Below are 54,377 nucleotides of genomic sequence, written 5' to 3' on the forward strand. Positions count from 1 at the left end.
AAGTTTAATGTCTGTATATAGTTAATTTACGTGGACAAAAACGGAGTTAGAAATTAATTAAGTGGGCATATCTTACAAAGTTCAATCTCCATTTTCTTGATAAATCAGGGTAATTTGTTCAACTAATTGTTTCAAATGCCCAATTTAATTTGTCACAAGTGAGAAAGTAGATGGGTTTAGAGGCACTTAAGAATTAATTGGAATTTTGTAAATAATTTAACAAGATTAAAATAAAATTCCCAAATGAAAAGGGTGAGAGTGGCATGTGTCCCTGGACCTATGCTCCATTCGTCCATGCAGGTGGATCGAAGTGCACATGCATACGGCCAATTCCTATATATAACGTTAGTGATCCTAAAGTCAGTCTGGCATAAAGTGACCCAAATTCATCTTTTGAATTCTGTAAGGTACATTTTACATGTTAAAACCCCAACGTATTTCATATATTTAATGTAATATAGATTTTTAGCACAATGACATGTATTTCTGTAAAATAATGCATTAATTAAAAAAAAACCAAGAACTTATATATTATTCCACTGTCCACACGTACTGGGATGGAGGGAGTTGGTAACCTACGGATTAGCCACTTGATGTTTGAGTATTGGGCCCACGAAGATTGGAAATGGAAACATCGACATCATACGTAGTGATGATTTACTGTTGAGGGAAAGTAAGTTACTGTTACGAGCGGCTGGCATGGTTTTTAGCTTTATAAGGTGAATACAGTGCAGATTCTGGCCGGATATTTTTTTTTTTTTGGAAATCTCAGATATTCTGTAATCGTGACCGTTTATTGTATATCATGCGGTTATTTTTTGTTATGTACTATTTATATTTAATTTTAAATTTTAAATTTAAAATGATTTTTAACCGTACGATATACGATAAACAGTCACGATTACGAGATTCTCAGGATTCCAAAAAAAAAATCCGGCGATGTTCCACAGTGCACAGGTTATTTTTACTGTTGCTGCAGTTTTTGAGTAACAGAAACGTTACGAAAGGTCTTCTGTGTTGCCCTAGCTGTTTCATTTGCTTTTCTTTTTTCATGGTTTTACACTCATCCTTCAAAGTCTCAAACCTTCTCCACCTTCCACATCTCTTTCTGCATTTAATGGAAGTTGACTTGTTCTTACTGCTTGTACAGTTTTTGGGACCGATACGATAAAAGTAGAATTAAGGAGGAGCACACGCAAGTACAAGGATCACGGAACTCCAGACTATATAAAATACACATCATTTTAAATTACTTAATCAAATATTGGTTTTTGAGTGGACATTATCACACAGAATTTAGCTGAAAACGTTGGAAGAATGTAAAGTCTGAGTCCCCAACTTCCCTGCACTGTTAAAAAGCCATAAAATGATGATTATAGTTGGACTTAACACATACACGTAATATGTTCTCATATTTAATAATAAATATTATATGTTGCGGTGCATTATGCGGCTTAACTCCGTTTCCTTTCCTCAGTGTGTATGTAAAAGAAAAAGAGTACGTAAACATGATAATATCAACTTTGGTTGAAATTTAGAGATTTGAATACCAGCCATCACAACAAACATATATATGTAGAAATGTTCTCTTAATTGTTGAAAAAGACCAAATCCGTTTGAAAGATAAATAGAAGAAATAGACAAAGATACTAAAGCGATGGTCGGTTAATTTTCTCGTGTTCCCAAATCAATAGAGTTAAAAATAAAAAAAAAGAATTATATTGACACGTACTCGAAAATTCCATATATTACATTCTAGAAATATAAAAGTATCTTGAACAAAATTTGCATGAGTTATTTACTTTTTCTTTAAGTTTTGTTTTGAATCTTTAGCACAATCAAAATTAAAGTAAATCATCTAATCAAAGATTTCAACAAGAAAAAGTACATAAACATGAAAAAATAACGACTTATAAACGGCTGCTTTATTGTGATTTTCAGATGATATCGTTTTATGTGTAAAGTTTGAAAAATAAGTCTTTGAAAATTCAGTTTCAGAACTGCAAAAAGCAATATATTCCTGTAAAACATATACGAGCTGCGCCTGCATGAACAAGATTATAGTGTTCGTACTATGTATTGGACCAAACAAAAAAATGATGAACTAAATATTGTTTTATACGAATCGGCCTTACAACGCAGATCAATGGAGACGTATCAGAAAAGGGGCTGTCCTTAGCACTGATCTGCTACCATGCCCTATCACTTCATCAACACATACATACACACATGCAACTTGGAATGCTTTCACCTTGTCTTAAGGCAACACGTGCCTGCCTGATGGAACTGTTTTTCTTTTGAGTAGATGCACAAAATTGTCAAACACCCTACCAGCAACATCAGCAGGATTGGATGTTACGCTGCGTTTAGGCGTATATTATTACGGATAATACTTGAATACTCATTACTGAGTGCTTATTTTTTTATTTTGTTCAATGATATTTTAAATATCTATTTTTATTATTTCAAAAAATAATATACATGTTATTTAATTTTTCTTGCACCTAAAAAACAAAGAAAAACTAAGGAAAAATGTTTGAAAGTTTTGAGTTTTAACGATAAAAATAAAATAAAGGGTAAAGTGGATAGTACCAGGATTGACTTTTTAGTGTAAAAATATAATTTTTCGTTACAGTGAACAGTACCGACAGATTTTCGTTAAAATTTCCTATATTACAAGGGATATATTAAATTTTTTTATTGAACCAAATGAAAAATGAATACATAAAACACTACATAAATATTATCGCACCGTTGTCATAATAGACCACTCTAAAAAAGCTTTTATCGGTCAGTACACAGTTACACAGTCTCCCCATTCCGGGCATTCCCACGGTCCCATAACCAATAATTGCAAATTACATACCTCCTAATCATTCTTTTTTTCTTCTTTTGAAGTTTGAAGCTATATAACGTACTCCCTACTCCTATTTGGTCTCTCTTTTTCTTTCGTCTAATCTAATCACAAAATCAGAAACTTTGGGAGCAATTTGCATGGTTAAATATATTCTTGGATCAGACTAGCCCAATTTTCATGAATGGCCCAAGATCTAGGATCTCATCCGTCGAATCTAGGTAACTCTATTGCAAGATCAGCGCGGACTTTGACGAAACTAAAACATATATAATCTCATTGCTCTGTGAGGTTGATCGAACAATCTACGTAGTCAGATGGTTTGACTAAAAAAAATTCGTATTTAACAGAGAGGGCAAGATATTATGAATTCAATTAAAACAGCCCAGACTATTAAATTAAAGTGAACCACTCTGAGAAATAAAATAAAAAAATGCTAGAGATACCACCAATGTAATATAAATATGTGATTTACATAGCATCACGCATAAAAACGATAATATCCTATTGAATAGAACTTAATTGAATTCAAGTCACATTCATGTAAGCATGTGAGTGTCAATGAATATATTTATTGATTTCTTTTCAATCCATTAACTTCGCTAATGAGTTAATTGGTGTTGAGGAAATTACGGAATCTCGTTTTAATTAGGATTTGAAGTCCTTATTGTGCAACTAACCAAAGGGACTTATGTGGTTAGACAAGATATCGATATCATTTAAACTCTAATGTTATCCCATGATTTGGCCAATCCCTACTACTTAGTAATAGGCCGGATCATAAGGAGACTCATCACTATAATAGGTAGTCCCTGCACTCATATCATCCTTATCAATGTTAAAAACCCTATTCTATAACAAGGACTATCGGCTGTTGAGTGCAAAAGACTTCCTTCAAAACTCTAGCAGTCATGGCTTATTCTTCCTCCTCTTCGGCAGATAAGTTTGTTTTTCTTTTTAATTATTTGATATATTTATTGTAATTCTATTTGTTATACCTGTGATGCTAGTAACCTGTTGATTGCTAATTACTTCTTACAATTCATGCATGTACCAATTGAGATATATAAAAAATACAATGTTCTAATCCATATCTACATTTTCATTGAATTTTTTTTTGTTACCTTCATTTCAGTTCTTTAGGAATCCTAACAACTATTTTACAGTGATGAAAGCTCAAAAGGTAAAGACATGGAAACAACGATTATGGTGAATCAATTGTATGATAATTTTGTTGAAGAAGATCATACTGTCAAACCACTGAAAAATTATTTATGGACAGATCAACATGATGCACGTCAACCCTAATGAAATATTACTTAGGTCTAGGTGATCAAGCTCCATGATATACCGATGAGAGATTTTGGGGGCGCTATCGAGTGCGCCTACGTAATATTTTGTACAAAAACCAGATGCGTTAGAAGTTATGCCGTTATCACTCTATCAAAAGACATTTGGGCTCTAAATGAAATGCCAACTGAATTGTGCGATGAGTATTGTAAGATGATGGAAATTTTTGTACGGTATTAATAGTCGTGCTTTTCATCATTTTCCACTACTCGTCACATAAGACATTTGCATATGCTATCATTTAGAACGCGGTTGTTATATTTTGATAAGGCGATAAACCACTAGCTCCCAGTGCATATGATTTTTGTATAAAATAAGCATCGTTGCTGACAACTCCAACTATGCAATTTTGAACAATGAAGGCAGCAATCGGTAGCTCCTCCGAAATTGCTTCGCGATATATCTTGGAGATTGATCACGTAAGACTGAAACAATCTTTCTTTAGGCATTGATGTGTGTTATAGTGGAGCTTCAAAAATTTTATGGTATTAGAATAGGTTATTAGCATGTTAGTTAACGACTACACATACTTTATGTTTTACTCAATCTATTTTGCCTATTTAAGAAACTTGCTGAGAATAAATCCGACTAAAAGATGGAATCACTTTCTATGTTACGGCAAAACTTAAATTTGACATATTCTTCACGACTAATGGGCCTCTTTGAAACGGAAGACTCGAGCAGGCTCCACATGTCATCGTACGTGTCACATCACGATACACCTCGCACCTTCTATCGCCAACACGAAACTTCTTCACACAAACGTGTCTAATATTTGTGCACCCAAAAACAAAGCTTTATAAAGCTCGTACCTAAAAATAGCCATATAAATCACCAAAGTGCATATGTACAAACCAAAAGAGCTATGGCTTCCGGCGACGAATTCAGATTGACATCACCCGAAATAGACCATGAAGGAAGGTTACCCAGAAAATACACAGGAGAAGGTCAAGGAACAAAAAAGAACATATCTCCACCTTTAGAATGGTACAACTTGCCACAAGGGACCAAGAGCCTAGCCCTAGTTGTACAGGACATTGACGCACCCGACCCAAAGGGTCCGCTCGTGCCTTGGACGCATTGGGTCGTGGTGAACATTCCACCGACTCTGAAAAAACTGCCGGAGGGTTTTTCCGGTAAAGAAGAGGAGGTGGGTGGTGATTATGGCGAGATCAAGGAAGGTAACAATGATTGGAAGGTGCCTGGGTGGCGTGGGCCCATGCTGCCTAATCATGGTCATAGGATCGAGTTCAAGCTTTATGCTTTGGACGATGATCTGCACCTAGGTCACAAGGTATGTTTGTAAGTCTATGTTGTCTTTTAACATTCAAATAGAATCTGTTCTCTTGTTGGACTATTTGACAACATAAATAGTTAAGTCAGTTCTTATATATTGTTAAATTATGAATCCGATTGATCACGTAAATCGACTATGTGTCACCATAAATAGTTAAATCAATTCTTATATATTGTTAAATTGTGAGTCTGATTGATCTCGTAAATCTTCACTAATGCGGGACTCGGATTTAAGTAAATATTAGTAAGAGAATATTAAACCTTTTAGAAACAGTTTATTTTATTTTATTAAATGTTAAAATTTGGGTGAGTTGCAGGTGACGAAGGAGAAGGTGTTGGAGGCAATTGAAGGGCATGTTCTGGGAGAAGCAGTGTTGATCGCCATTTTCTGATGCTAATTACTATATATTAGTTGTTTGGATGTTGTACTTTGACTTTTTTATCATGCACTTTTTTTCACTTAACGTGTGATGTTATCTTTAGTTTCTCAAGTTCTGAGCAAGACAATAATGTAAAATTAGTTTTTTTTTTTTTTTCAAAAGAGTTGGGAGTTTTCGGAGCAAATATATATTACATGAAGTTAGAGGTCTGCAGGGAAACTGTTGGTTGGACTCCAAAATTAGAGATGCTTATGATTGAAAAAAGAAAAAGAAAAAAAATCATGGAACAAATTATCCTTTCATATGATTTGGTGGATTTTATTGTGCATCACCTTTTGTTTGGTTTTGATACATTGTGAGCTAAGGTAGGCGCGGCCCTAGGCCTCAAATATTAATCCCAAGGCCCATGATAATATTGTTAAGCAAATGTTTTATAACGTAAGTGATTTGCTTCACCTAATTTCCTTCAAACCCTTTTTGGCATATTTGCGGTTAACTCTTGCACTCGATTTTTGTTAAAAAATTTGTCATATAACCTTCAACTTGATTCAGTTAAATAATGACCATTGGAGTTGCTCCGTTTAATGATGATAACATTAGTAATTGGAATTGGAGAATGCGTTCGTGTAGTATTGAAGAGGGACTGAAAGAAGTGAAGTGATTAGTGTTTTTGGGATTTTGTGAATAGTGTATTTTGGATTTTCGGCATTCGTTTTTGGCCCCATGATACTTGTTTTGGTTTGGAAAGGGTTTGGCAAGATGAGTCCAACACACGGCTTTTTTTTATTTTTTTATTTTTTTAATTTTATTTATTTATTTATTTTTTTTTGTGACATAAGACGTTTTGGGTGTTTAAACATCGTTCAGGGGTTTAGAACAGCGACGGGAATAGTGTATTTTGGCTTTTAGGTATTTGTTTTGGCCCGTGATCCTTTTTTCGGGTGGGAAAGGCACTGGCAAGTGGCAACACGGGTCCAACACACGGCTTTTTAGTGACATAAGATGTTTTTGGAGGTTTTAGGGGTTTAGAACATCTTTCTAAAAGTTTGTTGAGTGTTTTGAGTAATTTTGTACTGTTCTTTTTACTTTCTTTTGCAATTGGGATTTTCCTATGACTATTTGACTAATGGAGTTGTGTTGATTTATTTATTTATTTTTAAATGGACAACTGGAGGCAAGTTACGGTTATTTATTCTTTCTGGGCCCAAAGATGTTATGGGAAATTTCATCCTATTCGTGACCACAGTGAAGTAGACTCATTAGCTCGAAGCAACGAACTCGGAACCTTCCATATTTTTGTTTATTAGGAAGCTGTAATCCGCGTCCTTACCAGTAGGCCACTTGCTATGATTGAGTTGTATTGATTCAATTTTTATTGTATTAATCATTAAATAAGAGTATTTTTTTTATTAATTCTCTGGATTATCCGAGTTTTACTAAAACGAAATAGTTCGTGAATCCTTAATCAGATACTTTCGCTCTGTCAATTATGACCATCAAAGCCTAAATAAAAGTAATACCATGGTTAGTGACTTTGAATCCAATAACTACCTTTTTTTTAACATTTGGGGGTGGTTGGGGACTCAGTTTGGAATTCGGTGCGGGAGGGATGAATGCTTTTAATGAAGATGATCTAAGTCTCAAATTTGTCATCTTATAAAATAAATCACAATTTGAACAGTCTCACTCCTAATTGTATCGAAGCTTTTTGAATAAAAAAAACCCTTACATTAATGCAGGGGTGATTAAGTAAAGACAATCTTGATGTCATTAGTGTGGTCACGCCCATCTCTCTGAAACTTCAAGTAAAGTGGATTTTAGATTTAGATCTGAATTACTTTTTTCACTTATAAACATAACCAAGACAACTCTACGTCTGGCCCACTCCAAAGTCCCTTTTTTCGGGGGCATGTTAAACAAAAGAAAAAAAACTATATTGGCTATTTTATAAAATAAATCACAATTTATATGAAACGATATCACTTTTAATTGCACCAAAGTCTTTTACATAGAATTCTCACATTTATTAATTACATGTGCGATTAAGTAAAGACAATATCAATATTTTTAATAATTTATAGCGGCCCATCTCTCAGAAACTTTTTTTGTCGAGTCTCTCTGAAACTTTAGTACAAGTTCCTTGCACAATTAGGTAAGTGCCCTTAGACTTTTCGGCTAGTTAAATAAATAACGACTCCAAATAGTTTTTGTTTTCTTTGTATGATTTGTATTGTGAAACAAGAGAAGTTAACAAGTTTCTTCTTCGGATCTTATGCTTCTACCTTCTATTTTATTTTTTCGAGCATGTATTTTTATTAGACGATCGGAGCCGTCTATGCTCTAGACTACTTAAAAAAGATCGAAAATGGTTTAGCCGATCGATTCACGTTGTATAGTTTAAAGAACAATAATCTACTTACGCTATTTTACACGTTTTATGTGCTGGTAACTTAAATAATTGATAAACATTACTTGCATTGCGAAAAGTAACTTCCTGGGTAAGATAAGAAAGCTACACTTCCAGCTAATCGAACACGATAATCTTCACTTCTGTTTGACCGAGGTTTCTAAAGAGTTACAAAACCTGGAATCACCAAGTAGTAAACAAGCTACCTGATGAGAATCAAACCTAAGATCTCTCACGTACAAGTGAAGAGGAATACTACTAGACCGTAATACTAAGTGACCATTTATCTTGAAGCTATTAGTTTGAAAATATATCTGTTCTGGTAAAAGGCATTTGTTGCTTTTGGGTCTTCAACGTCCTTTTTTCGAGTAATTGTTTTTAGGGTGTATCACACTTCTTCCTACCGTTACAGTTAAATTGCGTAAGTTATTTCATTTCTTACTTATTTCCGTAATAGGTAAGATATCTTTAACCTACAATTAAATTGCGTAACTTATTTCATTTCTTTCTCATTTCATTTCAAATCACATATCCATTAAATCTATATATATATGCAAAGCAATTAAGCATACTCCTGGAAGTGCTATTGACACCTTATACATTTCACTAGCTTCTTTTCCTACCTCTTCCGCTAATTTTTGACTTCCTTCTTATCATTTTATTACAAATGAAAGAGGAAAAAACAGTCATGAGTGAGCCTTTATCTTAGTTTGGGTCAAGTATTGTTGGTTTGCATCCAGTTGCTGGAAATCTTGGAGACTACTCAAAAACATAGTGGGAGTGGATAATGGATTCAACTTTTGGGTCTGCTTAACGGCTTCCTTAGCTATAACTCATTTGTTTCCAGACCTGCTTGAATATCAATCGCCATATAAAGCGATAAGTTGAGGTAATTAAACCCTTTAGCTCATTTATCTCTAGAATTATTTCCATGTTTTGTTTTCATGTGATTCTTTCGTTCTTTTTCACACATCCTAAGATGAGTTTGGCAGTTCTAGTGCAAATTCGCGTATCTCACATATTCCTCTTATTATTTATTTATTGCGTATATATTGTTGTGTGTGTTTTTTGTATTTGATGACAAATTTTTTAATGTGTCCGAGATACGGGATGGTATACCATATGACATTAAATAAGTTGAGGGTCACTTGAAGAATAGAATTTCCCTCCGCTTATAATAAAATGTGATGTACAACTTCGTGTTCTGGGCACACTGAATTTTTTTTTTTTTTTTTTTTTTTGGTATTTAGGATAATCTACATTGAATTATTAAAATATTAAGGGGAGAGGAATTCAGGATCTTACAACTTTTATGGCTGAAAGACGCTGCTTGTGTTTAATCTCTAGAAATAATGAAGCTAGTAATATTATCTTATTTTGAATAGCTAGTTCAATTGCATAATCGATCTTTGGTTGAAATAATCATTTAATTTTATAAGGTGTCAAAAAGAACTTGAGAAGCACTTAGATTTTTGTAAAAAATTTCAAATAGTTTCTAATAAGAGTAATTCTAGTTAGATCAAATTTTTAATAAAAAAACTTCTAGCAAAAACTCTTACAAGCATAAGCGTTTTCTATATAAGTGAATCTTAAATGAGCCATAAATAATCATTTTGGTATCTGTTGAAGTGAGTGCCGATTCATGAATATAACTACTCGTGGTTCAGTTTCCCACTGTATAAAATCCTAGCTAGATATGTTCAGTTTAATGTTGAGTGAAGAGCATTGTGTGCGATATGTTCAGTTTAATGTTGAGCAAAGAGTATTGTGTGTATGTGTGTGTCTATATTAATCTTTTGGTATTCTTGTTCAGTACCCTTGTGACGTCTCGCAAAATTTCCCATTCAATGGCGCCCAGTCTCCCTGATGAAATCAAACTCGACATACTCTCGAGGCTGCCGGTTAAATCTTTAATGCGATTTCGGTGTGTGTGCAAGCCATGGCTTCATGTAATCTCCAATCCTCAGTTCGTTGCGCAACACCAGAGAAACACAGTGGTCACAAGCACCAGCAACAACAACATCAAGCTCTTCGTTGCAAAAATGTCAGATGACCATCTCAATCTCCTTTCCATAGACTATAATGATGATGTCGTTTCAACCAGAGTGCTCAATTATCCGTCAGTAATTAAACCAGATATGGTTATTGATATTTTGGGTTCGTGTAACGGTTTGGTATGTCTAGAAATTGACTTTGGCGAATACCCTTACAACATTATCTTATGGAACCCTTCCACCGGAGATACCAATGTGTTACCGGAACCTCCTTATGTTGACCGTAATAAGATATTTTACGGATTAGGGTACGATTCCTCCGCTGAAGATTACAAGTTAATATTGGGCAGTCGTGACAGTACAACTTCAACTGAAGAGCCTTTCCGATCCATGATATATGTCTTTACAGTCAAAACGAATTCATGGAGGACTTGTCGAGACCCGTATTATCTTGAGAAGAATGATCACCGGGGCTGCTTCTTAAATGGAGCTCTTCACTGGATACAGCTTCAGAGAAGAATTTCTAAGATCGTCTCTTTTGATTTAGCAGAAGAAAATTTTAAGAGCACACTGTCATTGCCCCAACGTGACGATAGAGATATCTTCGTCGGAATCGGGACCAGCCAAGGTTGTCTCTTTGTGTATACTTCAGCGCTCCAGGATAAAACTTTTTCGATATGGATTATGAAGGAATATGGAGTCAAGGAATCTTGGAAAAGAGTCGCGAAAATTTCATCAACGAGATTAGCTAGACAGATTTTTGTTGACTTTTGTGATCTTACTGTAATGCCTGTATGCATCTTCGAGAGTGGTGAAGTTTTGCTGGATCATGAGGGAAGGATCTTGGTGATCTATAATCCCAGGCAAAAAACATACAGAATTATTATCGAGGCTGACGACGAAAACGACGTTGAAGCAGTTACTTATCCAGAGACTTTGGCTTTACCTGGAGGTGGTGCAAACATGTGAAAGTTTCAGAAATCTGTCTTGCCTATTTCTGTGTTTGTTAATTGTTTCTTATTTCTTTTAGTTTTGGTATGAAACTTTGATCTCAACAAGCAAAATTATAGACCAGCGAATTCAATGGAACATAGGCTGATGTAGAACAAATGGCGGAATGAATTGAAGAAAAATGGACCGTTGGAAGACAAAAGGATGCATCAGGAATTTGCAGGTTTGGCGTCTAAGCTTCAATTTGGACCTATAATACCTTTTAGCCATCCAAGACCGTTTCAGCCTCCAAAACACAGTTTTAATTTATGTAATAAAGATCGGACCTTTCGCTTCCGTCCGATTAATGTCATTTATTTTCGTTTGATTCCCTAAGCTTTAGAGTTGTCGAAGGGAGTTGTAAATGACTTGTATATTTAAGTCGTGGATGTTATAATTGTAATCATCAATTCAATCTTTAATAATAATAAAAAAAAGAGTCTTTGGGATTTCTCTCAAACAACTGGTGGATTCCAGATTTTAGTTCTTTAAAGATTCACGCTTGTAATCATTTTTTACTTTGTGACGCGTCATAGGATGGTGCGTTTTGGTTTATCTACGTCACAAAATTTTGGAGTTTGAGGAGCCTCCAAATATCATTTCAAATCTTATCCGGAGGGAAGTTAATCTATATAGTTGTGGTATGGAATGCTCTTTTTCCTTGTCCGGATTGAAATTCCCAACAAAATTTTACTGAGCCCCAAATAAAACACCTTATCCTCTTCTTTATGATGCCCCAAATTTAGTACTTACACAGACGTGTGAAAAATTGTTACAAATGTATGACTACACCTTGTTTCATATATGTAACATTTTATTTTATTATTTCAAAATCACGCTTGAAACTCGTTTAATAACCATTTTGTCTTTAATTATGAATCATTTGACAATTCACATAACGTTGCTGACCTTTCAAGGTCACACTTGGCAAATTCATAATAAGATGGTTAGTTTGTTTTTCTTCGTGGCTACACAATGTAAAGAAGATTTTAACCCTAGAAACGGATAAATCAAGCATAAATTAACTAGTCAATACGCTTCTTTCCAACAACCGGAGCAGTTAAATACATAATGTTTTGTCAAATTAATCATAAATTGCTTAGGGTATGCTTGATACTCTGTTTGAGTACAAGTTTTTCAATTTGAAAATTGTTTTTGAGTCACAAATCTTGAATTCTTCTTTGATAGACGGTTTTTAGAAATTAGACTTAAAAATAACTAAAAAACCATGCCTAAGTCCTGAAAACATAAAAAGTTAGTTTTAAAATTTTTTTTTAGTCCCGATCTCTTCTTTGTGACACCCAAACACTATATTTAACATCAAAAGTGATTTTAAAAAATTAATAACATTATTGGTTGTCTACCAAACGACAAATTGCTTTTTCTTAAAGCATTACTAAACAATGCTACTAACAAAAAGAACGATAGTAAAAGAATTTGCAGATTAGCACATGTGGTTAATTTTTTTTTAATAGTAAATTATTTGTACTATAACATTTGATGTACGAGACGATGGACTCTTTACAATTTTATTACATTCACTCCCTCGTTAGTTATTACTCACTCCCAGAAGTATATTTTCCACATTTATTGGTTATTCGAAATCCACCCCCAAAATATGTGATGAAAAATGCACCGCTCAAAAACCTTTTGACGTCGGACTCGGAATGATGGAGTGAACCGACCACACCCTTCTACGAAACGCGTTCCGTTGAAACCCTCCGATCATCTCTCTCTCCCCCTCAAACCCTCACTCTGTCGCTAACTAGTCAACATCCTCACGACCACCACCACTCGATTCCCGCCTCATTTTTTACGATGGTGAAAAAGAATCCGAATCCGAAAGTGTTGGTACCCGATCAGGACGAGGAGATCGATTGGGAGATGCGCCCAGGTGGCATGCTGGTCCAGAGGCGGGAAGACGAGGATGACGCCTCGGCGGCTGCTGGTGGCGGTGCTTCCGCCTCATTTCGGGGGCCCATGATGAAGATCGACGTAGTTCTCGGCCCGGGCAACGGGCCCCACTTCGAGCTCTTCCTCCCTGCTCACTCCACTTTCGGTATTATTCTTTCACTCCTGATGTTATCTTCCATTTTAATCATATTCACTGTCACTGATATGATTTGATTGCTGTTTTCAATGGTTAATTGAAGTAGTGGTTGCTAATTTCGAGAGTAAATCATGATTAGCTAGATTGGAATTGATGGGTTTTAGTTAATTAGTGTAGCACCCTTGACAACTACTAATATTAGGGATGAACACTTCGAGAATCGAACTATAGAAGAAAAGAAGAAGCATAATCCTCACCAAGCAACATATAATCCATGGGGGAAGTGGAATAATAGTTGGGTCGAGTGGTATTCGGTAAATTAGGAACAACATTCCGACAACTATGAGTCTTGTATGAAAATACGTCAAGTTCTTAATTTGGGGAAAAAAAATTCTCCCTTACTTTTGATAGCCTTAAGTGATTCCTAGTTGTGAAATTTCTTTGGTGTCCGCAAATTACAAGGACCGGGAATTGTTTCCAAAGTTTTGGGTTTTTAAGTGTTTTATCTAATTGTATCCTTATCAAGGGCTTCTTAGTGAAAATCCCGTATTTCTCCAAATTAGTGTTTTTAATAATGGAAGAGAGTTGTTAGGGGTTAGTACTTGATTTTATTTTGGATGATGTCAGGTGATATGAAGAAACATCTTGCACAGAAGACTGATTTGGAGCCAGAGGAGCAGAGGCTCTTTTTCAGGGGGGTGGAGAAGGCAGATGAGGAGCATCTGGACATTGCTGGTGTGAAGAATAACTCGAAGGTGCTGCTTCTGGAGGCCCGGAAGGAGAGTAAGGTTGAGGAGGTAAATCAAAGCAATGAGATGCCAATCAATGCTGGAGAAGTTGGAGTAAACAGCAAAGAGATGCCAAACAATGGTGGACAGGTTGGAGGCAAAAGCAATGTGATGTCAAAAGCTTCTCATGCAATTGCTGAAGTCGTAGCCGAGGTTGATAAGCTCGCAGAGAGGGTGAGTTCCATGTCCTGGTTGTATTTGGTTACCAAAATGTTAAATTGGTTTGGGGCTCACAATGTTTTGTTTGATTTTAAAAGGTTGCTGTCTTGGAAGTGGCTGTGGCTGGTGGGACCAAGGTTTCCGATAAAGAATTTGTTGTGTCAACAGAGTTGCTCATGAGGCAGTTGCTGAAATTGGACAGCATTCAAGCTGAAGGAGAAGAAAAAATGCAACGCAGGGCAGAGGTTCGTATTTTTCATGATTGTTGGTTTCTTATGATGGAATTGCCATGCATTTTGTTTGTTCTTGTGGAAATGATGTACTGTGTTGTGCTGATCACACGATGAAGTTGTTGTGATCATCGGCGTTGAGGGTTGTTATAGTTTATAGATATAGGGAGGTGAGAATTTCTTTATTGTGGCATGCATTGTGTCAAAATTGACGTATTCTGGTGGTGAGATGGTAGCCCTGCCAATGGTCAGGGTGATTGGAGCAATGTGAAGTGATGGGAAAGGACAATCAAAAGATTCATTATCAGGATTCTATTTAGGATTCTACCTCGGTGTTAATTTATAGAGCCCCACCAGGTTTCTTGTAAATAGTTTGTGAGGAAAGGTTGGATGCATGCCTATATGCTATAGTCATTCCCGTTACATATGTAATAGGACACACAATTGCCCTTAGTAGTCAGTTTATACTGGTCCTTTGGGCCCAACTTCAGTATTTTCACATATAGTAGACTCCACTTGAGGGCTTCCACCACATAGATCATTTCATTGTATTGCTTGAAACAACTAAAGGATTGCACAATATAAGCAGCATTGTTGGCTTTCGTTGGTTGCTATGTATCATGTGTCTTACACTTGAGGTCATTATTTTCTAGAGTAGCATGATATGTGTTGATGTTGGTATTTGCGAATGGAATTCCATTACTTTCTGCACTTGGAGCTATTAGATTTTTAATGGATCAGCATTACGAGATCGGTTATCTCTCTTTGAAATCCCAATGGTTATAATATTCCTCCCCTCTCCCCCTCCCTCTTTCTCTCTCCTCTTCTCTCCAAAAAGCCTATAGGACTGTAATCCCAAGGGTTTATAGGTTTTTCTCGCTTCTCTGCTTAAACTTTATTTGTTGCAATAAGCACATTGGAATGTCAGTATGTAATGGCTAGTTTATAATTTGTTTCAAAATTTTGAAGTTGCATAGACAATTAGAGATCTATTATGGCTGGTTTAACTTTCTTGTACAGGTGCGACGTGTCCAGAACTTTGTGGATGCATTGGATGCTCTAAAGGCGAGGAACAGCAATCCAGTTAACAACAGTAGCAATGCTACCACAGTAACAACCAAGTGGGAGACCTTTGACTCCGGAGTTGGATGCCTAGATCCCCCAACGTCAACGCCAGAGCCATCGTCAGCAGAACCAAATCAGGAATGGGAACACTTCGATTAGCCAAAAGTTCTCTCTGCTTTTCTGGGTTTCAGGATTCATAGTGGAACATTAGATACTTTAGCATGCAAAGTAGCTATTTTTGGGTACTGGTACCCACTTTCACAGTTCAAGGGTTTATATAACAGCCTTCAAGCACTGTAAAGGAAACTACCATCTGCTCAGATCAAACGGAATTGGTATATTTTGGATTTATAATTGATTCGTTTTGCGTGTTATGTTGTTCGTCTTCTTATATTCCTTTTACAGAGCATTTATCTCCTCCGCTCGAGGTATTGAGTACGATTCCCCCTCCCAGTGTTGCTTGTATTAAAAGAGTTATCTGCTTCAGAAATTGAACACAGAGTGCACTCTTGACCGGAGATATAGGATTGGGTGGACAAATGGGTTAACGACACGCGTCGAGTTCTTGATTGCAGGGTATTACTGTTGAGGCCATAGAAAATCTGCCATGATCAGTCGTTTATGCTTGCTTTGATGACCTTAAATTATTGATGCAAGGTTTCCGCCAATTATGGATACAGAGTCGTGCACTGAATCTGTTGAAAGAATTATATATTGTTTGTCTGAAAATAATGTCTCCACAGTGGTCAAATTTGGACTAAGCTATCATAAATGGAATATTAGGAGAGATTTTGTCATACAAACACTATTTTAACTTAATGTTTTTGACCGTGTTCGTCTGTCACATGTGTTACAGTCTCAAAACTCGGACGAAATCATCCCATCACACAATCACGTTCAAATTTCAAACAATTTAGTGGAAAATTGTTCAAAACTTCTACTTACAGGTAACAAATACGTACATATTAATTATGTGATCATACGATACATGCATCCGACATAGTGCTGTAGGTGTTTACAAGTTAATGGTCACACCTCTTGCACCATTGATATACGGCGACGATGCCATTTCTTCACCATACACCGATGTATTCCAACCATGTCTTGTTGGGTCATATTTTTCTCCGTCACCCCAAAGAGCGTAAGCCTCTTCTCCGTGAACGGCGTCATCTCCAATGATAAGCTGCTCCTCCGGCATTCTCAGAGGTATGAAAACCCTAATTGCCAGAAGTATGATAGTGGTGGAGACTATGTTCCAAGCAATCACAAACATGGCAGCAACCAATTGTTTCAGAAATTGCATCCCTCCACTGCCACCGTAGAATGCACCTCTGCTGTTGCCAACTGGCAGCATAAGCCTGCAAAGTGCTGGCTCTGCCAGAAGCCCAGTCAGCAGTCCTCCTAAAAGCCCTGCCACTGCATGTGTATGAAATACCCCTAGGGTGTCATCCACCTGTAAATCATCACAAATTAAACACAGTAAGATTTTTATTTTTTTTATGTGACAATAAGGCAATGTTCTACGTTATTCTAATTTACAAAAACAGTTTGAAATTCGGTATAAAGAGCGAATACGCTATCCTAACCAACTAACCTAACTTAAATACGTTCTTCTTTTGTTTTATTTATGATATTTTGTTCATTGATGATTGGTCAAGCATTAAGGGAAGAGGACAGAGGACTAATGGAAATCTTCTAGAAAACCAAATCGTCTGAAAGGTGGCTATTTCATTTGGTCAATCTGCACTCGATGAACGTACAAATTTGAAGGATAAGGGAACGATTATAATATACTAGTATAGTGGAAAATGATGGATGTTATGACTTTGGTGGGACAATAAGGTTGAAAATTTTGAATACTACAAAGCTTAGGGCAAAAAGAGCCGGGGGGATAGATTAATATTATCTATCGTGGCCCTCTGATTATATTAGGTTTCTTTTGAACGATGATGTTTTAGGTATTTCTTGGCCTCGTGCCATCTCGTAATGTTCTGGGCATTGGCTCCGTTTTTCACAGAAAAAGTCAGCTTGATGAATATTTTATGAATTAAAGAATAAAACAAATTAAAATGTTTGATGGAGACTTAAACCTAATTAAGATTCTTTATTTTCACACTAACTCGATTATATCAAATGTCACTTGAGTTAAAATTTTCTGAAATAAAAGTAATTTTATCACATATTTTTTCTCATCATGCACAATTTTATTGTCTTTTTAATTTATTATTATTAAATTGATAAATCAAACAAAATTCAATGGACATGAATACATCAGAATGTTTAGTTTTAAACAACATGATTTTGCATAATATGGACATGAAAAACAAATATTTAGCCGACATTGAAAGGAAAACACACAATGCGTATCATGTGCCAAAAAACAATGAGTGTGGAAAGCAGAAACTCTTACCTTTTGCAATAGGGTAGACTTTTTGTGTAGGACCATCATGGAGACCCATGGAATGCTACCAGAAAGCATTCCCATCAGAATAGCCGCCCAAGACTGCACCAACCCCGCCCCAGGTGTGATGCATACGAGCCCCGTCATCATGCCCTGAACAGCTCCGATCACCGACGGCTTGCCGAAGAACACAACGTCGAGAGACGTCCATACAAGAAGGCTGGTGGCTGCACAGATGTTTGTGTTCAACACTGCTATTGGAGCAACAACGTTTGCAGCATAAGGGGCCCCGCCGTTGAAACCTGACCAGCCCATCCACAGCATCCCAGCACCACAAAGCATTAGCAACACGTTGTTTGGTGGAAACCTCTCCCTGTCACTCTTCAACCTTGGACCAACCTAGAACACATAGGTAAACGTAGTATAATTACATCTAAATTTTTTGAACTTAGTTCAAATTCTAAAATTAAAGATGTTTGGAAGTTCTTATAGAATGGCTAAAACCGATAATCAAAAGTAACAGAAAAACAAAATAGAAGTGTTTATGTGTTATAAAGCACCTGAAAATTAAGCCAACGCTTTTAAGCGTTTTTGAAGAAATAAGCACTAGAAATTTTAGTGAAAATTTTCAATAAAGCGCTTATGAGGTGCTTTTTAGAGAAACATTTTCAAATAGGTCAAATTTGATCTAGAAAGGGTTTCAATTTGTGAAAATGGGTTTAAGGATTCTCTACTGATGTTTCGTTTATGTGCATGATATTTTCTAAAACGCGTTTAATCATAAGTACCTACCCAATAAGCGGCGGTGAAACCTGCGATGCCCGAGGAGAGATGGATGACATAACCACCGGAGTAGTCAATTACACCCCAATGATAGAGGAAGCCACCACCCCAAAGACTAAAGGCTCCAACAGTGTATGAAAATAGAAGCCAAAGAGGGACAAAAGCCATCCAAGCCTTGATGTTCATGCGGCCAAGAACAGACCCTGCTAACAAAATAAGAGTAATAGCTGCAAAAGTGAACTGAAAGTAGACGAGTGATGCCATGGGGTAAAATGGCTCAACCGTTTGGGTCTCAATCGATCCATCGTCACGAAAGTGAGTGCTTTTGGGCACTTTGGCTTGGCTAATGAGGAACTTTTGGCCTAGAGAGGGTGCTCCTTTAGCCCAAAACGGGAGGAGCTGGTCCCCGAAGGCCATACGGTAGCCTACGAGGACCCAACAGATGAGCACGGCGGCGAAGGCGTAGAGGGCCATGAAGGCTGAGTTTACTGCCCATTTCTTCTTGACTATGCTGGCGTAGAGGATCACTAGGCCCGGCATGCTTTGTAACCCAACAAAAGTGGCGGCTGTGAGTTGCCATGCGTTGTCTCCTTTGTTTAGCCACGACGGAACCGCCGGGGTTTCTACACTATAAGCATTAGTTATGCCGGCCATGGCCAAATTTCGGGGACTAAGAGCTTTGCCTTCTTGGCTAGTTAGTATTAATCTGTAATCCTTGTTGTGGAGCTGGTTTGGTTGGTAAATTAGATGTAAAGAGAAAGAAAAGGCATGGACTTTAAGCTTTTGTGTTCTGATCAATTCATAGATAGCTTCGTGTGAAATTCACTTCTAATGGGAATTAATGGGGTTGGACTTTGACTCGTGTAATTGATTTTAGTGAGACTTGGAACCCATATTTTATACTCGCAAGAGAGGTTGACTAGAGTTTCACTCTAATGCGAGAGAGTAAATTTAAGATTTTCTTTAATTAATTTTCTCTCTTTTATTGTTAGGACTTACAAAAAAAAAGTTTAAAAAAAAAAATGTACACTTAAGTTCTTATGTACTTTTTTGGTCAATATCTATATTATATATCTCCCCAATATGGGAGAGTTTTTTCGACCAAAAATGCAAATTACACACTTCATGGTATTTTACATTTTTATTAGAGTACTAAGGGTGTGTTTGTTTGAGCTCACTAGCTTTCGCTAGCTTGGACTGAACTATGTAGTGTGTTGAAACTTACCCTTCGATCAAACCAAACCAATAACAGAAAACATGAACAATGGAAGCACACTTTATTGATTGAATAAAGGAATACAAGAAAACTCACACATACAAATAGTTTTCTTGTCACATAAGTCTCTCACACACTATATCCACACTTACTATACCCTAACGTTAAGGACCCTTTTATACTAAATCAAAACCTAATCCTAGACTGAGTTGGAATCCTAAACCTATCTGAAACTTGCATCCAAGTTTCCCATACCTATTACAATTAGAACTCCCACACCAGTTAGGAACCCTTCTCGGATTCTATACCAACTTCTAACAAACTCCACCTTGGTAAGAACTCCGCCTCGAGACTTCTTCTGCTTCCATCGCTCCACCATTTTCAAGTATCAAACCTGTCTTACATGCACCAAACCCAGACAATGACTGAATTTTGATGCACCAACCACCTTTGTTAACATATCTGCAGGATTATCAGCTGAAGCAATTTTCTTTACAAGAATCTCGCCTTCAGCTATAATCTCCCGAACAAAATGATATCTTACATCTATATGTTTGGTTCTTGCATGATGCACTTGATACTTCGCCAAGTAAATAGCACTTTGACTATCACAATGCACATCTATCTTGCGCTGTTTAACTCCCAAATCTGCTATTAATCCCAGTGTCCAAATAGCCTCCTTAATTGCTTCTGCCATTGCCATATATTCAGCTTCTGTAGTTGATAAAGCAACAGTTGGTTGTAGAATTGATCTCCAACATATAGGACCATTCGCTATGGTAAACACATATCCTGTGGTAGATCTTCTTTTGTCTAAGTCACTAGCAAAATCAGAATCTACATATCCAATCGAGAACTTCTCGATTCCTTTATCATTCCGCTCAAAACAAATTCCCGTGCTCCTTGTTCCATGCAAATATCGCAGTATCCATCGAGCAGCTTCCCAATGCATTTTTCCAGGATTATGCATAAATCTACTTACTAATCCAACTGCATGAGCAATATCAGGTCGAGTACATACCATGGCATACATCAACCCTCAAACCAAACTAGAATAAGGAATGTCCTTCATCTTAGTCCTTTCTTCATCAGACTTAGGGCATAACTGTGTGCTCATCTTGAAGTGAGAGGCCAGAGGTGTACTTACAGGTTTGGTTTCATCACGGATGCCAAACTTGTGTAGCAATCTTTCCACATACTGTTTCTGTGATAAACACACCAGCCCTTTCTTTCTATCCCGTGTGATTTCCATCCCCAAAATTTTCTTTGCTTCGCCAAGGTCTTTCATCTCAAACTCATTTTGCATCTGAGTTTTGAGTTTTGAGATTTCTGTTTGATCACTAGAGGCAATGAGCATATCATCTACATAAATCAGTAAATATACATATGTACCTTCCCTTGTTTTCTTGTGATATACACAGTGATCGTATTGGCTTCTAGTGTAGCCAAAATCCTTCATAACCTTGTCGAACCTCAAGTACCATTGCCTTGGTGATTGCTTCAAACCATATAGAGATTTGTTGAGCTTGCATACTAGATTCTCCTTTCCTTTCTCTTCGTATCCTTCTGGTTGACATATGTAAATTTCTTCAGACAAATTTCATGCAGAAATGTAGTTTTTACGTCCAATTGTACTAATTCGAGATCGAACTGTGCCACCAGTGCTAGGAGGATTCGAATGGATGAATGTTTCACCACGGGAGAGAAGATTTCATTGTAATCTATTCCCTCTTTCTGAGCGTAGCCTTTTGCTACTAATATGGCTTTAAACCTTACTGAACTTGCATTATTTATTCCATCTTTCTTTGCATACACCCATTTGCATCCAATGGCCTTTCTTCCCTTAGGTAGCTCCACCAGATCCCAAGTTTTGTTCTTCTTTAGTGACAACATCTCATCATCCATAGCTTCATGCCAATTTTTAGCTTCTTTACTCCTTGATGCTTCTGTGAAATCTGTAGGGATGTCTAATCAATGCGTAGGCTATACAGGAGACGCAATCTTTGAATTTAGCAGGAAGCCCAACCTCTCTTTTTCCTTTTCTCTTGGCGATACAATCTTCTTGATCTGGTACATCATTAATCATATTGTCCTCTTCTTGCTTTTCTTCTTGATCGACACTGATTTGACCCTCATTGTCGTGTTTGTCTTCATCTCTTGAATGTTCAGTTTGTTCTTTTGCTAGCTCCACCTCTTGCACAATCTTTCGATCTTCTCTTAGTTGCATATGGGTTTCATTAAACGTCACATTTCTGCTTATTACAACCTTCTTGAGTTCTGTACTCCACAATCTGAATCCCTTGACGCCACTGTTAAACCCTAGAAAAATAGCCTTTCTTGCTCTCGGGTCTAATTTATTTTCTTTCACATGGTAATACGCATCACACCCGAATACCCTTAGTCTGTCATAATCTTGAGCAATTTGTCCTGACCATACTTCCATTAGAGTCTTTCCGTTTAAGGCTGAAGAAGGAAGACGATTTAGAATGTGACATGCATAACTCAATGCTTCTGCCCAAAAACGTTTATGCAGTTTTGCTTGTGACAGGATACATCTGACCTTTTCTAACAGTGTTCGATTCAACCGTTCTGCAATTCCGTTCTGCTGAGGAGTTTCTCTAACACTGAAATGTCGTGTTATACCTTCCTTTTTGCAGGTCTTAAAGAAGGGATCAGACGTATACTCTCCCCCATTATCACTTCTTAAGACTTTCAATTTTTTCTCAGTCTTCCTTTCGACTGTGTTTTTCCATTCTAAGAAAATATCCAGCACCTCATGTTTGTGCTTCATCATACAAATCCATGCTCTTCGTGAATAATCATCAATGAAGGATACGAACCATCTCTTTCCTCCTAGGGATTCATTCTTCGCAGGCCCCCAGACATCTGAGTGTACATAATCCAGGATTCCCTCCGTTTGATGTATTGCCGTGCCAAAACTTACTTTGGTTTGTTTGCCAAGGATGCAATGTTCACAAAAATCGATCTTCCCACTTTTGGCTCCCTCTAGGACCCCTTGTTTAATCAATCCTTGCAAAGCCTTGTTTCCCACGTGCCCTAGCCTCATATGCCATAGACAAGATGTATCTGATTGATCACTTGCTGCTACCATAGCCATTGGAGATTCAATAGTGGTGCCTTCTAACAAATAAAGCAAACCCCTTCTTGGCGCTTTCATTATCACTAATGCTCCTCTTGCAACCTTCAATGTTTGTTTTTCTGAGTAGAATTTACAACCTTGATCTTCAAGAGTTCCAAGCGAGATTAAATTCTTCTTAAGATTTGGGACATATCTCACCCCTTGTAGCTCTCGGACTACACCATCATGGTGTCTGATTTTAACACTACCAATTCCTTTCGTTGCACATGGATTATCATCCCCCATATATACCATTCCAGTGAGGGTTTTGAACGAAGAAAACCAATGACGTTGAGAGGTCATATGATGCGTGCATCCAGTATCAAGCACCCAGTGATTCATATAATTTATTCCGTCTGATGCAGTTAGGGCACAGACGAAATCTTCATTGTCAGCCTCGACAATGTTTGCCTCTGAGTCTTCATATTTCTTCTCTTTGTTCTTGGCTTTGATTTTGGGACAATCCTTTTTCCAGTGCCCTTTCTCATGACAGAAGGCGCACTCATCTTTATCGAGAAACTTTCTGTTGCTTGAGGCACCTCTCGAACGAGACTTGCCTCTCTTCTTAGTTGCTGGTTTTCTTTCCTTTGATCTTCCTCTTACCATTAGTGCTTCAGAATTGTTTCTCTCTTGTCTGTCTAAATTGCGGACTTCATGATTCATCACTGCGCTTGAGATTTCATCAAACTTAAGAGTTTCTCTACCATAAATCCATGTCGTAACAAACGACTTGTAAGATTCAGGTAGGGAATTCATCAGAATCAACGCTTTATCTTCATCTTTGATCGTCTCTTCTAGGTTCAGAAGTTCAGCAATCATCTTGTTAAATTCTTCAAGATGGTCAATCATCTTAGTTCCTTCCTTGTACTGAAAACGATACAATTTACTCTTAAGATAAAGTCTGTTTTCTGCACTCTTCTTCAAGTACTTCGATTCCAACGTATCCCATAGCTCTCTAGCTGATGAGATATTCATTACACCATATTTTTGTGCTTTTCCAAGACATAGTCTAATCGTGGAACATGCATGTGCATTCAGCCGCTGCCATTCCTCCTTCCTCATTGTTATAGGCATGTCTTCAAGCACCACCCGTAAACCTTGTTGAATCAGTACATCCTTTACTTCGCACTGCCACATAGCGAAGTTATTTGTCCCAATGAATTTCTCGATCTCAAACCTAGCACTTTGCACCGAAGTCTTGGTTACCTTAGTACCCCTATCATCTCCACTTTCAGTTTTTGTCATCGTTTTGATTTGACCACGCAACCTATGGCTCTTGATACCACTTGTTGAAACTTACCCTTCGATCAAACCAAACCAATAACAGAAAACATGAACAACGGAAGCACACTTTATTGATTGAATAAAGGAATACAAGAAAACTCACACATACAAATAGTTTTCTTGTCACATAAGTCTCTCACACACTATATCCACACTTACTATACCCTAACGTTAAGGACCCTTTTATACTAAATCAAAACCTAATCCTAAACCTATCTGAAACTTGCGTCCAAGTTTCCCATACCTATTACAATTAGAACTCCCACACCAGTTAGGAACCCTTCTCGGATTCTATACCAACTTCTAACAGTAGTGGTCTAGTCCTGTGCTTGTTAACAGTCCGGGACTAAGTTTAATGAGATTAGAAGGGACTCGTGGAGATTAACTCCCTCGCTAACAGACCCATCGAGAACGAAGGGATTAGCGGGGACTAACTCCCTTGCATCTTCCTCTGCTCCTATGTCTTCACAAACGTCGAGAGCCACCATCATTCCCCCTCGCCAATTCCCCCTTCCCCTCCTCCTCTCTCCTCGCTCTCTTCTCTTTCTGCTCCGCCAAGATCCGAGCTCGGCTTGAACTCGACCGCAACGGCGACAGTTGCTCCATCCTGCTGGTACTGTAGTTCTGCTGCTGCAGCGGCGACTCAGTAGCAGTCGGCTTCTCCTGCGCAAAAGATATTCTAAGCACGCTCGGGAACTGCCGGTCAAAGAGCCTCCTGAGCCACGATTTGAAGTTGGGTTGCGCCAAGTCGACCCGGCTTGGCTCAATCAAATTCTCGGAATCGATATTAATCAGTTGGATCCCATCGGAAATGGCATGGGTTTTACAAACTACAAATTACTTCAGAAAAACTGGAGGTGAAATTTGAATCAGTTTGGTATGTGCAGAGGCTGTGGGTGATGTTTTTTGCAGAAAGGGAGAAGGCAAGGGTAATACAGCAAAGTTTTCTAGGATACTAGCAAATTACAAAGTCTAGTTCCATTGCAAAATGGAAAAAATAAAATATTGGGACTAAAATATTTTAGTCCGAGATTTAGTCCACCACTGCATCAAACACTTCACTATTTTTATCCTGCTTAGTCTAAGCCAATCCAATCCAACTTAGTCCCTGCAGCTAGTCCAGTCCGAGACAGTCCAATGCAACAAACGCACCATAAACGTTTTCACTGGCAATTGTATCAAATTTTTTTTTTTATAAAACCTTCACACATGTTAAATTGCATGAGTGATTAATTTTGAGGGACGATATTAATTTTAAAAATAGTGAGATGCTGGATGGTGTTTGAAAGTTGGAGAATAATATAAAAAATTGGTTATTTGAGCACCGACTTTTCCACCATGAAACTATGGCGAAGTTTCTATAGAGCTGACAAGGCATGGTACGGCGCATGTACAAAGGGAACACATTTCATGTAAGTCTGCTTATATAGACACGGAATGCTGGCGATAGTTTGAAAGAATAAATCATTTTTGTCGGATTTTCGAAGAAGTAGTAGCTTATGACCAGAAGGTGTTTGAATTTGCCACAACATGACCAAACGGAATGCATTCATTCATATTTATGAGCCATACATAATTGAATTTCAACGAACTTTATGCAAACCTTGTCCTTCAGTTTTATATTTTGGAGAAGCTTCTGTCAAATTATGACTATTCACTTACCCTTAACCTATTATACATTTATGGTCTCAGGACTATAAGTCTTATGAGAATTCTGCTTTAAGGCTGTCACATAATGCAATCTAACGATTAAAGTTGTCTATATTTTAGGTCTTTAGGATTATCTCTGTTAGAAAAACCTAAATCTAAAATTGTTTGGTCATCTCAAATGTGTCAAAACGTTGTTTGTTCGATAAAGCTGAAATAGAAATGCCGATAATTAAACATCTAAGTGCTTGTTGATTGTTGATTACTTTTAGCATAGATAATTGTTGAAAGAGAATCTAAAAGCCAAACCATTATGATCGTTGAATGACATCACGGAATATGATGTATCAATTAGGGCTTTGAATTTTATGGTTTTATTTTCTCCAACATATGTAGTATTATATATCATTCTCATGTTTAACATTATGCACACTATGCAAGGCTCTTTGCAATTCTTGGAAGTCAGGGAGGCTGTGTCCTTGGAAGAATGGAGGCTGCTGGTAGATAACAGCGGCTGCTCGAATTAAAATGCTTGCAGTTAGTCCCCAAATTAGAAACGGCCCCTGCTCTGATTCAAAATCGAAAAGATGGAGAATATACTTCCAACCCATCCATTCTCTCTCCTCAAATCTGTGATTATCATTCTACATTACACAAAAATAAATCACTGTTAATTAAGTTTTTGACAAAATAATGTAAATTGACATGCATGCTCTGCCTGTGACCTGTGCAGGGCAATATACCTTGAGAAACATCTCCAATGGAACATCAAAAATGGCGTCAACTTCGTCGGCGCTGAGTACAGGCTTGAAATCTTCAATTCTAGCTACTAGCCCTATCACCGGGACAACGGAGACCAAATGCTGCACAAGGCAAAAAAAAAAAAAAAAAAAAAAACATTCAAAAGCACGATTCATATAGTACCGGTATATCAAAAGAAAAAAAGAGAGAGTTTATTTATGTATGTGGTACCTGGGACATAAAGCACTCTAGCTTTGCAACAACTTGAACTAGACTTGGATTCAGTCCAATCTCTTCCATGGCTTCCCTTTGTGCTGTTGCAGATTCATCTGCATCTTCCTGCTCCATTTTTCCTCCCGGCAATGCTACATCTCCTGTGTAATCTCTAGAACAGATTTAGAAAACCCTAGTGTCCGTGGCCAAGTCTATAACATTAATTTAAGACTATTAACAAATAAGAAATGATCTTTACACTTTCTTTTTTCTTTTTTTTTTTCCCTTTGCATACCTCCTGTTTATTTATCCTTGGAGAATCAAAAGGCTAGAAACAGATAGGGGCATGCGACAAGCGTGCTTAAATCACTTCCCTCACAACAAATTTAGCATATTATACCTGGGTGTGATGCCAAATTCATGGATCTCCGAGTAAGAATAACTCTTAGCTCACCCTCAGGACCCTCAAAGATGCATACCAGTACAGCCGCTCTTCTCTCTCTCAATCTCAACTTGACACAAGAACACTTTTCATTTGTGGCTGCTAAAGAGTTGAAGCTTATACCGGAGTTTAAGCATGTATCGCTTTCATTATAATCCTCGGATTTATCCGGTGCGGAGGGAGGTTTGTAGAACTCAAGCTGCTTGGCAAGGCTATGTAGAGTTTGGCTTCTTCCCCAACCCTCTATGCTAGCCATTTATAATTTTTGGCCAACTATATGCATGCTCTTTTCAATATATAGGCAAAACAGCTTTAAAGTAAATCATTCCTTGAATTTTTGCATGCCTCCATTATCAAAGAAGCTACAAATATCTATAGGAGCATAGGGAACGGAATTTGGGAGAGCATCTGAACACCCATCACCAAAATGAAATTTTAAGCCAACAAATTGACTTGCGAATATGGTGAAAGTACGAGAGGACCACGTACGCTTGCAATTTGCTACATGGATTCCACAACGTGTACCGGCCATAATTTGCAGAACTCATTCCAAATTCGATTGATATTCCATCAAGATCATGTCTTTGGAATAACAGTGATGTTGGAATATAAATGTACCTCAAGGGATAAGAATTTTTTGGTTCGGGGCCATTGTGAACCTCATTTATTAACTAATAAAAAAACTGTTGTGTTATCTGTTACATCAGTTAATATTAAAAGTTACATGAAATCTATTACCGATCAACAATACTCGGTACTTAGTCAATATTTAATCGATATTTGATTAACCTCAATGAAGTTAGTCTAAGTGTAAATTGGTATTACATTGCAGACAATCAATCTTCATACACGTACAGACATACGAAGAAACATTGCTGCCACTTCTGCTTACTGAATCTCAGTTCAATCTGGGTAGCCACTTTGCTGATGTTCTCGAACTCGTTCTTATGGGTCTGGGCTGGTTTTTGGGCTTTTTATTTTTATTTTTTTCTCTTTCCCAGTAATATTTTAGTTAATGAGTGCATCAACAGAGAAGTTGGACACATCAGCAGAGATAGTATTCAATCGGGCTATATCCGTCATAGGTTCTCTTCTGGACTGAGCCCGTTAACATATCATAGTGTATATATTTATTTTGAGGTTACTTAGCTAAAAACCAATTAAAACTCTTTTTTCTTTCTTTTTTTTTTTTGAACAAATGATATTATCTAATCTAAGGGAGGGGGAATGGATTTAGCCTCACAATGGACTGACAATAATGTGGTTTATTTTTGCTTTTGGCGAGAATCAAACCTAAGATCCCTTACTTACAAGTGAAGAGGAATACCAGTAGATCATAGTGTCAATTAAAACTTTATTAGCCATATGTCAATAGCCTATTTTTGTTTTGAACCTTATGAAGAATATATTTTTATTTATTAAGCATATATCAATAATGAATGCCATATGAACTTTAGCCTATTATAAATAGTTAGAACATGAGTGCCTTCTCTCTTTTTCTCTCTGAAATTAGAAAAATCTATTACTGGCATGAGGGTATGTTACAACTGCTGTATTGAGCTGTTTTGGTATTTCATTTGGATGCTGCGGATCTTCCCACGATAGAGTTACTGACAGATTGGTCCTCTTGGTGGTATCTGTCTCATCTCCAGATTTTTTATATTTTTTATTTTTTGCAACATGGTACCATGTGCTAGGACTAGGCGTAGGAGCTGTAAATGGAGAAGGAATTCAGGTTGTTCCAAAAAAAAAAAACAATTGTTGCTTGGATTGCTGATATGGAAACAATTTGTTCGAAGCAGGGGGAATAATGATCTTGATATAAGAGTTGATAGATTGTTGGATTGCCGTCTGTCACCAGGGTTTGACTTCAGACTTGCATCTATACAAAGGCACAAATTACAGACGAAGTTCCAAAAGGGCTTCACCGTCTCATACTCTTAAGCTGTATACTTCAGAAGGCTAGTAGAAGAGTATTAATAAGGGTTGTAACAGAAAGCAAACAAATGTGGATTAAAATGCATCATATACCTCCTTAGTTGAGTCATCTGGGTTCCAACAATGGTATGCCTTGCAGCTGCAATAAGCCCTTACTACTATTCATTGATGAATTGGGGCAATTTTTGTAGAGTTTGGGTTTCATTTTTTTGTTCCAACCATATATACTTGATATCCAAGCATATGGTCGAGTGGAAGTATTAAATGATGTGTCACTATGCGATGTGTTTGATTTAGTGACATGTGACATCATCTTGTGCATTGAATTAGTACAGTTATATGTGTATAAGTAGTTTGTTTGTATAAGTAGCTTATAAGCTATGTGTTGTAACGAACAATCATTCAATCAATAGCGAAAAAGCACATTCATCTTCTTTATTTTCCTCTTCAGTTCTCTCTCTCTCGTTCATCTTTCTCAATTCTCATCGTTCTTTGATTTTCTTTTCAATGTGGTTAATTAGAGATGCTTCCTACGAAAGTATTTACAAACCACCCCTAAGTGATGTTAAGTCCATTAACGTACATTAGGCTGGTTTAGAGGGGACATGACATAGTATAGACAGTAGACGTACTTATTGGCATATAGTTGCGAGCTTGATGTGTGATTAGATTGTAGCCAAACATTGTGTCAAAACCTGCTTATCTGCACGGCAATCTGATGGTAGTATAGTACATTTCATGCATTCTCTTTCTGTCGGCAGATTCGTCAGCTCGATTCCTCATTTTTCACATCCAGACATGGTAATATTACCTCAACCACCAAGTACTGGACCAACTAATCAATGAACAAATGAAACGCAACATGAACCAGTCTCTTAAATTCCTAGAGCCAAAGGAAATTAATTTACCCCTTAAGTTTTATTCAGCATGGCAAGTGCTCCATTATTATCACCTTCATTGGCTCCCAACAATTCTGAAAACGATGAACCTCTCCCCTCCATCGGTGACTCAAGGTTTGGTCTCCACGGGGAGATTATGATGCTGGTTCTGATCCTGCTATTTGCCACCTTGGTCATTGCTCTCTTACTCTTCCTCTACACAAGGGGTACTTTTCCTGGTCGTTAACATCATGCCGATCATGGATCCAATTTGATAGATGCTTATAGCTTGCCATAGCAATGGGTGTGGCAGAAATGTTTGTTTCCATCTTCTGATATGGCAGGGAACAAGTTCAGAATAATTTAAAGATGAAATTTTAGCAAGTTATTGGTTCGGTTAGTTGAATATCAAATTACGAACAAACAAGACTACAAAATAATAAGAAAATTATTAAACAAACAAAAATGTCGAAACGGTTACAAAATCTCAAGAGGTTACATCGTGACTAACTTATTCCACAGAGCTACGAAACATTATATTTATAGCGAACAAACCTAACCTAAATATTAACAGTCTAGGCCCAAACTAAACTTATAAGAAAACCCAAACAATATAATACCTAAAATACTAATATATTCCAATCAAACTCATGTCAGTATACAACATGGGTTTGCAAACAAGCTTGACTGAACTTGACTTGATTTGACTTGACTTGACTGGCAAACTAGTTCTTGCTGGCAAACTGATTATGGCTGGCAAACTGATTCTGATTCAAACTGGCTAGTGTTGAGAGTATGAAAAGAACTCATATCTAAACAAACGAAATTTCCATATCTCAATTGTAGCTACGAACGAATAAAAATAAAGTACTATTACTCGAGTGATCACAGATCTAAGCATTCAAATGACGATTACAAAACAATTCCAAACAGACCAACAACTCTTGTGGATCTCAAAGACATCAAACCAAAAATGGCGGCAAACAGCCCCATATTTTCTCTTTGCCCGTGTGGGCCAAAAAGCCTCCCAACTTTTTATTTCCTTTTTCTCTTTTTTTTCTTTTTTTTTTCTTCCTTGTTTTTTCCTTTTTCTTTTGTTCTCTCTTTCCTTTTTCCTTTCTTCCTCACAAAAAAAAAAAAAAATAATAATCAACACAGCAAAAGCAACACTGGTAAGCGGGTCGCGGTGCCATTTCAGCAGCTGGTACGGTGCAGGTTGTCAAGTGAAGCGGCGCAGACGATTCCTCAGAACCTGGAAGCAGATTCCGATAGTGGTAGTTGGTGGTGCGGAACAGCAACGGCGGATTTATCAGATCTGATTTGCAGGTGTTCAAGTGGATTCAAACTCGATCCAAGTGGTTCTCGGGTCGGAGCTTCGTCAAAACGTGCAATAATTGAACGCCACGTGATCCACGGATATTAAAAATAAAAAAAAATTAAACATTAAACATTAAAAAATTACAAAAAACAGAAGAAAAAAATAAGAAAATTCTTCTTCCTCAAACCCCCGACCCCCCCTTCTCCATCCCTTCCCTCCATCCCCTCCACCCCCTTCGTCTTCTCCATCCCCTCCACCCGATCCACTCCTCTTCACCTTCTCCCTCTCTCTGCGACTCCAGGGCGTCCAATCCGCCTTCGTCGGCGCGAGCACAGCCGCCACGTGGCCAGGAAGAGGAAGAGGTTCCTGAAGCTCGTAGGAGCTCTAATTTCTATGGTCAAAATGGTCTCTGATTCGGCCGAGACGATTGGTGTTGTCTCTGGGGATTTGAAGGAATTTCTGCGTTCTGATTCGGACGAAATGCCCCAAAGTTTAAAGCAAATTTCAAAAATTGCCAGGCCGGAGGAGTTCTCTGTGTCACTGAGTAGGATTACAGAGGGTATGACAGTTGGGATGATTCGAGGGTGTAAATTGGAGGTGAAGAATGAGAGTGAAACGGGGAAGGGTTTGGAGAATTCGAGCTTTTCGGATAGGGTTTTCGAGAAGGTTTTCTCTACGGCTGTAACTGGGTTCGTTTCAGTTGTGGTTGGAAGCTTTGCTAAGAATTTGGTTATGGGATTTTACTCTGATGAGCAATCGGGTGAGAATTCGAGTGTGGATCGGCGCCAACGAAGGGAGGGGTGTCAGGGGTTTGAGGAAGAAGACTATTTTTTTTTTTTTTTTTTTTGTAATTTTGTAAGTTTTTAATGTTTATTTATTTATTTTTTTAATACGTCACGTTCAGTTATTGTTCACATGAGCACCACGTTATAAATTAACGGGAGACTTAACAGCCAGACTAACAGATGTATGAGATTGTTCCAAAATTAACACTTTAGATATGATTTTGGGACCAAAAAACCTTTATGTACTAAATGTTGAAAATTACGAAACTTGACGGTAGTAAACGGAGATTTACCCTTATATTTATAACAAACAAACGTAACTCTAATACTAACAGGTTAGGTCCAAACTAAACTTATAAGAAAACCCAAATGATATAATACCTAAAATATTAATATATTCCAACACTTTTATGCCCATCTTGATTTGATTGTAAAATTATATTCTTATCCTTAAGTGTTGCCACTATATATTTTTACCAATATACTGCTATTTAAGTTTAAGTTAGTTATTGATTAATATTTCTGTTGGTCCAAATATTATTGGTTGCAACAAACTTGCAACTTAATTGGTTAAAAATATTTATTCTGCATGCGGAGTTTTAAGTTTGAATCATTTCTCTAATATTGCATAAACAAATAATGGTTTGGGCCTAGATCGACCACAGCTTGCTAGATATTGATCATCATGACTGCTTGATGTTGATCGTCTTAACTGCTTGAATTGATATAGATGTCGATCAATGGTATTTTTTTTCGTTTTTTTTTTTTAAAAGAAAAAGGACCATCTGGTAACTTATTACGGCAATCCACACTTCTTGATACTAATATAATGTCGACCAATGAAGCATGTCAAGCTGGGTCATTTGATATTCATGAACCAGATTGAAGGGGGTGTTGAATTTTTTGGTTTAATTTATAGTTTTATTCTCTACAACATGAGTTGTAGGGGGTGTTGAAAAAAAAAATAATGAAATTCTATTTACTTAGAGATTTTGTTTTAGGTTATATTTTTTAAGATCTAAGTTCCCTTATCCTCAAGGAATTAAGTTTTACTAATTCAAATGGCCTTGTATCTTGTTCTATAAACTTTATTGAGAAGAATATGTAAAGCTCTGAAGTAGTATTCCAAAAGATTGTGAGATTATTAAAGAATTTTGATATTTGACCTTAAACCTTTATTTTTAACTTAACATTGTTTCGTAATATGTTTCTTACGTCTATCTTGATACATACTGATAAAAACATGAATTTAAGATGTTTATTAACAAGTCAATTTCCATTTAACATGATTTACACTTGGGCCTAAAGTATTAAGATAAGTAATGGACTGGACAATTAGTGTTGTTTTATTATTTAATTAGCAAAAGCCCAAAGCACGGTTGGTTTAACAGTAATCGTCAGCCAAAATCCGACATAATTTTTTCGGTCGTGGAAAAAACACTATATTAGGAAATGTGTAGCGTATTTGGTAATATTATTATTTCTTTTTGGAAGAAAAAATGTTCTTTGACCAAAGTAATCTTACCATTCAATTGATAACTACGCGTTATGAATTCAAATAATAGAGCGTATAGTACATTTTTGCGGGTAGACCTGTCACTGCAAAAGTATAGTTTTGGAAAATAAAAAATGCACTTTTCATATATTCATAGATACATATCTTTGTTTAGATACGTATCTAAGCAAAGTCCATTGTGTTAGGTATAACACAATTCCTTGCAAGTTTATTGTATAAAAGCAGTCTAGGCAGACCTTGAAGAGCTATTCTCCAAGAGATCAATGTACATATACATTCCTTCTCATTTTATTTTGATTTTAGCTTATAAATTAGAATTGTATACTTGTAAATTTCTTTCACGTTGTCTGTGCAGCTAAACAGAAATCTTCTCATATATTAACTACGCATACATGGGCTTCTCCCAACAAGCAGCTAAGACTTCTGCAGGGCATCATTCCGTCAGCGATTCACCTTCTTCACTTGATGATAAGTCTTCTCACATGGAAATGACTCCAGCTGCTACTCAACAAATTCAGGGAAATGATATCTGTACATCTTTCTTCTTTCTTTAACTTCTTTGTTTATATGTCTTTTAATTTCAGTTTGGTTCATTTAGTTCAAATATAAAAAGTGAATATGAATATGTACAGAATAAAAAAATTGTGCATTGAATTCACTTCCTCAAATTTAAACGTCAAATATGTTTTTATTGACTTGGTCGAAAAGACATCGTAACACCACCTGTTTTTTCAAGTCTTCTGTTTCGCGTTTTAAAAAAGGTTAGGTCAAAATGAAGACTTTTGTCACTGTCGATGGAGTCCACGACCACCAGTACCCAATTGAAATCAACCACTGATTAATTAATCTATTTATTTCGTAACATATTCACTAATTCAAGTATCCCTTGCGTGGACTGGAACGGTTTAGACTTTGAGAACGAATATGGCTGCGGAATAAGTGACTAATAAACTATGCTATGCTAAATTTTTACAGTGTTGATTGGTGGTGTATAATTAAGAATCCAAAATTTCATATCAGCTACAAATTAAAGATTAGAGAGATTAGTCGACGTATTTAAAGTATAATATACAATATATCTGTCAACTTCAGTCTCATTTTCTCTTAATTACTTTTGTCTATGCATTAATCCTAACATTGATCACTTGATGGTGTGTTTGTGTGTGTGTGTGTGTGTGGCTGCATTATCCTTAATTTTCATTTCAAAAAACATCTTCAGTAATTAATATATGGGGAAGTTCATCGTTTTTTGCCCCAACTCTCATTTAAATTGGTTAACCATAGTATGAATGACCATCAAAACTCACCTTCGTGTAAGAGAATTGGAAAATAAAATAATAATTCAGAGAAAGCACATGTAGTTAAATATTTTAGTGGATAGGGTTTTGGGTTTCTACCCCTGTGTTCTGGGTTCGAAACTCTTCCCTTTTTCAATTATTGTAATATTTTTGAACTCTCTTTTCACCTTAATAATAGTAAATGAAAAACATAATAATTCAGAGGACACGAGACTTTTATAAAATCAAATGTACCAATATTTTAGATAATTAAACATACCAATATAATCAAACGTACCTCTAATAAAGTTGTAGAAAAAAAATGTTGATTCAAATTCTTAAGGGATTTGTTATTAGCACTCCAAAAATTTCATTCTACACTCCAAACTTTATATATTATGAAAGAAAAATATATTTGTGAGGAACGTAGAATGAGATTTTTGGAGTGCCAATAACACTTCTCATTCTTAAAAGGAATAGATGTTTAATCAACAAAATTGAAAACTCCTAAAAAATTATGGTCTAACTCAGGCTAGGAATAAACTCGACATTATAACAAATTGAAAATTTTCTAGTTCCATCGTAAGAAAATTGTCTATGCATAATAATGGTTATCACTAAATTAAAAAATATGCAATATCACAAATAAAAATTTAAAGGCAATTTAACATTTGTCTAAAGTTGTATGGAATAATGGTTTATTTTTTAGAGTTAACGTGTCTTTGAATTTGCATGCACATAATAATTAACTCATCAATATAGACAGATGTTGATGAAGCCAAAACATTTCTATCATTTTCAGTTTCTTTCTACATCTTGGAAATTGACAATTATTTATTTTTACTACATTGAAAGAATCCGAACCTATCCTTATCCTATCCCATCAACTTACCCTCCCTCAACACTTCGACTAAATCCAAGGGCTTGAACTTTTTCTTAATTTGTGTTGTTTTTAACCCTTGCATGTGAACGGGTTTAGCAGCTGAGTTCCAATAAATATAAGAAAAAAGTGCACAAACAAAATCTTTTACTCAGACTAAAAAGATTTACATAATTAAATGACCAGACTTTCAAAGTGTTTCAGTGTATTATCTTCTCTCAGTTTTCATCTACTATATATTGTGACAAACATGAGCCGATGAGTAAATTGTGACTTACGCAAACCTCATTTCGTTATTAGTTCACTAGTTCACTATACTTGAACTGATATTAAATTACTAGCATATATTTATCTAGTTCAGAATTATGAAAAAAAAAAATGTCAAAATAATGAATCCTACTCTAGACTGAAAAAACGAGTAAAGTTTCCTCCATATATTCCCCACGGTCCATGGTATTTGGATCATTAATTTGCATGTCTACCTAATACTTTATTATGTACTAATTCTAATTACTTGCAACCATTTTTATGAGACAAAGCACGCATTAATGCACAGGTGGGAGTAATCATATTGGTTAGAACATATGTATTCATCTCATGCGCATTTAAATTTGAATTCCTTTTTTTACAATTTAGATTAGTTTTAAAATTGGATATAGCTTGTACAAAATAAAAGCATGCATCAACCAATGGAACATTAATTGGTGACTGGTCTACCCAAATTCTAACCGATACGTTGTTCATGCTAAGCCATCTATATAGAAAAGAAACAAGAAACAAAGAACAAGTGTGGCTACTAATTTCAATGTATGAAATTAAGTTCTACAATAAGATAGAAACTCGCAATAAAATGCAATATATATTACTTAATATATTTATCCTGAGCAAGTACCTCAAAATCTCACTTAGAATTGTCTTATTCATATAGTCAGATCCAGAGTACTTGCCCAGCTCTAGTCTCTATAGCTCCCCTCTTTTTCAATCAACTTCATTCCTTCAACCTCCTGAGCTTTGAGGACGTGGGAGGTGAGTACAAACACAGAGACAGATTACTATCAACTTCATGAGTATGATCCTCATCATTCTTCTTTGATGTTAGCCTGAGAGACAGATCCAAATCAAGATCATCGCAATCCGAAGCCTTTCTTTTCAACATCTTCGACTGATCTTGTACTAGATTCTTGCTTATAGTGTCGGAATCTCGATAAGGGCCACGGTTGGTGTTGAAACTTGTGATGAGTTCCTTTGGTTTCAAGAACTCACGGATATTATGGAGCTGGCATTCTTCTTTCAGTGTACGAGTAATCCAAGATGATTGTGGATGATGATCACCAAATGAACAACTTGTCAGATAATTGCAAGAATTATTACCAGTACTACTAGTGCTCCAGTTGCCTTGAAATCCAGTGCTACTTCTCGAAAACCTTGGATTTTCAAGCGCGGTCCAGGAATTCGTATCGCCGTATGATCCATATCTTGGGAAATTCAAGAAAAAAAGAATCTTTTGTGAAATTCGATTCATGAAAATAGTAAATTAAGTTAAGGGAAATGTTAATTAATTTGAATAATATGTTACTTTATAATTAACCTGAAGCTGGTAGAGTGGCTTCGGTTATATCCTTGAAGCATGGGGAGTTGGCTGAGGTTATAAATATTTTTATCTCCGCATTCAACAAGATGACCTTGATGATCCGCTAGTACTGTCAAAATAAAGGTCATAAATTTTGTATGAAAATTAACAACATTAATTGGGGATTATTAGTACCCAATGAAAACCCTAATTTATCTTAATCAATAGGAGAATCCAAGATTGCAAATCTTGTACACACCTTGCCCTGTGTCGTCGATCTTCTTGCTTCTGTACATCTGATTAAGGAAAATATTAAGAAAATAAATCTTTTCAGAAAATTCACAAGTTATTTTTGTTTTTGTTTTGGAAACTTCAAAAGTTATTTCTGTTTTTGTTTTGTTTTTGGAACGAGCTAATTAATTGCTTAATTTCAACAATTAATGAACAAATTAATTAATTAGAGTTTTTCAAAGACTTTCTAAATCCCACTAACCTGTAAATGGCTCTTGACATGTGCAATATTTAGTCCCTTAATGTTCATCAGTTGAAGAACCAACTTTGGTGTAGCTCCTGCTTCAAAAATCATCACCCAAAACCGATATTAGACATGAATTTAACTAATCCCTAAAATTGAATTCGGATGAAATACTGAAATTTAAGCATAAATGAAGGGTGTATGATAGAGAGGTAATTAACTCACTATCTTGACCGCCAAGCCTCTCCACGGCGTGGATGAAACGAAGATGAAGATCCGGTGTCCATCGGAGCCTAGGCATCTTGGATCTAACATAAGGTCTAACTGATGTCTTCTTTTGATCACTCTCTTCAACTGTGCTGTTGCTTGAGCTTCCTCCGTTGTTTTTCGGCTTACTATTTTCTCCATTGCTATAATTCTCTCCGCTTTCGCTTCCGTCCTCATTCTGTTTATCCGAGGGACTTGTCTTTGAGCACTCAGAGCCTCCCTGGCTCCCCATCATAGCTTGATTAATCTCTGCTAGCTAGTGAAACTCGATCGAGACCAGAATAAGGATTGAGTAATTTTGTGGATTATAGTTAAGGGAACTAAAGGAGATAATTAGGGATTAGAGCCTTCAGTAGGTTGATCGATTGAGAAGACGATGAGGATGAACTTTTCATGGTCTGGCTTGCAGCAGCTGCTGTCCCTATTCTTTTTTCTTCTTCTTCAGTGTCACATGCTCAGACAGAGAGAAGTAGAATTATTTACAACAAAAGAGACATCGAAATAACAAGACAGAATCAGCTCAGCTCTATTACAATACAAGAAGTGTGCGAAACCCTAGATCATGACAAAAGATAGAGAAACTAGCCTCTCTCTTTCCTCGATCTCTATCTCATCTCTCTCTGTGTGGGGATAGGTTAACGATATTTTATTCACATATATGGCAAATAGGTAATATATCATGCATGCGTATACATGCATGTATGGATGTCATGCAATGCAAGAAATAACAATATTTCTTATGTGGAATATTTTCTATCCCAGCTATAGCGTGCTCCTTCATTTTATATATATTAATCAAATTCCAACACGGGATAACTTGGTAATTACAATGCGTACCCCAATCAAATGGGTATATATGTAGTATGTCTTAATTTAAACAATGAGAGAAAAAAAATGATGTCATTAACATGAAAAAATGGGTATAGGGTTAGTCTACGACGCCTTTAAAAAATATAAAAGGAAGTTGCTGCTATCGTTTAATTTGAATAGTAATTTTGTAATGTAATTATATTCATGCATAACATATTATTTTAATAGTGTAATATGACATCCATAACATAAAAACTAATTTGTTATAGTAATAACAATGTCGTTAATAACAATAACATTATCAATATCCTATAACATTAGACAGTAAACTTTTACGATAATACATAGCGCAATCATACCTTTCTTTTTATGCAAACATTGAATGCTAACATCAATATTGTTAAAGGTGAGTAGGAAGCCCAAAAGCGAATAACGATTATGGGTAATTAAATGATCCTCTGATAACTTGGATTAATACTGAGAAGACATTTATAGTGTAACAATCAGCGCATGTAACTTGGTAGTGTAATAAACATTATCATTATGTAACTCACTTTTATTATATAATTTGTGCTATCAATTAACATAACTCTTTTTGTCAGTTAAATAGGATAAAATTAATTTCATATCCCTTTTAAGTTAAATAAGTTGAATAAACAAATTTAACTTCAGGACTTGGCTACAATTATATGTGTTTAATACAATCACTATCTCGACAATCAAATGATAATTATATTAAATACATATAAGTATTGTTGCAAAATCCTCAAATTCAAGTATTGTTTAGTAATATATAGCTAACAATACACCCTATTATATTTACCCTTCCACATCCCTTTTCTTTTTGTAAGTAATATTTCTCTCCTACCACATGCTTCACATGTCCGGTTGCCCTAGTTCTATTAAAACAAAGGGTACTATTTTTTGTTTCTTTTTTGAGTACCGTATATTAGACAAGGAGGTTACTAGGTTTTATTATCTTAGCAAACAAGGAGTGTTTTAATATTTTCAGTAAGACTAAGAAATTGGTCTTTATATTGATAAATATATCATAGTTCGAGTTGAACTTAAATATAAAAAAAAACTTTTAATTGGTCTTTTAGTGTACGTAGAGTTCATTCTGATTCGCTGTTAGCAAGTGTTGAAAAAAATAATAGTAGTTAAATAATACTATTGATATAAAATTCAAAACTTTTAACAAGTTTGACAATCTAAGGCATTTTATCCAAATGATTTTGAGATTGGCATAACTCTTCACTTTGGTTACTGAAATTTAAAATCGATAATAAAGTGGTCCCTAAGATTTAAAATCTATAGAATTGATCATTTCGTTAAAAAATTCAGTTAAATAAAGAGGAAATGACAAAAAAATATAATACATTATGCTATAGTTTAGGGGCGCAAGTGAACGTTTACCACAATTTTTGACACACGTTTTTGTAGGGCTCACTCTGTAATGTATTTTAACAATTTGAATCGTCTATATATCTGTAGAACCTCATTCCTAGATCATCCTTACCAAAAAAAATTAGACATTCATAAAATAGGACAAATGCAAAAAAATTGACACATATCATTACTTATATCCATTTCATGTACATAAATTCAGTTTTAAGTTTAACTACTATAGAGACATCGATTGTAATTAGATTGGATAAGACTACCCTCTCAATCCATATGTGATTCATAAAATAGGAACTACCAGTTTCACTCCAAAACATGTTCACTACGTTACATTATTTTCCTCTTATATATATATATATATATATATATATATATATGTTTTTATAAAGACTAGGTGCATGATAATTTCAGAGTATGAATAACAACTCTCGTAAAACAATTATCCCAAAAATCTTCTCTATTTTTTTTTTTTTGTTTTTTTTTTTTGATAAAAATGATAGTGTTGTAGTCATTTAGGAAAATACCAAAAGAAATCTCAACCATAGTAGAAGAGCTAAAGTGATTTTTCTCTTTTGGGGCACTACAAGACAACATGTCATCTACTTTAGTCGATGACCATGGTAAATTACAATACAGCACGGCCATTGCCCGTAGTGTATCAAGATGTTGTAAAAGCTAGGGTCCTTTGGGATGATTGCTTTACAGGAAGAATATATCAATCATTTAATGGGGTAAAACTCTCAAGCTGGTTGATGCATGTGTTTCAGCTGGCTGTTGCTGAATGCAGATCTAACTCCATCAAAAAGATAATATCCACCATGTATATAGGTCTGTATGTATATATTCGCCTTCCGTCGGGAATCACGGGGATTGTTCTTCCTTGAGATTTGGCCCTTTTTCATATGCCACCTACGTCACCTTTCTATATTTCCACACTGGCACTGTCTTCTTAATTAATTATTTCCAAAAAAATAATCTAAACAATTTTTTTAAAATGAAAAATACAAGAAAATAGTACTATATGTTGCTGCTGTTATATTCACATCAAGGGTCCTATATACGAAAGAGTTCGCACCTTTTTTCATCTCATATTTTCATACATGCTGAGTAATTTTATGATGGTCACGTGATGTTATTATTTTATTCAAAATTTAATACGTAGGTTTTTCTTCACTAATAAGTCTTAGAAGTAAAACATTCAACTTTGATACTCACTTTTATTGTAACATGTGTAATGTACACCGTGTGACTTGTGTTCTCACTACTAATAAAAACTTCTTATATAAAATACGTAGAATAAAAAAGAATGAAATGAAACGTAGAAATTAAGCATGCTAGAAATTTCTGGGACATTGGTTGGGGGCTGGAATTGAATTGAAGTTTCAAGTCATTTTCTCTCTTGCATGCATGATTTTATATCATCAAAGTCTATGCTTTTAGGTTTGTAAGAGAACTTTTTCATTCCTCCCACGTGTATATATCTGTAGGCCGTGAATATTGAGGGTCGTCAACAAGATAAGGCGCAGCAAGTCATCCCTTTTCTTTCTAGTCACGGGGTTCTTGCACCTAGCTATTTATGTAACCGTGGCATGTCAAACTTTATATTTCTCATGGAATAATCATCACTAAGTAACCTTTTGGTTAGTAAAGTGTGCTAGCTAGCTGTGTATATATGTTCTATAGCCAATTATATCTCTTACAAACATCATATTCGTAAACAATTAATTTTTGATCTAATAGTATTTCTCTTCTTTGCAAACTTAAAAAAAAAAAAAAAAACACGGGTTTCACTCCTCTGTTTGAGCATAGAGTATGCCGTGTAGATTCTATTTACTTTTTTTCTTTTTTCTTTTTATCAGAAAGATTCTATTTTTCTAAAGTAGAAAAGGTTGTGGTTGGTAAAAATATTTTCTTGTAAGATAACCACGAATATCATATTGAACCACTGTTTATAAGTGAATTCTTATCTAAAGTTTGATTCAAATTGAGAGTTTGGTAACACATATGACTGCCCAAAATTAATACGTATCTGTTGACAAAAGAATATATATTCTCCTAGGGGAGGATCTATTAAGGTGCAGAAGGGTTCAGTTGATCCTTCTAACTTTGACAAACCTCCGTAGAAGGCTTAAGTGTTGCCCCTTTAAAGCTTAAAATTGCCCTTGAGATATTGCCCTATAGCTGCTCGATGAAATGTCTCAATGAACATTAGGTAAGGCAGGGCAGGGCATTGTGTGCAGCTCCTTTGCTGTTGATTCAAAGTCTCTTTTGATGCTGATGCGCAGCTTTGCACGCAACAAAACCAGATCATTTTCTATAATTTTTTAATAATAAGACCTGGCCACTTTAAAAAAAAAAAAAAAAAACTTAAGTTTCTAGTCTAGACATATCTAATACTCAAATCTATAAAATTCTAACTTTTACCAAATTTCATATCTTTTAAAATTTCAATATCTTTTTTTTTTTGTATTGATAATGAAGCTATAATACAACATTTTCAAATATGAAGTCAATCGGGTCCTGATCAATTGTCGCTTGTAATAAACAATTGTAGTTTGTAATGTTATTTATTTCATGAATTATGAATTATAGAAATATATATGATTTAATTTTTAAAGACTATTTATTTGTAAAAGAAATGTTTGTGAATTTTTACATATGACCTCCAAACAATTTTTCCTTCAATCCACCACTGCTCTAGTTGATTGATTGCAAGGACTTGATAAGATTAGCAACAGTATTACTGAAGCACCCATATATGAAAGAACTAATTAACAAGTTAAGAAAGAAAATATGTCAAAGGCTCCAATCACACCCCATAAAGTTTAAGCCCTAAATATTCAAAGCACACCATAGCTTGCTAGAGAAGGGGACAGACACCATACAGCAAAAGATGGACAGAAACGAAAGCCCTACTGAATACAAAAAGATTCACTCCAACACTTAGCCTGTGAGGTCAACGCCCAACAGTTCCTCTGTCGCTTTTTCTTCGCATTCATACGTATTTTATGCCAATAGTTTAATCTGCATGAGAATACGTGAGCCTATTAATGCGGATCTAACCCATTATTTGAGAATGAGGATGTCTGTCTTCTTCTAGGGTCTCTCTGCTCCTTCAGTCTTCACACATATTTTATTATTATTTTAGTCACATTAGTAGCTAGGACATCAGTGCCCGCATCTCTGTAATATTGTAATGCATGCAAGGTCTGCATTCCATGCAAACTGGCCTTTAATTTAAATATATGTATGATCGATATCGACGATGGCATCTAAATAATTTTAAGTTTTTCAAAGAAGTTTCACAACTGCTCCAAAGTTTATCGGTAGGTGGGGTGGTATTTCCATCTGTATTATTAAAACAAAATTGGTGCATTCATATGGAGACCTTGAAAATTTCATAATAAATAAAACTGGTGAGGAAGTTGGACCCTTGAATAAAGTAGTATCAATCTTTTCATGAAGGTCCAGCGATTCATTCCCATATATCACTCAATTATAAGTGAAAAATTATGAATTCTTATATTGGTCGCATTTGGGGTCTTGAAGGCTCAAATATACTTATCCTATTAGAGAAGTAACACCAAAATGATGAATTTAAAAGTTTTAATTGTTCAACCAATATATATGTAGGGAAATTATTTTGATCAGTTTAAAAATTGGAATTAGTAAAACTTACTCTATATATATGCAGTATAAATTTTATTTATATATATACATGTGTGTGTTTATTTTCACACATATTTATACTTGATAAAGATAATACACTTTAATTTGAATTATTAAGCACATTTCTTATTTTAATATAGTATCCAAAGTACAAGAAAGCTACTTTATACTACTACCCTTGATATTTTTCATCACATGTAAATGAGATGTCATAAGTCTAAATCACATTAAATAACGAGATCGATACCAATTTATCGCCTCACACTTAATGTAAATATATTATTGCATAAAAGATTGACAATCAAGAAAAGAATAACTTTAACATTTAGTTGGACGATATCAGTATAAGTATTGCATTAATTTTACGACATCATTTTAAATATCAGTACCCTTTTTAATAAATTTACATTATAATCATTAAAGTTTATATACTTCTTGAGTCCTGGTTCTACATAATAATGACGAGATTATAAGATATTGTTTATTACACCATGAACGTCTTGTTACAATATAGATTTAAGTTATTTAGTGGACGTCACAACTTATCGTCATTCACTTTTAGGCTTACTACCTTCATAATCCAAATGGTGTTACTATATGACGTTAATAAGCAATGTATGAATTATCAGAAAGGTAGGCTACACTAGTGTGATGTTACATAGTTGACATAATTTTAGTTAATTGCTCAAAATGACATTGTTATTACTAACATATGCCTACACACATTGTGTGTGTGAACATTTTTTTTAATTTTTTTATTTTTAAATAGGAAGGAGAGAGGGAGAGAAAGAGAACATGGGAGTGGGAAGGGGGAAGAGAGGTTTTTGTTTTTTATTTTTTAGTATTAGATATATGTTAAAATCACCTGTAGGTAAGGTTTAAATATAAAACAACAAATTTTGGTTTGTGAAATTACATTACTGCCCATAATTTTGTTGTTGTGATAAAAGACTAAATAGTCTTTTCACCATCTTTTTGTTGACAAAGAGGGTTTTGTTAATAGGTAGTTTAGATTATAACAAGGTTGGGTTTTATGTTGTGGACTTCATATTATACTATCAAGGTGTGAGGATGCGAAGGTAAAAGAGTTCCACATCAATAAAAGGAAAACCTTGCAAAGGTTTATAAGAAGTTGGACTACTCCCATATTTATTGCTAATTGGTTTTATGGTGGGACTTTAACTTTTTCATATATAGTACCAGAGCATGTTGGCCCACATGTGAAGTCGAAAGCCACACATACTCCACGTCACTCAATTCGTGTTGTCCACGTTTTTGGCTTGAAAATTCGTCACATGTGAAAGGACGTGTGAGGATGTGAAAGTAAAAGAGTCTCATATCGGTGAAAGGAAAATCTTTGCAAAGGCTTATAAGAGGTTGGGCTACTCCTCATATTGCCAATTGGTTTTATAATTGTATCAGTCCAACCTCTCCAAGGAAAATCTTTGCAAGGGATTATATATAAGAGGGGTTGGGCTACTCTTTATATTGCTAATTGATTTTGTAATAATATTAGCTCAACCTCTTAAAAAAACCTATTGACTATATGGAGAGTAGCTCATACCTTATAAGCTCTTACAATGTTTGTTTTTTTTTTTTTTTTTTTTTTTTTTAAATTTTTTTTTTTTACCAATATGTGACTGTTTTTACATAATATGTAAGATCTTATGCATGGACATATATGCATTACAAAAACATTGTTGGATTAAATACTTAACCCCTTCTCTTAAAAGACATCGTAGCCTAACCCTACTGGAAATCCAAAATCTGCTAGCATACTAAAATAAGAGTACCAATAAACTAGAACGGCTAATTGGTGAAAAAAAAAAGTTACATTTTGAAAACTGCGGTAAGCTTATATGTGTTGAAGAATGTCATCCCGCGTACGAAACCTGACAGAATATATTACCCCTTGTAACTGAATAGTTTTACTATAATAACAATGAGGTCTTTTGTGATAAAATTTAACACGTATCTCAAGCATTGCAGCTGATTAAAGTTAAAATAATATTAATGTGATTAATAATAACTATTAGCCCGACTCTGAAATCTTAAGGCCATCTCCAACCGATGGTTGGCCAGAAGGCTCGTTTTAGCCCTCTGGGCCTCCAAGATCCTCCAAGATATTAATATTTTAATGAACAGTACATGGTCATATTTGCCTCTGTCTCCAACCGAGGGCCAAAGGGCCATAGGGCTCGTTTTAGCCCTGTCACAAAAAACCATCTCCAACCGAGGGCCAAAGGGCCATAGGCCAAACATAATTTATTATTTAGATTTAAAAACTACAACAAGTTAAATTCAAATGCAACAGCTTAAATTTAAAAACTAAACTGGCCCAAAAAACCAAAAAAATTAGAACTTAAATGTAATGAATGGTTTAGGTATTTATAGAATTTTTAAGAATTTAAAAATAAAAAAAATTGAATACAACGGCTAGCTAACTAGCCGTTGTATTCAAATTTTTTTTTTTAAGCAATCACCGACATGAATGCTCTATTTTTTGGCCAGCTCCGGGCTAGCTGGTTGGCTAGCTGCATGCAGCCAGCCCTCTAGCCCTCTCCGATTCCCTGGGGCCCCCTCAGATTCTATAGCCCTTTGGCCTAGCCTTCGGTTGGAGACGATTTTCAAACTATTTTTGACCCTCTGGTCCTCTGGACCCTTCAGTTGGAGATGACCTAACATTATATTATCTCTATTACTCGCAAGCGGTAGTAAATATTTATGTGTAAATGAATCGGAAGTGTGTCTACTTTTGCCATACAAGAGGTCACATGGACGTCCCTCTATGATAAGAAAGCATATTCAACACTGGCCCTCTTGTCATATATAATGATATCAGTGCCTTGCATATTATAATGTAAGGGGTTCATCACGAATTTCTTTGCTGAGTTATACATGATTTGAATAAGACCCCTAGCATGAATTTTATGTACAAAAATCTTAATGTATGTACGATTTGATTATATATAAAAGCTTGATAAATATGACAGCAGAATATAACATCAATAGCATAGATGTTATTTAATTTGGATCTTAATTAATAATTAGTTTGTGTACAGATTGGTGGTGTTATTATATGAGTCTATTCACATCTCATCTACGTATGCATGGTTGGCAGAGCATGTAAGTAAAATATGGTAATAATAGTTATTCCCGTCCAAGGTATATGCTTTGTCACCTCTTGATGCATCTTCTGGAACCTACGTATTACTGTCGATTGTTTGTCGTCTCCATCTCAGTCTTATCGAAACTGTATTAACTAGATATTCATTTAATTTTTTTTTTTCCAAAGAAACCGGCTAGTGATTTCATCATAGCAGGTCTACCTCTTTGAGGGTCAGAAAGATTTCCACAAGCATTTTAGCCTTCTTTTTAGCACTATCGTGTGATTCATCCACGCTAGTAATCGACCACAAAAAGTAGCGTGTAGATATCCATTTTAACCTACTATATATTAATGTGAAAAATATAAAAATTGATTAAGAATCAAAATTAATTCTTCTGACTCCCATATATAATGTACTCATATTATGAAAGGGTATAAGAAAGTCATAATTTTATAGTTAATTAACATTTTTGATATATTTGAATACTAATTATAGAATTGTAATAATGCTCGTTATGGCTTTGTCATGCTATGAACTCAAATTTAAGCTATCCACATTAATATCTACCACTAATTATCTACAAAAATTCTACTTGCATGTAAAAATATTGCGTCGACCTACCTCTATGCATTGACTAGTGATGAGGGTGATCGGTCCAATTTTGAACAGATCGATGGATTGAATCTTTTACCATCACTTAATTAATTCCAAGGTTACTTACATACACTTTGACATATTTTTGGATTATAGAAACATTTAAATCAGGTTGCACTGATTTTTTTTCCCCTTTTTGTGACAAGAAATATGAAGATTTTTTTTTCTTTATCAAAAGAAAAAAAAATTGATGTGGTCATTCTTTTTATTTGACAAGAAGAGTCTTTGTAGTTGTCGTTCTCCTGCCCAAATATTGAAAATAGGCTCTGTCAAGAAGAGCCTTTATGGTTTACAAATTAAACGCAGATCTTTGATCAGCGACTATTGTTTAGGGTTATGATGGTGATTTTTGTTTTTACTTTGGTTTGTGCTTATGACAAAGGACTTTGAAGAGGAAACTCGATGTTTATTGGAGGTCACTCATAATAGTGCTTCTTTGCTGATGATTGCAAGATCATCATATGGTGATGCGGTATTTTCCTCGTGATGCCTTTATGGTGGTTCTACGACATGCAACGTTTAATCCTCATGACTATTATCTTTTTTTTTTTTTTGGTCAAATGATAGATTTGTTATATTAGATATTACATTAAAAAGCCGAGGGGGTTTGAAGTCATGCCGTGGTGCAAGAACAACACTCATCTTCACCACTATGGTAGAGGACCACTTGCTCGTAACTATTATTTTTCACATTGGTTAGATGCATGTCATCTGTGGTTGAGGAATTGTGGTGTTTCCTTTGATTTGTGTAAGCTCTTGGTTACATGTACATTTGAATTGTCTATCCTATTATATATATTCATGATGTTTCTTAGCAAATTTTACTACCCCAAAATAAACCACTTTTTTTATTGGCTTAAACCGTAATTGATCAACTGACGAAACTCGATTTAGTAGCTTGTGTGTCAAGGATTGTAATGCAGAACTTGTTCTTACAAAATCAACTTGCAAGATCTTTCAATCACCAACAGATGTTGAACTTGTTACAAAATCAACTTGAAAAAGATCAGTAACATGAGAATGGGTACATCTTCAATGACCAACATATATATTAACCTGAAAAAGAATTTAGCCAGGATTTTCGAATGTGAAACATCTGAGGCATAACATTCCTTTATGGATTAATTTGAATCTTTTCGCACCATACAAGTACGCCTTTGACCATCGATTATCAATTCATGTTTCACTTTAAATAAGTATATAACTAGAACTAAAAAAGATATCCACGGATTCTTGCTAGTGACATTAGTTGAAGTTTGAACTTTTCTTTTTCATACCTTATAAAAATATGCCATCTCTAAGGGTAATACAAATGAAAACCATGGTTGATGCATTATATATATTATATATATGCATAGGCATTCACTTGTTCATTTCATCCTTCCCGACTAGATTATTGGTACTAGTCACTACACTACTACAGTGTCTTTGCATAATTCTCCCAAATTTTCTTTCCCAAACAACTCACAAGCCATTGACACACCCCGACCGAGATCAGGGCGTGCTGGCCGTCACACGAAGGTGACGTAACCATGTGCGCGTGCGGAAGCTAATTAAGAAGGTAACATAAAAGTACGAATAATTAAAAACCTAATAACATACAAAGTACTAGTGTATGTGAGACACAATTCAGAGCAAGTCTACAACAGTCCAAAAGGAAAAGATACGACATATGTACACCCGAAGGTGACCCTACAATGGTGAGTGTCTGTCAGAAATTGCCGGGACGCCCTCTGGGGAAAACCACCGAACCTTCTAGACCACTAGAACCTGGAGGGGCGCAAAAACAAAAGCGTGAGTGGGCAAAAACAAAGTTCTTTGAAAACTCTTTAGCAAAACACATTCTAACCCCTCGCCGTAAAACCTGTATACTTCCCAGAAAATGAACATATATACGTATTTATAGGTATGTCAATCATGCTCCATGATATGCCATTTATGCTCGAGAATATGCCATGACAGAATCTCATAATCAAATATAAATGCTCAAGCGTAAATCACATCAACAACATATAAACTGGCAGCCGGGAGTCACCTAACGTGACATGTACCGCTGCACCTAGAGCTCCACGCTCAACTCAATCACTGAATCTGCACACGAGTCGGAACCACCTAACGTGGTCTGTACGACAAGCTGGGTGTAATATATATGTATGCTCTAGTGCTACGATCACGTGAAGCTGGCGATAAATCGCGGGTCACCTACAAGTCGGAACCACCTAATGTGATCTCTACGACAGGCTTGCACCTAACTTGGATCCAAGACGAGCATGCGGTGCTGGTGAACATACACGTGAAGGCTGTGCCCTGGCCCTGGACGGGAGCACTAACACCGGGGGTGCAGATTATGAGCTCTCTAAGCATCTCAAACTACTATTGCATAATAAACAGGAATGCATAACCACCTGAATACCGCTTACCTGGCACTTACCTGTGCATCCACCGCACCAAATACACATGTATATATGTATGTATATCACCAATAATACATGCAATGATGCGTAAACAACTTTCATATAATGCATGGCATAAAACAAATAACATTTTCTATTTAATTTCTGGGAATATAACTGTATATAGGTATATACGGAAAACAAAAGCCCACTCACTGATAATTAGAAGGGTCGTAGCCCCCCTGCCTCGAGTGCGTACGCTCGTCCTCGGAAAACGAATCACCTATACGCGACAAAGTTACGAAAACATTAATTTAAAAGCACCTAAGCAACTTCTCGTAATAACTTCTCATACATTGCTCAAATTGGACATATGAATATACCAACGTGACCTACACAACCTCAGGATCACGCCCATATTTTTAGAAAAATTTTTGGACCACGCACGCGCCCCCACGCGCCTGAACACGCACGGACCTACGCGCCCCCACGCGCGGCCCACGTGCACTGCACACTGACGGTGTCAACAGACGCCGTCAGGAATATTCCGTTAACTGACGGAATATTCCGTCAAATCTAACCAGATTCCGTCCACTGCCGTTAGGAATATTCCGTTAGACTTAACGGAATATTCCTCTTTCTTCTCCGGCGAACCTCCGGCGCCGGCGACGGCGCCGGAAAACTGGGTAATTTTCAAACCTTGTTTTCTCCTTCGTTTTTCAACCATTTTTCACGTTCTTTATACCAAAATGAAGCTTAGGACTAGTAGAATCACGTTAGACTAGTTTTAAGGCCTAAAAATTGCTAGATCATACCTGTCCACGACTTCAAAGTTCGGCCAACTTCGAACCTAGCCTTCCCGACGTCCAAATTCACCCAACGAACTACTCCGAGGCTCCTTGGGACCTCACAAGCACAACTACAAGCTTAGAAATTCCAAAAACAAGCTAGTTTAGGTTTGCATGAACAGTGTTCAAATCGGACCTCGTGATATCGACGTGAAAATGGTGTTTTCCTTACCTGAAAATGGCACCTTTGAACTCCTCTCAGCTCCACGAACACGATGGTGGTCTTGGTTTCTTGTTTGGTGAAGATTTGATTAGGTTTGTATGTGTGTCCGTGTGTAGAGGAAGAAGAAGAAGAAAATGGCTCGGGGAGGAAGAGAGAGAGAGAGAGACTGAGAGAAGAGAGAAGAGAGAAGAGACAGAGTGAGGGAATGAGGGAGGGAATCCCGGAAAGAAAGAAAAAAAATGTATGATTGTGTGTGGTCCCACCACCCACACAACACAAATATACACGTAAACGAATAGATTAGGGGTAAAATTGTAATTTCAATGTACGTTTCGTTAGTTTCGGGACGGGATGTTACAACCTACCCACCTTAATAGAATTTCGTCCCGAAATTCAAAACAACCAAAATACACCCCTATTAGTCAAAGAATAATCTAGGATACAAATCCCTCATCCTATTTTCTGTCTCCCAAGTCGCTTCTTCAATTGAGTGATTCCTCCACAAAACTTTCACCAAATTCACCGTTTTGTTCCTCAGAACCTTTTCTTTCCAATCTAAGATCGTTAACGGTTCCTCGTCGTACGTCAAATCTGGATTTATCTCTAACGGTTGAGGAGGTATCACATGCAATGGATCAGCAACGTAATGTCGGAGCATAGACACGTGAAAAACGTTATGCACTTTAGCCAACTCCGGAGGCAACTCTAACCTGTAAGCTACCTCACCAACTCTTTCTGTGACTAGGTACGGTCCGATATACCTGGGACTCAACTTCCCCTTCTTTCCAAACCGCACAACACCTCTCCATGGTGAAAGCTTCAGAAATACCCAATCTCCGACCTCATACGTTCTGTCCGTAGCATGCCGATCTGCTAAACTTTTCTGCCTGTCTTGAGCTGCTTTCAGGTTAGACCTAATTACCTGAACATTTTGAGTAGTTTCCTCGACAATCTCCGGACCTACCAAGACTCTTTCGCCAACTTCTGACCAACATAACGGAGTGCGACAAGATCTACCATACAAAGCTTCGAATGGCGCCATGCCAATGCTCGAATGGAAGCTGTTGTTGTAAGCAAATTCCATCAAATCTAACCGCTGATGCCAAGCATCACTGAACTGTAACACTGATGCTCGCAGCATATCTTCCAAGGTCTGAATAGTTCTCTCGGACTGTCCGTCTGTCTGTGGATGATATGCCGTACTGTAAAGTAGTCTCGTACCCAAAGCTTCTTGAAAAGCTACCCAAAACTTCGATGTGAATCGTGGATCACGATCCGAGACAATACTTACAGGGACACCATGGTATTTCACAACCTTTGAGATAAACAACTCCGCTAACCGGCTCAAAGAGTACTTCTCTCTCACTGGAATGAAATGTGCCGACTTAGTGAGTCGATCAACAATCACCCAAATGCCATCAAAACCATTATGTGTACGCGGCAACTTGTACACAAAATCCATAGTGATATTTTCCCACTTCCACTCTGGAACGGGAAGCGGCTGTAACAATCCAAACGGCTTCTTTCTTTCTGCTTTAACCTGCTGACAAACAGCACAACTGCTCACATACTCAGCTATCTCCCTTTTTATACCCGGCCAATAGTAAAATGGTCGAATGGTATGGTACATTTTAGTTGCCCCTGGGTGCATGGCGTAAGCCGAGATATGTGCTTCATCGAGAATTTCCTTCTTCAATTCCTCATTACTAGGCACGAACATTCTACCCTCTAACATCAACATGCCATCAGAATCACGAACTCTGAGATCTCGCCTCCTTCCTTGATCTCGAGCTCGAATTAGTTCTTGAATCTGTTCATCAGCTACCTGAGCTTCAAGCACCCGATCAACCAAGATTGGTCTAACTTGAAAATTAGCAAGTAATGCCACTTCTCGATCTTCTGCTTCTAACCTTACTCCTGTAGCACGCAAGTCCACCAAAAGAGGAATACGACTAGCGTACAACGCATTGATACGACCATGTGACTTCCTGCTAAGTGCATCGGCTACTACGTTCGCACGACCAGGGTGATAATCAATCGTGCAATCGTAATCGCTGAGCAACTCCAGCCACCTCCGTTGACGAAGATTAAGTTCCTTCTGGGTGAAGAGATACTGAAGACTCTTGTGATCTGTGAAGATCCTACACTTCTCTCCGTAAAGATAGTGTCTCCACAACTTCAACGCAAAAATGATAGCAGCCAATTCCAAATCATGTGTAGGGTAATTCATCTCATGGGTTTTCAACTGCCGCGAAGCATAAGCAATCACCCTACCATGCTGCATCAATACACATCCCAGACCATTCAAAGAAGCATCACTATAAACCTCAAAATCACCACTATCGTCCGGGAGTGCCAAAACAGGTGCATTAGTAAGACAATGCTTCAACTGCTGGAAACTCTGCTCACACTTATCATTCCACTCAAACTTAACATCTTTCCTTGTTAACCTCGTCAGTGGCAAGGCAATCACCGAAAAATCCTTAACGAATCTCCGATAATATCCCGCCAAACCAATGAAACTTCTCACCTCAGTGACGGTTCGTGGTTGCTCCCAACTCTCCACAGCTGCAACCTTTTGAGGATCAACAAGAATACCTTGAGCAGAAATGATGTGCCCCAAAAACGCGACTTGATCTAACCAGAACTGGCACTTGCTAAACTTAGCATACAATTGGTGTTCTCTCAACCTTTTCAACACCAAAGTAAGATGTCGAACATGTTCCGCTTTGGACTTAGAATACACCAGAATATCGTCAATGAAGACAATGACAAATCTATCCAGGTAAGGCTGAAATACCCGGTTCATTAAATCCATAAAAGCTGCTGGTGCATTCGTCAACCCAAACGGCATAACCAAAAACTCGTAATGACCGTAACGAGTCCTGAACGCCGTCTTAGGAACATCATCCCTACTAATCTTCAGCTGATAGTACCCAGACCTCAAGTCTATCTTAGAAAATACACAAGCACCTCTCAGCTGATCAAACAAA

At 36.4% G+C, this 54,377-nt stretch overlaps 6 protein-coding genes across 6 annotated transcripts; 3 read left to right on the forward strand and 3 right to left on the reverse strand.

Moving 5' to 3' along the window:
- The first annotated feature begins 5,011 nt into the window (after positions 1-5,011).
- On the forward strand, positions 5,012-6,045 carry LOC137721812 (uncharacterized). The gene is made up of 2 exons (XM_068460821.1): positions 5,012-5,498; positions 5,818-6,045. The coding sequence occupies exons 1-2, from the start codon at positions 5,070-5,072 to the stop codon at positions 5,890-5,892; spliced, it is 504 nt and encodes a 167-aa protein (XP_068316922.1). The 5' UTR covers positions 5,012-5,069; the 3' UTR covers positions 5,893-6,045.
- A 4,089-nt stretch (positions 6,046-10,134) lies between these two features.
- Positions 10,135-11,250, forward strand: LOC137722099 (F-box protein At3g07870-like). Its single transcript, XM_068461081.1, has one exon. It carries the CDS (start codon positions 10,135-10,137, stop codon positions 11,248-11,250), a length of 1,116 nt encoding a protein of 371 aa, XP_068317182.1.
- A 1,608-nt stretch (positions 11,251-12,858) lies between these two features.
- Positions 12,859-15,937, forward strand: LOC137722697 (BAG family molecular chaperone regulator 4-like). The gene is made up of 4 exons (XM_068461760.1): positions 12,859-13,330; positions 13,949-14,283; positions 14,367-14,513; positions 15,519-15,937. The coding sequence occupies exons 1-4, from the start codon at positions 13,090-13,092 to the stop codon at positions 15,720-15,722; spliced, it is 927 nt and encodes a 308-aa protein (XP_068317861.1). The 5' UTR covers positions 12,859-13,089; the 3' UTR covers positions 15,723-15,937.
- A 156-nt stretch (positions 15,938-16,093) lies between these two features.
- Positions 16,094-19,589, reverse strand: LOC137722696 (ammonium transporter 2). The gene is made up of 3 exons (XM_068461759.1): positions 18,757-19,589; positions 17,974-18,363; positions 16,094-17,016 (listed from the first exon to the last, which is right to left on the reverse strand). Exons 1-3 carry the CDS (start codon positions 19,399-19,401, stop codon positions 16,579-16,581), a joined length of 1,473 nt encoding a protein of 490 aa, XP_068317860.1. The 5' UTR covers positions 19,402-19,589; the 3' UTR covers positions 16,094-16,578.
- A 6,723-nt stretch (positions 19,590-26,312) lies between these two features.
- LOC137723815 (nudix hydrolase 15, mitochondrial-like) lies at positions 26,313-27,905 on the reverse strand. The gene is made up of 4 exons (XM_068463004.1): positions 27,388-27,905; positions 27,006-27,148; positions 26,777-26,896; positions 26,313-26,677 (listed from the first exon to the last, which is right to left on the reverse strand). The coding sequence occupies exons 1-4, from the start codon at positions 27,683-27,685 to the stop codon at positions 26,432-26,434; spliced, it is 807 nt and encodes a 268-aa protein (XP_068319105.1). The 5' UTR covers positions 27,686-27,905; the 3' UTR covers positions 26,313-26,431.
- A 9,104-nt stretch (positions 27,906-37,009) lies between these two features.
- Positions 37,010-38,788, reverse strand: LOC137722100 (uncharacterized). The gene is made up of 5 exons (XM_068461082.1): positions 38,292-38,788; positions 38,085-38,161; positions 37,851-37,887; positions 37,610-37,721; positions 37,010-37,496 (listed from the first exon to the last, which is right to left on the reverse strand). The coding sequence occupies exons 1-5, from the start codon at positions 38,566-38,568 to the stop codon at positions 37,010-37,012; spliced, it is 990 nt and encodes a 329-aa protein (XP_068317183.1). The 5' UTR covers positions 38,569-38,788.
- Positions 38,789-54,377: the final 15,589 nt, after the last annotated feature.

This window comes from Pyrus communis, chromosome 17 (assembly GCF_963583255.1).
Source record: "Pyrus communis chromosome 17, drPyrComm1.1, whole genome shotgun sequence".
In the NCBI taxonomy this organism is placed as follows: Eukaryota; Viridiplantae; Streptophyta; class Magnoliopsida; order Rosales; family Rosaceae; genus Pyrus; species Pyrus communis.

What these genes read in the sequence shown, in the direction of transcription:
- LOC137721812 (XM_068460821.1), top strand. Translation starts at nt 5,070, where the DNA reads ATGGCTTCCGGCGACGAATTCAGATTGACATCACCCGAAATAGACCAT. An exon ending in ATCTGCACCTAGGTCACAAG is followed by an intron (nt 5,499 to 5,817) that starts GTATGTTTGTAA and finishes GGTGAGTTGCAG; the next exon opens with GTGACGAAGGAGAAGGTGTT.
- LOC137722100 (XM_068461082.1), bottom strand. Translation starts at nt 38,568, where the DNA reads ATGATGGGGAGCCAGGGAGGCTCTGAGTGCTCAAAGACAAGTCCCTCG. An exon ending in ATGTCAAGAGCCATTTACAG is followed by an intron (nt 37,888 to 38,084) that starts GTTAGTGGGATT and finishes TTCCTTAATCAG; the next exon opens with ATGTACAGAAGCAAGAAGAT. An exon ending in GATCGACGACACAGGGCAAG is followed by an intron (nt 37,722 to 37,850) that starts GTGTGTACAAGA and finishes TTATTTTGACAG; the next exon opens with TACTAGCGGATCATCAAGGT.
- LOC137722099 (XM_068461081.1), top strand. Translation starts at nt 10,135, where the DNA reads ATGGCGCCCAGTCTCCCTGATGAAATCAAACTCGACATACTCTCGAGG.
- LOC137722697 (XM_068461760.1), top strand. Translation starts at nt 13,090, where the DNA reads ATGGTGAAAAAGAATCCGAATCCGAAAGTGTTGGTACCCGATCAGGAC. An exon ending in TTGATAAGCTCGCAGAGAGG is followed by an intron (nt 14,284 to 14,366) that starts GTGAGTTCCATG and finishes TGATTTTAAAAG; the next exon opens with GTTGCTGTCTTGGAAGTGGC. An exon ending in AAATGCAACGCAGGGCAGAG is followed by an intron (nt 14,514 to 15,518) that starts GTTCGTATTTTT and finishes TTTCTTGTACAG; the next exon opens with GTGCGACGTGTCCAGAACTT.
- LOC137723815 (XM_068463004.1), bottom strand. Translation starts at nt 27,685, where the DNA reads ATGGCTAGCATAGAGGGTTGGGGAAGAAGCCAAACTCTACATAGCCTT. An exon ending in GAATTTGGCATCACACCCAG is followed by an intron (nt 27,149 to 27,387) that starts GTATAATATGCT and finishes GAGATTACACAG; the next exon opens with GAGATGTAGCATTGCCGGGA. An exon ending in TAGAGTGCTTTATGTCCCAG is followed by an intron (nt 26,897 to 27,005) that starts GTACCACATACA and finishes TGCCTTGTGCAG; the next exon opens with CATTTGGTCTCCGTTGTCCC.
- LOC137722696 (XM_068461759.1), bottom strand. Translation starts at nt 19,401, where the DNA reads ATGGCCGGCATAACTAATGCTTATAGTGTAGAAACCCCGGCGGTTCCG. An exon ending in GTTTCACCGCCGCTTATTGG is followed by an intron (nt 18,364 to 18,756) that starts GTAGGTACTTAT and finishes TATGTGTTCTAG; the next exon opens with GTTGGTCCAAGGTTGAAGAG. An exon ending in AGTCTACCCTATTGCAAAAG is followed by an intron (nt 17,017 to 17,973) that starts GTAAGAGTTTCT and finishes GATGATTTACAG; the next exon opens with GTGGATGACACCCTAGGGGT.